This window comes from Mesocricetus auratus, unplaced genomic scaffold (assembly GCF_017639785.1).
Source record: "Mesocricetus auratus isolate SY011 unplaced genomic scaffold, BCM_Maur_2.0 Super-Scaffold_100040, whole genome shotgun sequence".
Taxonomy (NCBI): domain Eukaryota; kingdom Metazoa; phylum Chordata; class Mammalia; order Rodentia; family Cricetidae; genus Mesocricetus; species Mesocricetus auratus.
In genome coordinates, this window is record NW_024429217.1 from 10,747,797 (window position 1) to 10,819,885 (window position 72,089).

Consider the following 72,089-nt stretch of genomic DNA (forward strand, 5'->3'; position numbering starts at 1 on the left):
CAGCAGATCCCTCTGAAACTACCCCCAATTTAGGAAGTACAAACAGCATCCCGCCCCCCTGGGACATGCCAGGGCCCGGTACCACTCATAAAGACCTACATGAGACAGGCAGTGGCAGTGATCAGGTTACTGAGCAAAAATTTGCTAGTATTACTCCTGCAGAGACTAGGTAGATCCTGGAGAAAAAAGGATTTCCTTGGTGTATCCAACTTAATGGGGGCACAGGTCATAACTCAAACTTTAGCTGCTATAGCAGATGTATGCTGTAGCCAGAGAGTAGAGATAAAATTTTTTAGTCATAATCCGATAACAGTGATCTGAGAGGTGGATTGTTTTCCATCCTAATTAGAATCGAGTATCGGAATGAGTTTGTGTAGAGATGACCTCACCACTCAGACCATGTCTGCATAGTTTTCTCACAGGGTGGTGACCACTCTCCTGTTACACCATATTCATTAGGCAGATGCATGGCCTGACTGCCCCATATAGAACCATTGGTGGAATGGCCTAATACTGCTCACACAGACCAACAATGGCACAGGATTTGCTCAGGGACATGTAAGGTAAGAGCTGTAGAGAAGAGCAGGAAAACTGTAACTTTGTAATTTTTCTGGGTTTGGGGTCAGGCCCACTGAAGTACTAGATCCTTCCTTGAAAGGTCCAGCTCCCTGGGTAAACCCTCTGCTGAGGCTGAGATGCAACCCCATAGCTCTGAGAGACTATTTTGGTGTGGGAAAATTTCACTGGAGCCTTCAAGAAGGGCCAGTAGTGGTGTGGCCACACATTGACCCTCGGAGCTGTGGGTAGCACCAGTAACAGGGTTTGTAGGATGGCTGATCCCATGAACTCTCTCAAGGCAAAGGAGCCTTGCGGGGGGCAGTGGAGACTCTGCCATAGGACTGAATTTTCCTGGAACTCTTAAGACCACCGCTTAGATTTCCTCTGAGGATGAAGAAAGCTGGAGGGCTACCTGCCAGCCTCTGTTCCTCACTGGCTGCTCAGAGTTGCTTCTGAGGCCGTGGCTCTGTCCCGTCTGCTTTTAAGCAGGCCACATTTCTGTGGCTGTTGGCATACCAGCCAAGAGACTTGGGAAGCTAACCATATGCCTAGGCAGTCTGTCGGTGAGCCCCAGGGAAGGCTGAAAGGGTATGATCAGGGATTCAAAGGTGCCTTTTACACCCTCACAAAATCTTGAAACCATAATAAATTTTTAACTGCGATAGATGTGCAGCAAGAAAAAGAATAAGTGTCTTTCAACTCCTCTGGCCTCTTCCTGTTCTCCCACTTCCTGGTGAGTAAGAGGGTTAATTGGTTGAATGTGTAATTTGATCCAACCCCAGTCTGACTCAGCAATGTCCACAGTATTTGCAAGTACCATCCACTCTTATCAGATAAAAGCAATCTCTCTCTGACTTTGCATGCCCAGGCCTTCTTCCTCTCTGACCCTCATCCCCCTCTCTGCTGGCACGTGAGGCTGGGGTGGCTTCAGATGTGTTTCTGGCCCACCCCAGGACTGTTTCAAGGTTGCTTTGGTCTTTCTGTGGCCCTTGTAGTTGAAGGATTGGCTGGGACTGCCACTAACCCTCTCACCATGACAACTTTTAGTCAAAGCTCCCAGACGTTTTTAATCTGCATCTCCTGTTCTCTTTCCAACCATTATCTCACCTAAACTTCATTCCCTTCCCACTTTCCCAGGGAACAAAGGAATCTCTGGGTGCAGGTCTGGTGTTTAACTCGCCACTGCACCCTGTCATTTAGTACAGCCTAACATGCAGGTCGCCCTGGAAAACTAATTAACAAATGGAACAACATTAGGGCAGACTTCCCAGTCATCTTTGAAGAGCTCACCTATCCTCTACAAAAGACCACTCCACAGGAAAAATGTCTTCCTAGAATACAAAAGTCATCTCTGTGATGGTTCCCCTGCCTCCCCTCTCCTGACCTCATGCTATGTGTGACTATACCTGGCAGGGACAGAGGTGTCTTTCTAAAGCGACCGCATCTGTCCTAGAAGACTCTTTAACTGCATTAACCACGTTAGTGCTTTGCTTTCTGCTGGCCAATGATCTGCAGAGAGGAAATAGTACTGGGAGAGGAGAACTTGGATGCTATAGCAACAGGGTCCATTAGATTTTAGCCCTGTGCCAGCACCTCTTCACCTGTAACTGTGGGATGACCACCCACACCTGCCATCAGGCTTCCGTATTTTTGAAGACTAAGTATACATAATAGCTTAGTCGTGGTGGAAATTTAAACAGCCCAATTGGAGACCTGAATTGAGAACAGGTGTGGCCTTGTGGCTGACTGGCTGGCTGTATAGGCCTAGGAGGCTCTGAAAGAGCACTTAATTCTTCCACCTGGTTCCCTACTGCCTGGCACACTGCCCAGAGATCTGTGTTTGAATGCACCAGGAGCATTGCCTTCAAAAGTCTCCAAACTGGCTTGGAGTCCCTTTTATTATCAGTGTAGTTGGCATGGTTACCAATAGCTCATGTTCATGACCAATCTTGACTCTGTGTGTGAGTGTGTGTGTGTGTGTGTGTGTGAGAGAGAGAGAGAGAGAGAGAGAGAGAGAGAGAGAGAGAGAGAGAGAGAGAGAGAGAAGACAGAGACAGACAGAGAGGGTCTCCTGTAGTCCACTGTAGCCCAGGCTGGCCTCAAGCTCTCTTTATAGCTGAGGATAACTTTGAACTTCTGATCTTCCTGCCTCCACTGATACTACAAGTGTGCACCATCACGTCTAGTTTACACAGTGCTGGAAATGGAACCCATGGCAGGCACTCTCTCCAGCACAGTCACAGACACCCACAGAGGGGAAAGTCACACAGCGGAACTGGAGTCGGGGGCCTGAACTTGGATCTCCATGGTGTCCCTTTAGTTCTAGAGTTTTCATTTATAAAATGTTGAAAGTAAAAACTACTTCCTCATGAGGTTGGGAATTCTCCATGTAATGAAGGTGAAAAGCTATTTGTAAGATGTAAAGGCTTCTCTTTACTATCTAATAGTCTGTGATATGGTGAGTGTCCAGGAATGCTCTGTAAACACCTGTGGACATTTTCACTGTTTATAAAACATGGCCATTTGGAGAGATGAAAGAGGAAATCAGTGCGGTGGTCAACGCCAAATGTGGTGGATCACTCTTATAATCCCAGCACATGGGAAGCTGAGACAGGAGGATTGCCAAGGCTTTTGAAGCTAGCTTTGTTTACATAGGCCGAAATCCAAGCCAGCCTATTGGGGGGTGAGAGAGAGAGACAGAGAGCTAGACAGAGAGACAGAGACAGAGAGAGAGGGTAAAAGCTCAGCAAATGCCCTCAAAGTATAAATGGGCTTTTTTGAAGCCTATAAGAGAATAAAATGGGGCTAAAAGACATCTGTTTAACTTTATCTGAAATCTGTGCAAAATAGAGAGATTAAGTAAACAAGAATGACATGTTTCTTGTTGGCATAATATGGTATTTATTGTTGATACAATAACATAGTAAATTTAATCTGGTTTGTCTTAAAGAGAACATCTTATCTTCCATTTGGATGGGCAAGAATCCGGGTCTGATTTTCGGTGTCTGGCTGATTTGTCCTTGAGGTTTCCCAAACAAATGCTCCCTTACTGAATGCCTGGTAGGGTCCCTCGCTAGGATCAAAGGGTGCAGCATCAGAGTGACCTCAGCTCCCAAGTCAGTTAAGACATCAGCGATTAGGCTTGGGGCCAGATGCTGGCCTACCTTCCGAAGACAGACAGCCCTCCTAATTCTGGTGTTTATTTTATTCTTGCAATTTTCTTTTGACTTGCTGGGCCTTCTCTGTTTGATTCAAATTTGTGGTCTCCAAAGCTGGAACATAGAAAATGTCAGCCTTCAAATTTTAGAAAAAGTGGGCCTTCGGGGGCTGAAGGAATTGCGATCTACTGGGGGGATGTGCTGCTCATGCGTACCTGTGGTGGCTGCACTTTCCACGCTTGCCTTTCAAAGTCGGCCTTAAGCAGAGCAGAGACGGTTAATTAAGTAACTGAGCCCACTCGTGTCCAAAGATTGTCTTCTCCTACTTGGATGGGCTCCTGTGGACACTCCTGAGGTGGAAGTTGGGGCTCCATAGCCTACGGGAATCAAGGAGATACACAAAGTATGAGACACACTGTCCCACAGTGCATGCTCTCTGCTCCTTCCAGGAACTGATGCCATACCACCAAAAGCACACGTGACTGCCTTCTACTGAAGCTTAATTCTAGCTCAGCCAAGGAGCTATGCTGCATTTTACAGAGTCCCCATGCCCACGAACAGCCAGGAATAGGGTGTGGGTAGAAGCCAGTGTAGACTTGGAACAGGAAACACATATCCTTTGACCATCTCTTCCTTCTTAGGGGGACCTTGGCGAAAAGGAATGGCAGAGCAGTGGGGAGAAAGGGACTTTCAGAAGTGTCTCCTTCAGCTACACCAAGGTTCCTGCTCCTCTTTTTAGGCCATTGGCATTTTAACAGAAGGAAGAACCCAGTTCCATTGTGCTCATGCAAGAGCCAATGGAGAGAGCCCCGGGCATCCCAGGGGCTCATACACTTGCTGGGGGGTTGCCACAGGAGCAGAGGAGAGCGAGCTGTCTCTGCCAAAGGAGAGAAGACTCGGAATGAACCACAGTGGGCAGGACCGGGGCTGCACCACCTGCCTTCTCTTGCAAAATTGGTGAGGGATGGAGGCCCTTGGGCATCCTTTCATACGAGCCTTTTATGGGTGTCTTTCTCCAGAGCAGTCACTGTAATTGATCTGCTGTGAGGGCATGTCAGGCAGCCTCCCTAGCACACGGGTTACAGAGACTGTTCTGTGCACAGCCAGGCACGGAGCTCAGTCCCTTCTCGAGTCCCCTTAGAATGCAGTAGAATTACCCTGTTCTTGCAAAGGGCGAGAAGAGCTAATATGCAGAAAGTTTCCAACACTCATAACCAGACATCACACCTGAGTCCTGTTGCTGCTGGCAGAGCACAGGGAAGCACAGAATCCCAAGAAAACGTAACATTTCTGCGGGAAGATGTTTCTCGCTGTTAGCCCTCCCCCATTTGCCTTCACCGCAGCGACTAGTTACCACAGCGCGTTGGCTGCTGGGTAAATCTTTGTGCCGACGGTGTTCTGAGGGCTAGCCCAGAGCAATCTGACAGCAGCCCCCCAGCCCTTCACGGGGATTTGTTTTTCCAGTACAAACAACCTCAAACGCTTAGCAGCCAAATGAGGGCATCACAGCCCGGTTCTCCACCCAAATCTCGAGGGAATAGCAGGGTTCGAAGCTTTTCCTTCCCTTCCCAGTTCATCTTTAGATTTGAAGTCAGCATACTAAAATAAGGTCCCTTACTGGCTGCTATTTTTCCGCACTGAGTTTAAAAAAACAAACTTCTTTTGTATTGAAAACTTACAGTCTCACAGTAAATTCCAGGGACAGCAAAGGGAAGACCCTTTATTCTTTACCATTGTTGTTTGTGTGTGTGTGTGTTTATTCAGATAGTTGTGTGTGATGAATTTGTGCAGCACATGCATATATGTAGTTTGCTTGTTTATGTAGTACATGTGTATGGTTTGTGTGACTGTGTGTAGTGTGTATTGTGTATAGATTGCGTAAGGCACTTGCCCATGTGTGTAATATATAGTTGTGTTATATAACTTGTTTTTTTGTATAATTTGTGTGTATATTTTGCCAGTGTATAGTTTATATCAAGTGGATTTATGTGGTGTGTGTATATATGAGGTTTGTATTGAGTATATGATGTGTAAAATATATGTGTGTATATGGTTTATATGGATAATAGATTGTGGTGCTTGTGAGTAGTTTGTATTGACTCTAGATTGTGTGGTGTGCATAAATGGTTTTTACACAGTTTATATTGAATACAGTTTGTGGTTATAAAGTTTATAGTAAGAATAGTTTTGTATGGTGTGTATATAGTTTATATATATATATGTTTTTATATATGTAGTGTGTGTAGTTTGTACTGAGTATAGATTATGTGGTTTGTATTGAGTATAAGTTGTGTGTAGTATATGTATATATAGTCTGTATGGATAACAGGATGTGAATAGTTTGTACTGAGTACAGATTGTGTGGTGTGTGATATAGTTTTTATACAGTTTGTATTGATATAGTTTGTGTGTGCAGTTGAGTATAGATTGTGTGTGTGTGGAAAGGTGGTCATTTTCTCACATGTACAATCATATCATCACCCTGTGGATCAAGACATAGATGTGTCACCCCAAAGCTCTTAGGGACCCTTGTTATAGCTCTGCCCACTCCTCTTTTAACCACCCCTAAACTCGGACAGTCACAAATGTGCTCTCCGTGGTTTTAATTTTTCCCTTTAAGGGTGCTGTATAAATGGCTGTACATGACTCAGCAGTATGGAGGACGAGGCAGGAGTTCATGTGTTCAAGGCCAGGCTGGGCTACAGAAGGAGTGTCTTAAAAACAAGCACTAAGGGCTGGTGAGGTTGCCCAGTTGATTAAGTTGGCCGCCACCTTGCTTGATGACCTGACTTGGAGCCCCACACTGAGTCGGGTGGGCTCTGTGTCAGAAGCAGGCTTCAGTTCTGAGATCTAGTTTCAGCACCAACTCAACTGCAAGTTGTCCCAGGACTTCCATGTGAGCCCAGTGGCTTGTATGAGTCCACACACTTACCTGTACACACACACACACACACACACACACACACACACACACACACACACACACACGCAGATGTACAAATGCAATAAAAATAATTAAAATGGTGTTGTTTGAATGGGCTGGCTGACCATGTACAAACTACAGTTACTACTGTGCCAAGACTTGAGTTTGCAACTTTATTTCAATTTTCCTCTATTTCTCACTTTTCTGTGTCTTTTTTCTTAACTTCCCATCAGACACTGGACAGATTTCAGGATTCCTCTTTGACTGATCTACTGCATTTTTTGATTATTTATACATCTGGTTCATCAAAATCTACAAATGAGAACATTTTACCAGTCTAAATGAATTACAGAAATCATTCTTGTTTCTAAATCCCTTTATCCTAACTCACAGACAGTGCAGGTGCTATGAATATTTTCTTTGCATATATTGACAATCATATTGAACACTATGATAATTCTTGCTACATGAAATTTAGAAACTTGAGAGAAAGAAATCTTGAACTTGTATTTTTAGATTGTTTTCCCTTCTTCAAAATATTTGAACCGTCTTTAAAAAAAGCTTTGCCTTTCTTTTTCAACAACTCCCTTTAATTTAAATTTAGCCATTTACTCATAAAGGCCTGTGGTAACATATTCCATTAGATTTCCTTCATCTGAGAAATATCTGTTTTCTCTTCATTTTTTAAATGCAATTTCACTATGCATAAACGGACTGACAGTTCCATCACTGAAAAAAATCTCATGTGACATTGTCTATTGGGAAATATACACGAATGTCTATTAACCGCAGAGAGGGAACCGATGAGCTTTGTCAGGGTGACTTAGAGGAGTGTAGGTGAGAGGTCATTTACTGGAGCTCAGGCAAGCTTGGGTGACAGGTCACCAAAGCTGGGACTCTGGAACTCGCTTATTTATAGGCAATTCAACAGGCAGAAGACATTTCTTCCAGGCAGCTCTGTTGACCTCTGCATCTCTTCAGGTAGTCTGTGTGGCTTCTGTCTCTTCCAGATGCTTGTCTACTCTCTGCCTCTTCTCGATAGCTCCGCTCATCTTCCACAGGTCTCTTTCCCTTTCAAGCTATTTGGCTAGTTTCCTACTCTTCCAGACAGCTCAGCCTGGTCTTGAAGTATCTCTTCCTTATCCTTGCTGTGTATAAACACTCAAGAAGGGAGGGACCTGGTATATCTGATCAGTTTCAGGGACTTCCTGAGGCTTCTGAGTTGCTTACTCCTCGAGTCTTTCCCTGTAGGATATACTTTGTGGAGGAAAACATTACACAACTTCATTCCCGTGGTTTCTCATGAGGATGCGGTAGCAGATGATAGAATGTGTACAGCAAGCAGGTGAACCAAAGAGTGAGTCCAGAACAGATTTTGAGAACTAGGAGGTGATACATGTCATAAACAGCAATAGAGGGGAGGTGAACTGTGGAGTAGAAGAGGCAAGCTGAAAAACTATGTATTGTGAAATGACAGAAAGTAATGGCTGCTTATGAAGTGACTCTCATGGGATGTGGAGGTGGAGAATCAGTTTCGAGGCCTGGGACTGTTTACTTCACTCTGCTTTGCCAAAGAGGCTTCCCATCTGAGTCTGTTTCCAAAATGACCAAGTGAATTTTTTCACTTTCCGGGGACTTGACTCTCATAGTTTGTCACAGAAAGCTATGTCATGGGATTGAGGCTGTCTATCTCCTGTTGTTATTTTTATTATTTTTAATTATGTATGTGTATGGGTACATGCTTGCAGAAATCTCTCTCTCTCTCTCTCTGTGTGTGTGTGTGTGTGTGTGTGTGTGTGTGTGTGTGTGTGCATGCATGTGTGTGGAGTTTAGGTGGTTCTGAGTCACCTGATGTGGGTGCTGGGAAATGAACTCGGATCCTCTGCAAAAGCAGCATTCGCTATCCACTGCTGAGCCATCTCTCTAGCCCCTGTCTGTTTATTTTAAGTCAATTTCCCAATATGCCTCTCCAACAGAAGCATGGCTCTGTCTAATTCACATGGGCCTTAGCTAACAGGTGGTGGAGTCAGGGCTAAATGCTGTGAGGCTATAAAAAGATTTCTGTAACTCTTCTGTGTTTAAACACAGATAGGTTGAATATAAGTTTTTGTTCCAGCTAGTCTCTGATTGATAGCTAAAGCCTGCCATTCATTAAATTAATGCTCATAAATAGAAGACCCATATAAATGCATTTTCTTCTTTGGCATCTCTTAAAAAGATCAAAAAGATGTTTGCAATTCCTTCAAATTTTACTAAACATGTGTAATATTGTGTCTCGGATTCTCTTGTACACTATCACCGAGTGCCATCACTTCATGCAAATGACATTGCGTACTGTCCCTTCTTGCAAGCCAAGTGCAGACTGCAGGAGAGGCCCTCACTTAACTTCAGGTCAAAATGCTAAGCTGGTGCTATGCTTTATGTCTCTTCCCTCCCTTTCATTCCATAATAACAAACACTGCCACAACCCACTTCTTCTCCCTTAACAGACCCTGAGCTTTATAAGTGGCAGGCATTTTGGTGTCCATGCCAGAGCTAAGTGACTACAGTTAAGGACCACGTGGTGACTGCTGTTCTGACTGACATCTTCATGACTTTACCGTTAACTGGGACATCACTGTAGTTGTACAAATAGCACAGATTCGTAGTCACACCTCAGGAACCTTCTGGAATGCCCCGTATCTCCATCTAGTTTCTTCCATGAGCTCACTTACTCTTCCACTTACTAATTCAGCAATGAGAATGTATTAGTCACCATCTTAGTCATTATTTATATTAGGCCACAGGCATGGCAGCCACATGTTTACCTATTGACATTACTTGTTTTGGGCAGCTGCTGTACTTCCAAAGTGAAGTATTCCCTCCTGGCAGCAGGAGACCCATGAACTCCAGAAGCTTATAATTATTACTGACCATCACAAACACCATGTTTTCAAGGTTCTTCTCTGCGTAGAATCACAGCACCTCCCTTGAAACAAGGCCAACAAAATGTTTAAGATGGGTAAGTTAAAATCTCCCCTCTTGAAAACTGTTTTTTGGTTTTTGTTAGAACATTGTTCCAATCACCTGATGAGCAAATAATGAGTTTAATTCATTTTCCTGTCTTTCCTGGACATGGTGAATCTGCCGCTGCCATGGTTCCGAGCCCTCTCCATCTGAAGAGGCAAAGCAGGCAGCGAGAAACAGGTTGCTTTTGTCTGGGTGATGTCATCCAGGTCCACTGGGCAATCTGCCTGTCTGCCAGCTCTGGTTCTTTCTGCACTAAGAGGCTGCCTTGGTTTTTCTCTCTCCACAGGGATGCAGCAGGGCTGGGAGGGAGATGGGGGGAGGGGTGACTGCACTCCCACTGACAGTTCTAACAGCACATGACAGAAGAAAACCAGGCTATTACTAAAACTGATCAGCTCAGAAGCAATGCAATCAAAGCCTTCAATTACACCTGGGTGATTTAATCAACTCCCTGTCAAACGCGGGCTGGGACTCCTCTGCTACTGTACAAATACAGTAATTACCACACCAGCTTGCAATAAGATATCATTTCAGTGGATTAGAAAACACATTCTGTCCTCAATTACCAACAGCCAATTTATAGGCCCTGAAACAAGCAATATTTTTTAATTGCTGCCTTTGTGTCATTATCTCAAAATTACTTCCCTTATGAGGCATTGAATCATCTCAGCAGTGTTGGGAGTGAGGGCAGTGGGGAGATCCAAAACCTTGTGCTCTGTTCTTTCAGATGAAATAGGGATAGAAGCACCAACCTAGTTCCCTGCAGTGCTGGATTTTTAATAAGAAAACAAACAGAACCCCAGAGACACTCAACTATGTAAATGATCATAAACAAAGCCCAGGGGTCCAGAGGGGATGGGCAGATGAGGAAGCCAGGGGTCAGATTATTCTGACCTGTGACTTTTCTGTTCTCCTAGTCAGATTCCCCGTCATAACCCTGTCATGCAAGCTTCCTTTTGGGGAGGAAGGCATTTATTTCTTTTGAGGGTGCGCTTCAGTCTGGGCCAGATAGGATCACTGTCGCTGGAGATTCGCATGTTTGGAAGGTTTGAAATCTCTACCCACTGCCTTCCTAGCCCAGGTAAAGAACAGGAGTGACTTTCACAGGGCATCTAGATTCTTCACTTCCTGGTTCAGGGCCGTCAGATACTCCCTGCTGACTTCCTCCATCCTGCCAGGCTCAGCTTAGAGGGATGGTAGAGCTAGCTTTCACAGCAGAGTACAGAAAAAATATTATTGTTAGAACTACAGGGTGTGTCATTGATCTCACTTGCTAAGTGAGGAACCCAGGCATAGAATGACTAAAGGTTCTGGAGGTACTGACGTCATAGGACATTGAACGAGACCCAGAGAGGTTTTGATCCTGACACTGGCACTCAGTAGCTAGTTAGCATCTTTAGTAGCAATATTTATTGAGAGTGCCACACACTTTTTAAACATTTCACATGTAGTGCTACATTTAATCCTCATAATGACTCCATTAGGTAAAAACTATAGTTACCCCACTGAATAAAGCATAAAACTGAAATGGAGAGAAGAAACTTGCCCAGGGTGACATTGCAAGGAAATGGCATTCCTGTGCTCCTGTTCTTAGCTGACCATTGCCTTTGTACTGGGCACTTCTCTCAGGCTATGACGAAATGCCTGGGAGAAGAAATGGTTTGATAGTTTAGTCGTGGTGGTGAAGCCCTGGGGGAGTTCAGGGTGGTGGCAGGGTGGAGCCAGGGCTTCTCCCGTCTTGGTGACAAGAGAAGGGTGTGGAACTGATATAGCATCTCCTTCCCTCAGTCCTATGCAGTCTGGGGCCCTAGCCGTGAATGGTACCACCCACATCCGGGGTGGAGCTCCCATCCTCAGGTAAACGTCTTTGTAAATACCTGCACAGATGATTTGACATGGCGAGTCCAATGTAGACAAGCTTCGCCGTGTCATGACTAGCTTTCCCCGCTCTGTGCTGTCCCTGGTTGTGATCTCACGAGTCCCTAATTTCAAGTTATGCTCCACCACTTGGACGATGTCCTAGAGCTCTCGCAAACTGTCTCCCATCCTAAGGACATCATTATCTTGATCCCAAACCTATAGATCCTTCAATATTTCGAGTATTCTTGAATGTATACCTTTGACTGCTTGGTTATTTAAGCCAACATCCTAGGCATGATCCGGGGTCACCATCTCTAATGTGGAGAGTTGCCATGATCTTCTGGCAGAATGACTGATGCCAGTCAGGTTATTTTCAGAAACACAGCTACCTCACCAACAACTCTCTGATCCTTCCTTATCAGCGACCATCATCTTATCGTCTTGGGAGGCTCTCAACAATCTTCATGATGAGCTCCTGCAGACAGCTTTGTTTACAGTCACCATGATGCCTTCTTGTCTTATTACTGCCTTTCTTGGTTGGTGCCACGCCCTCCTCCCATCCCCCCCAGCTGCATCCTTCTCTTCAGGGTTTCTTGCCTTCCTTCCAGAGGCATGCAGAGGAGGAAGAAGTGTGATAAACTAACTGAGCATTGCCCCAGCTCCTGTTCTAAAAGCTTGAAAGCATGAGGGAGTTCAAGCAACCTAGTCTAAATGAATGGGCCATAAACCCATAAACGTTGCTTCATTTGGTCAAATCCCCTGGTGTTCAAAGAAGGAAGGGACACAAAAACTGTATGAATAAACACACGGCTGCTGGGTAGTGGTGGGTACACCTTTAAGCCCAGCACTTAGGAGGCAGAGGCAGGTAGACCTCTAGGAGTTCGAAACTAGACTGGTCTATAGAGCTAGTTCTAGGACAGCTAATGCTGTTATACAGTGAAACCCTGTCTCAAAAAAACAAACCAAAGCAAACCAAAGCAAACCAACCAAAACAAACAACAACAACAAAATAGCAGGGGTGAGTGTGGAGCTAAGTCCTTACTCTGTGAGGTTCAGAGTCCAGAGTTCTGCTTCAAGGACAAATCTTCCCCAGGTTAAGGCATACATCTGAGTGCTTTCTTTCCATGGAGAAAGTCATTTCCCATCTGGAGTGCCTCACGGTGGACATAAACATGGGCCTTACTCACTTAGATAGATAACTCAATTGTCCTCTCCCATTGAACATCTGCATGTTGAGATTGTGCGATGTCAAATAATTTTAACAGAGACCTTTCTCAAATGAACAGCTTGTATAGGTGACTTAGGTTTGGAGCTTGACACTGGAGGAATCTGACAAAAATGAAGTTAAGGGGACCAGGATGATCTAGACACCAATGCCATTCCAAATGCTCAGTAGCCACATAATTTAAATAATTAGGCCTATTAAGTTAATTAGCCAATTTTTTTGTTTGTATTTTTTCAAGACAGGGTTTCTTTATTACTTTGGAGGCTGTCCTGGAACTAGCTGCTGTAGACCAGGCTGGTCTTGAACTCACAGAGATCCACCTGCATCTGCCTCCCAAGGACTGGGATTAAAGGCGTGCGCCACCACCGTCCGGCTAGTCAAATATTTTTGAAAGTTCACCATTTGCTTATACTTCCACAGCGATTTTGCTTAGTTTTCATTCAGAAAGTGTTGTGCCTCAGAGAGGAGAGGGAGAAAGAGGAAAGGAAAAAGGGGAAAAGGAAAAAGAAAGCAATCTGCTTGCCCCATATGTCAGCACTGTGGCATGCTGGGAATATTTGGACAGGGTAGATGTTAAACTGTCTCAGCATGGTCCCCCACAATCACAATCATATGAATCCAGGTCCCTACTTCAGGAGTTATTTACATTAAAAATAGTACCTTGCTTGTTCAGTCCCAGTTCCTGGAATTTAATGTTTGCTGGCTGTATAGACAAGAGTCTTGTCCATCCACATTTTCATGCCAAACCAGGGAGCTGGCTAGAGGAAAACACACCACTCCTTGCCCTGGGATGGTGGAGTCAGATTTGCCACCATGGCTTCTGGCCAGTTCTGTGAAGGTTGCCCTTGAGCGTGGGCCTCCCTGGAGAGAAGGAATGAAACACAGAGAAAACAATTAGCCCTGGATGGACTTATAAAACTCACCCCAATCTTTGGAGCCTGGCATATTTGATTTTTGGGGTTCACAAAGTTTTATCAGATTACTGTCCTGCAGAGTACCCCTTTTCTAGCTGAGAACCCCTCAGAGCAGCATCATTTAAAGGTGACAGAGGGGCCAGGGAGGCAGCTGTGCCCCGGCCCAGAAATATCCCCAGCCGAGTACTATCAGCAGAGCAAGAGCAGGGAAAGTTACTGGTTTTACTTTGTTCTTCACCCAGAGACAAAGACCTTACAAGCACACTTTTGGAAGCTTGATGAGAGATAATTTGCTCCAATTTCTCCCCTTGTGGATGGGCTGTTTCCTCTCTCGTCAAAAAGCGGGAAGAAAGACCAGATTAATCAGCCCACTCATTCTAGCCCTCCACAGTCTCAGAGACCATTGTGACCAAGACGTTTTCCTCAGGCTGTCACTTTTCTTCATTTGAATGTTAACCCCTTCATGACCCACATCTTGCCTTGGCCTTCCTGCGCTTAGGGCTGGCCTTGCTCTTGGCTAGTCAGTGGGAAGCAAGGGGACCTTCTCCCATTCAGGAGCCCGGCCTGGAGAAGACCCCTGGGGCAAAGGATTGTGAGTCCTCCAGAGGAGGCCTGGCCAGTCACTAGAGCAGTGGTTCTCAAGCTTTCTAACACTGCGGCCCTTTAGTGTAGTTCCCCAGGATCCTTCTCCCTTGCTTAAAATCATTCTCCAGGTCTCAGCTGAGCCATTGTTCTGTTCTCAGAATGCATGGTTGGTGAACCCCCAACTGTAAAATCATTTCCATTGCTACTTCACAACTATAAGTTTGCTATTGTTATGAATCTATTATTATAAATATCTGATATGCAGGATATCTGATATGTCGCATCCTACCCCACACCCTCTCATAGGTTGAGGAATCACTGCACTAGGGGAAGACTGACATTACCGAGATTGTGTACACACACACACACACACACACCTGAGCTATCTCCCCAACCCAGCTTCTTCTCTTGTCTTTAAAATAAACACATTGTGCATGTCTGCTGTGTTCCAAGCATCAAAGATAAAACCGTATTCCAAACACCAAAGATAAAACTATAAGCAAAAGGGTCTTTGTCTTCAAGGGTAGTCTAGGAAAGGAGAAACAGGGACTGGGTTGGAATGGGGATTGTCAGAAATTTTGAGAACAAAACAATGGTTCAGCAGAGATCAGGAGACTGATCTGTTAATTTAGCAAAAGGAGAAAGGGTTTCTAGAAAAGCCCACTAACTGTGCAAAGGTCCTGTGGTGGGTAGTGACAGAGTATCCAGCACTGGCCCAGAAGCATGGAGGAACAGTGGGATGGCCCAGGAAAAGGCTGTAGAGGCTAGACAAGTCTTCATATTAGGATTAAATGTAGCTGAAATAGTGTATCTTTTGCCTGATAGGAAAGCACTGAGTTAGTCAAGCTAAAATGTGCACTAAGCCCATGTGAGCTCTAAGTTACCAGCTACAGCAGGAGCTGGACATTGTTTACTGTCGGTTAAAATCCTCTGACCCCAGCTCCAGCCCTAACCACCATCTCTTTCATGTTCCAGTTGCCCTGTGGTGGTGGGTCTGCCCGGTCCGTTTGGCTGGACTTAGAATTATGGCGGAAATAGGCTTCTGGCTGTGTGTATGAATGTGTTTGCAGAAAGGTTTAGCTGAAGAGGGAAGACCTCCCCTGAACGTGGATGATACCATCCTCTGGGCAGGGTCTGAACAGAACGGAAGGGCTCAGTGCCGGGTTCGTCTCTCCTGTCTCCTGGAGAGGACTCCATGTGACTGGCTTCCTCATGCTCCTGCTGCCATGCCTTCCTGCCACGATGGACGACACCCCCATGGTTATCCAGAGCAAACCTCCTTTTCTCAGTTGCCTTTGGAGGGCGTTTTGTCGTGACAACAAAAACAGTAGCTAACATGCCCCAGGTGCAATAGATTCCATCTTCTCCAGGTTGCTCTCTCTCCTGGTCTCATGCTGCCTGGGGCTCCATATGTTTGACCCCATCAATCCTTCAGCCTGAAATGAACATGCTGCATGCTCCGTGGAAACCCGAGTGGTGTCCGTCCACACATGCCAGGTCCACAGTGCAGTTTTAATACATGTGAACGAGTGAATGAATGCATGTTTTAACATTTTGAATGTGATCCCACCCTCTCCAGGCACTCTTTCCTGGTTCTCCAAGTTGGAACAGGTTGGTCCTACCTTGCTGCTACTCTACAGGGCTATGCCTCATTCTGGTTCTAACACTGGAATTCTCCAGTCCCATCTTTAAGAAAAGATACAGGAACACATGCTCAGTATACCCAACTCAAGTCAAGGCTTAGGACGAGCCCCTTGCCACCTGCCCTACTGTCCCCACCACGCGGCATCAGTCTCTCTCATCTCGGCTCCCTCTGCCTCTCATGAAGTGATGCCACACAACAGGAAGGAGGCCCTCGAGCGCAGGGCCCACCTTGAGAGCATTGATGCTGCCCTGGGGTCTCCCTCTGTTGGCTGCCATCGCTGGGGTATTGTGGCCTTTCTGCAGCTGCCCCACCCACACACGTCTAAGGGCCGTGGTGGCACTGACATGTGGCGTGTGCCATCGCAACGCTGTGTCATGCTTTGTAACCAGCTCTGTCATATCTGTTGCTTGGAGTCAGCTGTGTGAAAGAAATGTCTCCTTAGCAGTCGACTCTGTTTTTGGATTGCTCCTTGCACAATAGCCCGAACTGCTCAAGTCAAACCAGAGCAAGTCCCTCTCTAGCGGAAGCAGCGCTGACACAAACTGGCCGAGTGAAGGATTGCCCTCTAGCATAGTTCTCCAAGCTGCTTTGAAACAGAGCGGTGCGAGCTAAGAAGAAAAGGAGGCTCTGTGTGGTTCTGTCCCTGGCAAGGATGTCTGTGGCCAAATCATTAGAAGAGCCTAACAGTGGAGTATGACATATGCTTTTGAGCTGTGACTGGTGCCCATCTACCTGTGTCCAGGCAAGGAGCCTCTCCAACACTGTTAAGAGTTGGAGGGATTGCCCAGAGTCCTGCTCTATCATATAGACATGGAGAAATAGGAGCTATGCAGGCTTCCTGTCTTTACTGAGTAAATGTCTATACCCAGCTTAGATCTGTAACTTGTTTTCCTCGGGTCACTGGATGGCAGTAATCAAAGTCCCTATCAACCAAAATAATATCGATTTTTAGTTATAGTTAGTTATAGCCTTGGTGTGCCTGTGCTAGGCATTTATTTCTTAACGAAGAGACACGTGTGTGGGCACACATGTACACACCTAATACTGGAAGAAAATACATCAGGCTATCACCTTCCTACACTTTGATGATCTCCCCTGACATCAATCACACACTCACAGGGCCAGATAGATAGATAGAGCTCCCTTAGCACACCTCTAAACAAGTGGATTCCAGGGTGACTTGATCTGGGGTGGAAGTGATACTCTTTAGTTCAGACCCACACCAAAGGCTATGTGTACCAATGCCTCTCTCTCTCTCTTTCTCTCTCTCTCTCTCTCTTTCTCTCTCTCTCTCTCTCTCTCTCTCTGTGTGTGTGTGTGTGTCATAAACTATAGATATTAGCTGAGTCATGCATTATGGGGAGGTGACAGCTAGAATAATTAAGCATCTTGTAGATATAGGTCAGTATGAGAATCTTTTGGATCATAACACTTTGGGAGCCGTGGAAGACACATTTCACAGCAAGAGTCCGGAATGTGGCTTGGCAGAGAGCAGACGGTCAGTCAACATCTTTTCCTTTCGCTTTTTGCTTTCTTAACTATTTTTATTTCAAGAATTTGGGATTTCTATTCCCTATCAGAAAAATAAAACCTCCTTGGGGAAAATCTGATAGCAATTTGCAGCTTGGTACAAACCTGCACTGCAAAGGCTCTCCTCCTTGACCTAAAACTAAAAATCCAATATCAAACTAAAAATTAGAATGCATTGTGTTGTGTTCACAGGGTTCTAGGAATCAGGGTGAAACAAAAGGGCTACTCTGGGAAGGGAAGATATCCCCCATAGCGTCCACCCAGGCACAGACCAGGACATCCATGTCATGGCTGTGTGTTCTGTGTGAGCATCCACAGGGAAACGGGCCCTAACAGCAGTGTGCAAGAGTCCGCTTGTAGTGTGCATCTTCATTTTGAAGATATTAAAAGCCTGGCCATAGTCCTTCTCGTCTCAGAAAGAAATCTAACAGAGCCCTTTCCACCCACCCAGCGCCAAGTGGAAAGAAGCACAATTCAGAGTTATTTTATTAATAGTTGGGGAGCCAAGATAAGGAGTGATCGTGTTACCCCTGACTTCAGCATATTTGAAGGGTGGACCTTCCTACCATCAGCTCAAGCCTGGAGTTGTTCTCAGAGAACTTTCATATCCTCTGAAAGATATTTGGAAAAATTTCAGAACGATCAATATGCTATCAGCCTTCTCCGGCATGCACCTATGAGAATAAACTGAGGTGTGTGTGTGTGTGTGTGTGTGTGTGTGTGTGTGTGTGTGTGCGCGTGTGTGTGTGCGTGTGTGTGTGTGAACATGAATTTCAAGGCACTCACGTTGAGGTCAAAGAGCAACTTGCAGACTTTGTTTCTCTTTTTCTTTCTTTAATTTACTGTCTGTGTCAGTATCTTGTCTGCATGTGTCTGGTGTCTATGGAGGTCAGAATTGGGGACTGGATCCCCTGGAACTGGAGTTACAGACAGTTGTGGGCCACCATGTGGGTGCTAGGAATTGAACCCATGTCCTCACCAAGAGCAACAAACGCTCTTAACTGCTGACCCATCTCTCTAGTTACTTAACATATTTTAACAAGGCACCCAGATGTGACCGTCTAGCCAAAGTTCCTCATAGCCATTTATAAACTCATCTTTGTTGCATGAATGCTGCAAGTTACAGCTAAATGTCAGGCAGTTGCTTAAGGTCAAAGGGAAATCCAAGGAATGGGTGTGTGTTCGCCAGTCCCTAGGAGTGTCCCCAGTTCGGATGGCACAATCAGTGTGGGTTATTGTTCCTGGCAAAGGGCAGAGAAACAATGAATTCCAGTCTTTAACAAAACTGAGTCTAGTTAGGCAGTAATTAATTGTCCCTAGTAGTTTCTGCTCGGAGGCCACGCCACAAGGACCAAATGATGATCAGGAGGATGTTCATAGTTTTAAATATTTGCTATGCACCAGGCATGGACCAAAAGACTCCAGGCACATCGTTCTCTTAAACAAAACAGCCATCCAGTAAGGTGGCAGTTACCTTTCTGATAGTCCAGAGAGCGGAGACTCCACTGGGTTCAGGTGTGGCCAGCTGCCAGGGAGTCTGGAATGTGAGCTGAGGAGCATCCGACTCGACCATTGTGCTGCACAGCCTCACTGTGAGCAATCTGAGCCGTGTCTCCTTCGGGAGGAAGGGAGGCTGGCTATTATCTACAGGTAGAGCCTCCATGAGAGGATGGGATACCCAGAAGGTGGAGAACACTCCTCCATTCACAGAGGCCCCTCCCTGACTGTGTCAGCATCTCCCTCTATGGTTAGCTTCCCTCACATCAGCTCTGAAGTAGGCATTTAATGTACGCAAACAAACTGCAAAATCCGGGCTTCTAAAAAGTCACTGATCTGCTCCCCTGAGTCCAACAAAGGAATCTGTAGAGATGTTTTCAACTTGGAAAATGGGGAAGAAATGCCCCACCCCATCAACTCAGTTAAGTTCTCCCTCGACGGTGGGTTGGGAACCTCTAAACCAGGAGTTCTCAACCTGTGGGTCGTGGCCCCTTTAAAATAATCAGAAAACACAGATATTCACACTATGATTCATGCCAGCAGTAACATTACAGTTATGAAGAGGCAACAAAACTAATTTGATGGTGGGGATCACTGCCACCTCAGGAACTGTGTTAAAGGCTCGAAGCATTAGGAAGGCCGAGAACCACGGCTCTAGACTGTACTGGCATACCCATCCTGAAAGTGGGCCAACTTTCAAAATTGTGTCCCCTTTTGCTAAAAAGGTGAAAAGTGGTTCAGCTATGTTACCCAGGCTTCTCCAAACCCATGTCTGCAGCCTCTTAGGAAGTGTAAAAATGGCCGCGGGGCATCAGCTCTACCCTGAAGAGTTCTTCTGGCAGGCTCTGGAAAGCAGTTCAGCCACATCTGGGCTGTGCCCTGGGAATTCTAGCAGCTGCGTTTGTTTCGGTTCCCTTTGAGCTCGGAAAACAAAGGAAAGAGGCTGTTTTGAACCACTTCCAACTCACTTCTCTGGATGCCTTACTGTCTCCGTTTTGAGAAGTTCTTCATCCGGTTTTTAAAGGCAGAAAGGGGGTAACTGCCCCCACAGCCCATGTTTTCCTCTCGCCTGCCCAGTTGTGAGAAAAGCCCACAACCTAAAAGAGAAAAGTAAAAAGAGCTGTTTCTACGGCTTTCAGGTAAAATCATTTTGCAAATTCCAAACGGCCTGAGCAAAATATGCCCAATAAAATTGTTCATAAGTTAGAAACCCAAATAGTATCAATGTCATAACTCCACAGGCTTGTGAATCTTTATTCCCTTGTCTTCTCCTCTCAGTTGCCCCAAAGTTGTGTTTCTTGTCCTCCAATGTCCATTACTTTCCTGAGCCAGGCAGTCATGAGGGAGCACAAGTATTTCAAGGCTGGGATCCAGCCAAGCAATGCCTGCGTTCCTCGGCGTCAGCACAGACCGCCCCCGCCAGGCTGGTGTTGACGGCATATTTCCTTGTAGGAAAAGCTGGGCAGGCGTGGGTTCTAGAGGGATGGTAAGGGTATGCTCAGGATGACAAGGGTCATGGTCCAAGACTTTACTATGTGTTGAGATCGCCACCAATCCATTTAAGACTCAGTCCTGGTTGTGGACATGGTAGTACACAGTAAGAAATACAGGCAGAATGTGAATCTGAGGCCAGCCAGGGCTACAAAGTGAGTTCAAGACCAGTCTAGGCAGTGTAGTGAGGACTTGTCTTCAAAAAAAAAAAAAAAAAAAAAAAAGAAAAGGGAAGAAAAGAAATTCAGCCTTTAAGCATGACTCAGTGTGGCAAGTGGTACACACTATCTCCCTTCTTTACAGATAAGAAAATGAATGTTTAGAGGTGGGAGAGATAATTATCCTACAGAAATGGAGGCCAAAATGCAAGGTCAAGTTGGAGCACAGACATCTGTTCCTGGGGCTCCTCACTCTGCTCTGCAGAGTCTCAGGCAAAGGCAGCTTTAGGAATAAGTGAATCATTTGAAAGGCTTCTGCTCAGCCAGGGCCTCATAGTTCTGCAAGACTTAACTAGCAAACCATGCCCAGAGCATGTGTCCACTGAACTCTGGCTTCCAGAAGCGTTCCTCCATTTATTTACAGTATGCAGCTCATGCCTGATTTATGAGCTGCCCCGGGACTGTGCCTTCCAGGCTGAGTTACCCATCTCTGCCTCTGAGGGTCATTGCTTTCTCTTTCATCACTTGGGCACAGAAGATCCTGACACCTTCCAAATGCAGCAATTAGTGAAGACTATTAAAAGAAATGTCTAAACCCAGCGATTGCAAAACCCATTAGCTGAGCAAAATTTAGAAAGAGAGGGGGTGGTCCTTCCATTACCTGACTTGAGTTCAAGTAGTAGAGGCCAGAAAATAATAAGCAAATTATAATAGCCAAAGCCAACCCAATCTAAAACTTACAATAAACAAAAGGGAATCAGAAACCTAGTTCTTAACCCTCTAGCAGGGTGTCTCATAGGAACCTATAGAAAATGCTTGAGAGATCTCTGGCAGTTCTTAGCCTTGACGGTGAGGTAGAGCGACACCAGTCGGAGACCTCAGCTCATACTCAGATGCAACAGGTGACCATGCAGAAGAGAAAGAATTCGTATCAGCTATGGTCCTTTGGTTACCTGGGATTGTACTGAAGAGATCACCCTTAAATTCCCACCATAGCAGATATTTGGACTCATTCCTAGAGGATGTTGATGTCCACAAAAGTCCTTTAGGTGCCTTGTTCAAGGATACATCCAATCACTTAAACTTCATTTGTACTATGTCATCCTACAGAACACACAGGTAAGGATAACTGACAAGGCAAGGTGGAACATGCATGGACTTTTGTGTACTTATTATCTCTCTTGGCAGAGACTTCACTAAGAGGATTCTCTTTGGATGCAAAACAATTTGAAAAAATGAACAGAGGGAAGTTGAGAGAATTCAGTAAATTCATGGGATGCAAAAGTGGAAGGCTGGGTTCAGTGGGGAGGCAGTCTTGCATGCAGCAGTGCACAGGAGTATCAGCCTGCCTGGCAAAATTAAGAGAGCAGATGGATTTCAAAAAGCAGATTCAAAAGGTCACATTGAAGTAGATAGTTTGGATGTGCAACTCTGGGACCCAGCTACACCCCTCTCTCATTTCCAAATACAATATAAATTAAAGTTCTTGCCTATAAGCCAAGTAACAGCCTGGTTTCTCCAATGGAATAGAACAGAATGGTCTAAGGAAGAATGATAGCAGCCAGTGTAAATGGTAGTGCCCCAAAGCAAGTCTCTCTTCATTCCTCACCTGGGTCTCCACTCTCCCGTAGCATTCGAGAAAGCCTACCATCTTACAGAACCACTGTGAGTCTTCTTATTGCTTGTTCTGACAGCTGAAGAGACTATCAAAAATCACCAGACATATGAGGAAGGCCTACAGAAAGAAAGACAAAGACATCATCGACCCCTGGAAGACGAAAGGCAATTAGAGAACAGAAGAGAACTTTGCACAAGACAGAACTCATTCGGTATGCCAGAAATACTCAAGAGTAAGTAGCATGCGTACAGCAGAGACAGAGGAGATGGCGCATGCTTTAATAGGGTCATTGACAAGCAGAGGAAATGCTTTGGAACTTGAAAATAAGATGTTGAAATTACAAAGTGACATATCCATGGAAGACAAAGGGTGACCTAAGCTTAGGGAGCTTCTAACAACAAAACCAAGTGCAAACAGGAAGAGAACAGAGGGAGGGAGAGAGAGCGGGAGAAGGAGAGGCGGGGAGATCAGTCCTAGGACAGCTGAGATTTCATGAATGGAAATCTGGAGAGCAAAAGGAGAAGGAAGGGCAGAAGACTACCTGAAAGGCAAAACCCACAGGAAGAATTCTCAGAGGTGACTGGAGGTACCCTAAAGTACGAAGGCCCTACAGAGTGCCCAGCAAATTAGCCAAAGCAGATGTGCCTCAGCACATTAGGGAGAACTTGAGAACATAAGAGATTAAAGGACTTTTCTGGAGTTGGGTCAAACAATAGAAGCAGCCTTCTAAGTCACGGTACTAAGTTGATAGTTAAATACCAGAAGTCTAGAAAAAAAACAACCAACCAAACAAGCACAAGCAGCCTGTTTCTGAGGGACAAGAACCACAGGATCTGAAAACAGAAGCAACAGGAAAAAATCATCATCTGTGGATAGCTGGCCTGCTAGAGAGGGGCAGGAGAAGTCACAGCGTATCACTGCGTCTTTTATTTTCCCTCTCCAAACATTAATGTGGGGTGAAAACACACACAGGCATAAAAACTATATGATAAAGCATTGGTTGCAAAATTATGTAGACTACCACAGTGAAAATATATTACCTATATATTTATAAAGTATCGTAGGCAATGTATAGAATACATATATTGTTTTTGCGTGTGTGTCTAGCAAAGCAATGTTCTCAGACTGTAGGCTTCTTTCCCGCAGAGAGTAAACCCGCCCTTGCCCATCTATTGCGTCCTCACACGGAAGGCAGTCTCTCGACTGTGTGAGCATTGAGCTGCACTCATGATGACTGATGGGTGTCACACAGAGCAGTCAAATAATTTCCCAGAAAGGTCTCCTAGTGGCTTGGAAAGTCAACAAGCCTCCTCCCTGCATAGGCTGAGCCAACAGGATATAAAAAACAGTTGGTTCAGTCGTGGAAACTTCAGCTTGAAACAGTTGGGATTTTCTGATCTTAACTAAATGTTTTTTTTTAGAAACTGAATTTCGTCAAACCTGTTTGTGTAAATGGGGAGCAAGCCATAGGCGCCCAAGGAGGCTTTGATTCTTCCTGCTGCTAAACATGCTGGGAAAAAGAAACTTCGGGAAGCTGGTTATTTTGAGCCATGACTAATTCCTTTAGGGAAAGAGAAATAGTTTTCTAATTGGTCCCTCTGCAGCACAAAGGGACTGATCTGAGTGGAACATGCCACCAGGTAATGGGGTAGAGCCCTCTCTTGGTGCTGAAGACTAGAAACTCAGAACTGGGGCTTTAAAAACACTTGGCAAACACTGCAGACCATGTGTAAAGAGGGCTGAAGCCGTGGAACGGGGAGATTGGATGCCTGCTCAGTGTTGGGGAGCTCCAGAGGGACATGGAATTCATTAAACTGCACTGGCAGCGTCATGGGGCTTAAGTTGTGCTTGACGGTATTTTTCTAAGCCAGGTACCTTTCTAGTTGGCTATAAGAAAAGCATCCCTCAGAGTTGGGGCACAGTGCAGACTGTAAGATCCAACTCACAGCTGGCAATTTCCCTAGAGGCAGGCAAACCACAGGAAGGCAAAAAAGAGAGAGAGAAAAAAGGGGGAAAAAAACAAACAAATAAGATCTCACAAGAGAAATTGTCTTTGTGGAAAACTTCAGAGTCCAGGGAGCCAAAGTAGGAGGAACTGGCCAGACAATAACTGAAGGACCACAGGTAGGAACAGCCCAGGGGGTAGGGGGGGGGAGGTGCAGTTTTGTCATGCGCTCACTCAAGGAAGGAAAACAAGAAGCCTGAAATCATGGTGAAACTGTTTGCCCGAAAGAGGAGTTGCTATAAATATAGATGTCGTGGGATACAAGGAACAGGAAGAAAACAGCAGGCCTGCTTTTAGAACGAGGTGCAGGCTCCAAAGTGATGGGAGCCTCTGGAGATCTGTGCGCCTTTGTATTCAAAATGATAATTTTGTTGAATTCACACTTTGTGCTAACAATATCCCTTTCACCCCAGACACATTTTCTGGGGTTGGAGTTGAAGAATAAGTTTCGGGGGAGAATGCCAGAATCAGCTACCCAGATATTATCCTGAAGGTGGGGATGCTGGCCAGACATCAGGTGGCCCCATGTGCTCCGCCACCGGTTGTCCATACCTTACACAGTCTCCTCCACTAGAGAGTGGTTGAAGTCTCGTAGTCCCCGAGACTGTCTTGCAGAAACCGACTGTGGGAAAGGTCGCAGAAGACTCATCCTGGGATGGCTGTATGTGTTTTAAGACTGTCTCAGAAGATTGGGACAGAAAGACCCTACACGAGGTTTGATGAAGTAAGTAGCCATGTCTCAAGGACCTACAGGTGACTCAGAAATTATAGGAAATGCTAGAACCTGCGTTTGGTTCCCAGCTGCAGCCAGCCAGAGGCTGAAACACTGGCTCATGGAGCCATAAGGAAGTGAGTTCTGCCATCAGCCTGTGTGAGCTTCAGGGAGGACATTGTGACACCTGGAGTAGAAGACTTACCAATCCATGCCTGAACGTCTCACCCATGGGACCTGAGATCGTGTGTGGTGTACCTTACAACATCTGTAGCTATTTGCCGTGCATCAATAGAAAATGGCTTCTCAGGTGTGAGGCAGGAGACAGCCATGAAGGGTGAGGGCAGATGACTCCCAACAGGAAATGGAGAAGTGCACAGACGGCTGATATCTTTCTGCATTAGCGCCTCTTCTGCATGCTGAGACAAAGTACCTGGCCAATGTGACCTAAGGAAGGGAAGGCTTATTTCAGCTCAGGGTTTGAGGTCGTCCACCACGGAAGGGAAGGCATGATGGCGGGGGTGTGAGGGCTGGGGTTCAGTGTGGTTTTCTCCTTGATTCACTCCAGGACCCAGTTTCCTACCTCAGTTAAACCTGTCTGGAAACACTCTCCTAGACACACCCAGAGATGCATCTACTGGATAATTCCAGATCTGGACGAGCTGACAATCAGGATTAACTGTTATGCCAGCATCATCACTGCTCCTGGCTGGACAGGCTCCCTGCTGGGCACTGCCCACAGCACATCTAATGTAAGTTTTGCATGCCACTGAGTTATTCCTACATTGCCTATGATAAAACCCAGTTGCGTTTTCTTGTGACCTAGTTTTTCAATATAGAAAGTTCTTTAATATTGGCCCTATACAATGCCAAAAAAGATTTGTTCTGTTCTGTTCATAGTCTGATTTTACACAAATCCTTCTGGAAGAGGGCATACAGAATTCCTTGCAACTACCCCTCACCTGCCTCATCCCACACGTCATAGCTTTCTAAAATACCTTGTTGCCATGAAATGGTGCCCCTCTCTATTCTTATCCTGAGTCTGTCTGGTATCTGTGAATTGAATCACCTTGACCCAGCAATGTTTGTATTTTACACACACACACACACACACACACATGCATGCGCATGCACGGAATGCTTTTTTACATCTGTTTATCTGTGGAAGAGGTGTGCCTTTTCTTGCTGTAGCATGGGTGTAGAGGTCAGAGGACAGTCTAACTTGTGTTTACCAAGTGGGTTCCTGGAAGATCGAACTCTGGTCCTCATGCTTGACTGCAGACTCTTTACTGACAGAGTCATCTCTGCAGCCTTCATATGCATAGTTCATAACAGATGTTCATAACTTGAACAGTAAATTAGAGAAACACATGAGCCCAGTGTGTGTGTGTGTGTGTGTGTGTGTGTGTGTGTGTGTGAGTGTGTGTGTGTGTGTGTGTGTGTTCTCTGGGCTCCACAAACCAAGGCATACAGCTATAATAGTCTTCTTCAGTAGTCTGCTTGGCACTTCCATGCTCTTGCTGGTTGGTGTGTGATCTAAATGGCTGTCAGAACTTCCCTCGTCCTTGTGGAGGAGAGGTTGGATGGCTTTCGCTATGTGGACAATTGCTCACATCTGATCTTCTCAGCCTCCATTCTTACTGTTTATGTTTTCTGAGCCACAGGTGTGCAGCGAGTGCCCTTGCTCAACTTTCATGGGAGCTACAATAACAACATTTAATGCTCTGCCCAGAAACTGTCAGAATTGCCAGCCTCCCCTCTCTAGCCAATAAGCTCCTTGAAGACAGCTTCTGGGTTAGGTTCTTATTATCTATAGAGCCCTGTGTGTGGTGTCTGGGACTTCAGAGGGGGTTAGCAGATGAGAGAATTAAATTAGTGGCCAGATAGGGGCAACAACCTAATCTCCCGACACTCCAAAAGTAAGGAAGAAGACAAGAAGGTAAATCAATGAGGTTAAGAGTTTTTAAAATGTCAGTTTATTGGGTGTTCCTCATTAAGATCAACCAGAAAGCCAACATTCCACCCTGTCCCACATAATTATGGGGTAGCAAAGCCATTTTATGACATTTTCCAAAAGAGTGTGGGTGTGAAAATCACTCAGTGGAGGACAGGAGGCCGAGGGTTTGTGGCCAGCAGTGCTGTGAGGAGGGAGAGCGATTAGCAAGCTATGAATGCATGTCTCCCTTTCACCACAGTTCCTGATTCCTCCCCTCTTCCTGCAACGCTAGAGGGTATTGCAAACATTGCTTTACTGTGTTTACAACTTTATGCTGCTAAGACACGGTTTCTTCCTCTACTTGACTTCCTGTAGTATGTTATCAGTTCTATTAAAAACGTAGTCTAATTTGATCCATTTTAAGCATGTCTTGTGCTACCTATTTTTAAGCAAACAGTAAAGTAAATAATTTTGTAGTATCTCAAGGCAGGGATTTCCACCACTCCCCTCCTCCACTCCGGTCTTCCTTGCTTCCCCTTACCACACCTCTGAACTGAGAGCCTAGAGCAGGGTACCAGGAACCAGCCCCAGTTGCTAGTGAGGGCTCCTTGGTAGCTCTCCCCTCTTCAGGACTCCAGTCTCTTCACCCTGCTCATACAAGCCAGGCCTGTGACTCCCTGGGGTGTGGGTATTTCTCTCCTCTCCAGGAGTCTCCTCCCCAATGGTGGCTGTCTCACAAGGCCGGGCATGCTAGAAGGGCAGCCTCCGCCAGCCTCTACAGCAAGGACGGCCTGTGCTCCCCAGACCCCCAGCAACTTTAGAATATGAACCTTAAAGCCGGTACTCCTAGGTGGAAATCCCCCAGCTTCTTGGAGAACCCTGCGATGCAGGTTTTGCTCTAGCCACACCACACGCTGGCTGCCTGTTTTAGTTCCTGGCGGCCCCTCTTCTCACTGATGCACCATTCTTTTTTTTTTTTTTTTTTTTTTTTTGGTTTTACGAGACAGGGTTTCTCTGTATTGTTTTGGAGGCTGTCGGTCCAGCCCGGCCTCGAACTCACAGAGATCCTCCTGCCTCTGCCTCCCGAGTGCTGGGATTAAAGGCGTGCGCCACCACCGCCCTGCTACTGATGCACCATTCTACATCGCCCTCAGCATCTGTGACGGGGAGCTGAGCGCTGTTCCCGGGGCCCAGCTTGCTCCGGGGTTAACGCAGAGGTTAAGTTTGGGTGTGTTAGGTGTCTCCTGCTGTTCTACACTCTCTCTAGATGTGTATGCTATATACATATGTACCCACTCTATACTCCATATTGTAGTACATATCATACACCTATTCCTATTCCTTCCAAGCACACTTCTACCGCATGGCCATTGCTTCTGTGGTGTCTTCCGTCTGGACTGCTTTTCCTTAGACCTCCTCATCGTCACCTCCCTGACGTGTTTCCAGCCCAGCTTTGCTGGCAATGCACTGCTTCCTGTTGCTTGCATCCTGGGCCACAATTTTCTGCTCTGGTCTAACTCTTTGCTTTCTATCCTTCAAGATGCTTGCACTATTTTTCTTGCATGGAGTTCCTCTTCTATTTCTGAGGTCTGCTTTTTTAAAAAAAGATATATATATAAACTTAAAAGTATTTTCTCTATCATTTCTATAGATTTGATGTGGGGAAGGAGTTTATCATTTTGAGAAGTGGGAAAACCCTGAAGAAAATTGTGTTAATTGTGTAGATGTCTAAAGGAAGAACGGTCCAGAGAGATTAAACAGCTGATGCAAAGACCTTGGGGGCATAAGCTTGGATGGCAGGAAGGGGTGGGAGCTTGGAGTGGCTGTTGCTTGGCTATATCAGAGTCACCTGAGGGGAAGGCAATGGAGTAAGCTCAGAGCAAAGGGAACAATGGAGTTTACAGAGCTGCATCTTAGGAGCCAGGCAGCCATTATGCGGAATTGAATCTCACCCTGGGGAGAACAGAAAGACAGGAGAGAAGTGATACAACCTAGCATTTCCAGACGATGTTCTGCCTGTTGAGTTAAGAATAGACTGGAGGGAGGACCAGGCCTAGCTTGTTGAGGCCTGCAGTCTGTCTGTCTCAGCACCACACACACGAGAGGCTGAGGCAGGAGGACTACTACAAATACTCAGCTGCATAATGAATTCAAGGCCAGCCTGGACTATGTGCGACTCTGTTCTATAAAAAAGCAAAGCGAAATAGGCCATGTGTCCTCCCCTTACCCCAACTTAGCGTCAGGTGACCTGCACGGAATGCTACCTTGGATCTTCTAGTTGTTGACGAAAAAAAGAAGATTGTTGTAGGTTACTTTAGAAATAAATCAAAATCAATTAGGTTTGCTTGCAGGATCTGGGAATAGCATTTGCTCATCAGCTGTGAATTTCCAAAGCCCTGGCACTTCTCGTACCTCAGGTGAAGAAGGTCTTCCTGAGAAGGCTTCCAGCTGGGCTGGAAGCAGGTGCTACCTCACCACTCCTCAGGCTCACTCCCTTGATTGATGTGGCTGGAATCCCACCTGTAAACCTGGGCTAGGATGAGGTCCTTTTGGGAAGAGGCTGTGGAATGCCAGGCTCTTATTAGAACCAGCTGGATAATCCGAGCCGCTTTCTGATTCGTGGAGCGCCAGCCCTGCATGACAGACTTGATGAGCAATAGAGAGAGCACATTGTTTAAAAGGCAGTGAGGCCTGGATTCTACACCAAGTGATGTGTGTGCCTGCTCTGGGAAAGAGGTGCCCGCCTGCAGGTGACTGGGCTGCAAGGCTGAACTTTGCTCTCCCGTCAACACAGTGCTTGTGACCTGGCTGGCAGAGTTTGCTTAGCTCCCAGACGCTTGACCTTGGGGCAGGTGGTCTCAGTTGGAGTCCTTCTATCAGTTCAGGGCTTCTTACAAGGGCCATGAATCTCCTGGAGCGGTGAGGTAATGGCTGGAGCAGCACAGGGCACTCCCTGACATGACCCCAGCCAGCCAGAAGGCAGCACTTCGGCCCCTCTGACTCTTGAGCAGTAGGGATCCAGTTTCTTGCCTCATACTTTCCATGGCTTGCTGGCCAAGCTCTAGAGGCTTTTCGAGCAAAGGAAATCAACTTGGCTAATTACTCTGAGGCACTATCTCACACTCCCTGCTCAGGGAATTCCAGAGGTCAAGACCACAAACTCTCTAAGGTCTCATGTGACTCTTGTGAGATTCCTGAAAGTCCTCTCCTGCTAAGGAATCCAGGGCAAATGTTAGCAGCCATCTTTGTTCCTAATGAGGAAGCCAGCGCCGCGGCCAGATTGCGGCTAAGTTGACAGGTTCTTGAAAACAACAGGTGTCGGTCCACACAGGGTCCTGCACGCCTCTTCCACACGCCCGCTCGCCCTCTGTGGTAGAAGCTGTGGTTGTTTGAGTGCTCATGTAAGGATGGAGAAAGGTTGGCCTAAGCTCTCAAGAACACGGCAGTGGGTATGCTGGGAAAGACTTCTGCCCTTGACATGTTCTGTGACTGTGACGGTGATTTGAGGGGAGTTTACTGGCTCACAGTTTGAGGATCCAGTCCCTCATGGGGGAGGTCAGGGAAGCAGGGGCCTGAGCTCACAGTCCCCTTTTTACTCCATCTTGGCCTCCAGCTCAGGGGACGTGGTGGCTCTGCCCACATTCCACAGGTCCCTCCCTCCGCTTCAGTGGGCTTCTTGCCTGACCACTGGGAAATCAGTCTCCATGGCAACTCTAAGTCCCAGCCGTTGACAAGATCAACCATTGCACCACACCTGGATGAGTGATTTAATGACCCTTAACCCCAATTTATTTGTCCTCTGAAGATTGTGCTGGAGTCTGAGGTCTGGCTCAAACACACCCGCCTACAAGGAGGTTACCCTCAAAAACTGGTGGTTTCTCATGCTGCATATGGTTGGCACCTCAAGGTGCAGGACCAGAGCCCTGGGAACCTACATCCCCAGCCTGGGGCATGCACACTTACCTTGAAATGCAAAGGATCTTCTGCAAGGCCACTCACCACACCCTGGCATCTACTCGGGCAGATCGGAGTCACGGAACCACCATGTTTGTGTCTGGAGGGATCGTGAGATTGCACTACTGACTGTGTCTTAGGCACTAAGTCCCTCTGTCCAACACAGTTTGCTCTTGAGGGATGGTGTGTGTCATGCTTCAAAAAGGTCTTTCCTCCAAACTTCCTGAAAATCTCCTGTAAGCAGAGGTGCTCAGAACACAAAGGGAAAGAGCCACCAGCTCCAATGAATGAAGTAAAAACCTCAGGCATTGTCATGAAAGGAGATTCAGTTAGCCAGCACCATTCGCTCTGTAGCCTGATGTGTGACAGGTGACAGACTCTCTCCTGCATTGCAGTCCCTGCTCCAAGCTCCTAGTTGCTATGCAAAACCTCCAGGCTACAACGGCTTTCCTAGAGCAAAAGCTTAGACCCACACCAAAGAAATTTAACTGCATAAGCCTCCCTGCTGTGGGGAAAGTCAGGGTACCAAACCGCTAAGGTTCCCCTCATTTCCATCAACCTGGTTCATAGGGCTCTTGCTTCTGGCCTTGTTTTCTGTGTGCTTGAATTGATGCTTCTCCCCTCCCCCCATTAGGTTCAAGCATCGCGTTCATACAATAATGGAGTTTGGCCTGGAATATTTGCAGAGGGTCAAGTTCTCTGCTGCAAACTAGATCTCTCTTGCATGTTAGAGTGTAAGTCGAATATCAGCTCTCACTTGTGTGTGTGCAAGGTAAATTTTCCTGCTTCTCTCGGAGCTGTCTGACTGACCTTACAACTCTGACAGTAATTTCTACTAGAGTCAGCAAGCTAATCCATTTGATTGCAAACTTTTTGAAGTCATTGTTCCTGCTAATTTAGTGTTTGTCTTGGAAACACCGGACACAAGCCCAATAAACATTAAACACAAGATCCCTTAAAACCATAAACCCAAACCAACAAGTCCTCTGCTGAAGCCCCCGTATGCAATCCGACTGCATTTGGGATAAAAACATACCCATCACGTGATTTAAGAGCTCTGCAAGGGTCTGGCTCTCATTTAGCCTGGAGAAGTTGGAACACCATTTCCCATACTTTACATGGAAGGAAAACCCTGGATAATCTACGGGGCCACAGCACTGTCAACCCCTGTCAGCAAAGAAAGATGGACGCATTCATGGATGTGAGCCCTGCTCATCTCGAGCAGATAGTAAATGGCAAATTCACTCACAAGTACAATACAGAAGTTAAAATTGTAAGAAGCTGCAAAAACCAAACATGAGCCATTGTTAGGCCACGCATGGCCGCAGGTGCAAAGGGATTTGTCTTTCCCTGTAGACAAATTTTTTTCCTTGGGCTTCCAGCTCACAAATAGTGACATGGAGACTTGTTATTAATTATGAAAGCTCAGCTTAGGCATGTTCCTAACTAGTGCTTACAACTAGTGCCGGCCTGGCAACTCCTCCTTTCTTTTTCCCTGAGACCTCTCTGTCCCCAGAAATCCCACCTAACCTCTTCCTGCCTAGCTATTGGCCACTCAGCTCTTTATTGAACCAACCACAGTGGCACATCTTCACACAGTGCAACATTTCCCTTCAGACCGCCCCACATGGTCCTGTTTTGTCTGACAGGTTGTGGTGTCTTACAGAAATGAAAGTCCCGTGGTGTTGCTCTGTCATCCAGGTGTCTCCAGCATGAGGACAGCAAGGGTAAAGCACGCTGAATATAAATCTCTGGAGACATAGCTCAGTGGTAAGGTCCTTGCCTAGCATGTATGAGGTCCCAAGTTCAATCTCTAAGTGTCTCAGGAAAGGGAAAAAAGAAGTTTGTGTCAGATCTGGAAAATCCAGGATCAAGGACCAGCAAATTCAGTGCATGATGAGAACCACTTCCAAGTTCACAGGCGGTCATCTCGTCTCGGGGCACGTAAGGGGCCGGGAGTCTTCGTGATGGTTCTGCTATCACTGGCTCCCTCCAAACACTGACTTGCCAAGGACTGACTTTCATTTTCTACCTGGGGAATTTGCTCTAGAGCCTGGCATTAGCTGCTTTACATCCGATTGCGCCAAAACACCTGGTTACAGTAACATGAAGAAGGAAGGCTCATAGTTCCAGGCTGCAGTCCGTGTGGCAGGGAAGGCATGTCAGCAGCAGGTGACACGGGTTATTGTGGTATGCTCATGGTCAGGGACAAGAGGGACATGAACACTGGTGCTCAGCTCACTTTCTCTGTTTTATTCAGCATAATGAGCTCTTCCCATCTCATCTGACTCAATCCAGAAACTTCCTCACATACACACCTAGAGGTTTGTCTGGTGGGTGATCTAGAGGCAATTAGATTGACAATATCAGCCATCACAATCCTATATCTATGTCATCTGTCTGTCCACCCATCCATCCACCCACCCACATACCCATCCACCCATCCACCCATTTATCCACAGCATAAATATGTAGAACACAAGCTAAACAATTAGTGAACATTTATTAAATAATGAGTGAGAGGCTGAATGGTCTGAAAACACCACCCTTCCTGGTCTCCTGGCTATATTCACAAAGTGAAGGGATAATGGTTATTGTTACAACTAAGGCTTCTTCTGTGTCAGAGCTCAAATGTGGAATTATAACATACTTCCTATCCCTCTTGTCACACTCAGCCATATCCCAAGCAATGATTCTGCTCTCCTGGCTTCACCTAGGACTGGGTTAAATAGGCTACAGTGCCTTTAACATTTAAAGGGAGAGCGGGAAGCCACACTCTGGCTCCAGATGCTGGTTTGGTCTCTACTCAACCTTTACTAGGAAGTCGTACACTTTGAAAACCGCCGAGCAAGCTCCGTAGAGTGTGTCTCTTGATCCTCTTAGTCTGTAAGAGTCCATGGATGTTGAGAGTAATGGTTTGCTGCCCTGTGAAGAAGACTAGAGGAGAGACCTGCATTCTTCTGTCCTGGGATTTCTCCTTGAATGAGGTAGAAGCAAGAAAGAAAAGCATAGTCTACCACAGACTTACAGTTTGTGTATCAGTGCTCCAGAGGAGGTGGGCAGGGGAGTGGACTGTGGTCCATCAGGAGACAGAGCTCCTACAGCAAAAAACAATACAAAGGATTACCAAAGAGGGAAGGTGGCCAGGACGGTATGGAACAGCACCTTCAGCTGCTGCAGACCGGCACCCTGCTTCAAAGCGAGGCAACTATGCTCTTCTGCTGAAGAGTGAACTTTCTTCACCTCTGCACACTGGTGGCAGCCCAGGCACTTCTCAGCTATCAGGGAATGCGCCCTAAGAACACTCAGAAGCGCAGGGGTGGCGTTCATCTGAAAGGTCTGGAGAGCCCATGTGAACAGGTGGAGAGCCCGGGGCTAGGAGAATTTGTCAGATACAGTTGTAAACGTTAATACTTTTCTCACCCACCAGCTGGTAAAGCTGGAGAGATGTCAGCAGCTCGCTGATTGACTGAGCTGTGAGCCCATCCCTGTGGCCACTGAACCATTCCATCTGGCATTTGGACTCTGGGATTGGGATGACTTGGGAAGATGGCCAAAGTGATCAGATCCCTCTCTCTCGGCAGCCTGCCTCAGCAGCTGCAGTAAACCTGGCCCATGCCCCCAAATGCATTAATCCAGACAAAATAAATTTTACTTTGGGTTTGATTTAGAAGCGATAATATAAAAAATGGGAACATTTTCCATGACCGAGTGAACATGATCAGTGTGCTAAATTATGAAGTTCAGCTTATGCTATCTAATGGAAGACTGTAAAGTTACAGAAATTCCATATGGGGTCATATTTCAGAATTATCACACAAAACTATAAAGCAAAACCACAGTTCATGCTTAAACGCTGTGCTAAGCAAGGGTGCCGAAAAGTCATGAGATTCGGTTTTTATAAAACTTGCCAAAATTAAAATGACTATGGACTTTTCTTGTGTCTTTGAAAACAAACAAAAAACACTTTTGCAGACCATGTCACCAAACACATTCTTCATTTCTACTCTAGGCAGCTTATGCGCCGTAGCCTCTGCTGTTTGGAGACTAGGCTTTTCTTCCTGAATCCTAACAATGCCTTAATTAATATACTCTAGTAGTTGGCTTCCTTCCCTCTCATCAGGAAAGAATTTTAAACCAAGGTCTTGGACTCCTAATTTTTTTTTTTGAAACTGGGTTTCTCTGTATTGTTTTGGAGGCTGTCGGTCCAGTCTGACCTCAAACTCACAGAGATCCACCAGCCTCTGCCTCCCGAGTGCTGGGATTAAAGGAGTGCGCCACCACCACCCGGCTAGGCCTTGGACTCCTTTGTGAAGTGTATACCTTGGGTTTCTCTTCATCGGCTGTCTTAAGAGCAAATTAACTCAGCCCTCATCTTCATGCTGTGTCTCCGTGATGGAAGTCCCAGACGCTGGGGAGCGATGGTAGAACTCCTCAGACACTCGGCAATCCAGTGCTTTGCTTAGTGTTGCTGGAGCCTTGGGAGATGGAATGCGGCCTATCCCAGAGCTGTGTCCTCGGGTGAATAGCCTCTGCAACTGCCTGGCGTGAGTCTGTCCTGCCAGGTTAGTGGTGTAGCAGCGCAGGGGCGGGGCAGGCATGGGGGCTCCTAGTCTAGTCTTAATGAAGTCAGTGTAGCCATCAGCACAGCCACTGTGAATGACAGGGCTTCTTTGAAGGTAGGCACAGGCATCATATCAGATGACTGGCCAGCCTGAAAACTGCACAGCTAATTTTCAACCAGTTGCTGGTATCATAAATGCAGAGAGAGAGAGAATTTACATGAGCTAATGTTTCCTGTGTCAGTAGATTGACCACCACTTTCACACTGAACTTATCTGTCTGAGCATGATGCAGGGCAGTTGCTTCCCTAATGTGCTTGCAGACCACCTGGGATCCTGAGATACATTTCTTATCCAGGTTTTTGGGCTGCAACATGAGACAGATGCGTCTTTTTAATGGCTCTCCAGATGGTACCATCGCCATCTGAGGACCTAGACAAGAGTCCAGTCAGCCATTTAACAAGAATCACATATCTTGAGAGAGCTGAGAAGATCCAGGACAGAGGATTGTTTACACCTCAACAAAATGACTCAATAACACGTTGACTAAGCCACATGAGCTCTTGTCTGTAATGGGTGGCTAGCTCTACCCCTTCCAGAGAGTTGCTGCTGTACAAATGCAATGTCTAAATGGCATTCTGAATACAGAGTTCTGAGCTCTTCATAGAACAACTGTCCAATAAACGCATGCTGAGGTTTTATCTTGTAAGCAAAGCATGGTTGAGACAGCCAAGATGTGACAGGGTGTCTTTGTCTACACTGTGTAGCCTGAGCTGACATTTCAACCCCAGATCAACAATATGCTCAATGATTTTTTTCCAGTGAACAGATGTAAATGTCTAACACATACTTTTCATGTTTTTCAGTTGCTTTAAAACCAATGTGGTCACAAAATGAATAAGCTTGGGAACATATCACATGCTTACAAAGAACATATATGATCCTATAAATTATTTTTTAGCAACTATGAATGACTAAAATGGTTCTGTGAATATCTTCATGCACAGCTCCAAGTGATAAAACAAATCCTACACCCAACACAACGTGTTGATGGTCTGCTTTTTTGCTGAGGCAGCTTCTCCATTCTGGACACCCAATTCCTTCTGCGGCTTGTCTGACCCGATAGTGCTCTCTCTACTGGTGCTGATGCTGGCGTCCCACATCTTCTGACACGCTCTGATGGTGCCATAGCTGATATGACAGGGACTTGTCTGGGCACAGGAAGGAGTGTGTGAGTTCAGTCTCCACCCTCTGTGGTACTTTTTGTTGAAGGTGACATGTCTTCCCCTCCCGCGAACCATCGTGTTTGTCTATAGAGGAAAGTGTACTCTTCCATACAGGCTCCTTGGGGGATACAGGCATCTTTTGAGATGCATTAGGAAAACAAGATGAAATACTTGTTATTCTCGTGCATTCTAACAGTGTCTCAGGCCCTGCTGCTGTCTCTCCTCCCCAGACACAAAGCTGACTTCCTTCCCAAGGCATCTTACACTCACAGAAATGGCAGCACCACCAGTCTGTAGACATCCATAGGCTTTTCTGAACATCCTTTCCCTGGGGCTAGGCTTATTTTTATTCTTCTATTCTGAAATATTCTGAACATTTCTTGTGTGTGATTGACATTCTCATAGGAACACAATTAAGGGAAAATAACATGCATTAACTATCTAATACAATCTAATAGTAATACCTAATTACTATTAAAAAAACCTTTCAAGCAAATAAAAATATCACACACCAAAATTAACAGACCCAAAGTCTATACAACTTAATGGAACTACATATGGCTAGAATTGGCATTTGAAATGGAAACTGAATTTTCACAGTAAGTTTTACACTTTTGGTATTAAATATATTTTATGCACTTATCCTCCACCAAATCCAAAAAACTCCAAGGCAGAATTAGCACCCGAAAAGCAACTGGCTTTATTTCCTCCTTCATACCTCATGCCCATTACCTGCATCTACTCCTTCCTCATCCCCTTATATCTGTGTTTATTATTCTCTTTTCTTCATGTTAGGTCGTCATGTACATGTTTTACCAATGTGCAAAATGTGACTTCCTGTCCTTGCCTAACAACTGAAGGAATTGCAGGTTAAAGATATCGTCTATCCTGACTGACGCTGTGAAGTCAGCAAGTTCCTGTTTGGAGTCTAGCCCAAGGTTGTCCTCCAAGTACAAGTCTTTTGCACTGTACTTCAAAGAACCACAAATGGAGACGAGAAGTGCCCACAGGGTTGTCTGTGAATGTGCTGGGTGCAAATGAACATTAGTCAGTTTATGGGCATTGGCTGTGACACACTTGCCAGGAAAATGACCGTCTTTTTCGAGAACTATTTCCATTTATAGAGCATCTGAAAAGAGCTTCACTGGGTCCTGTCTCTGTGATGTATTAATCATGTTTTGGTACAATGTTGCTAGTCACTAAAAAGCCAATAACATTCCATCTGCAGGGTGTCATACAACTGGTTAGAAAGTGAAGTGGTGAAGCCATTTAAACTACTGTTTGCTACTGGGGCATAGCTAACAGATTTATTGCTTATAACTTTTAATAGAATTTACTGGTTTTAAAACATTAGCTTTTTAACTTCCAAGAACCGAGGGTCTTCTTAGCCTGTATGAATATGTATGTAGACAAGCATCTACATCAATGGTCCTTAACCCTTATGAAAAAGAAAAGAGGGGATCTTCAAAATTTATTTTAAAAATTGAAACAGTACAAGTACACAATATAAATACATCTTAATCCATGAAGGAGGAGGACACTAGGATACACAAGTCAAAGGGTGTCGAGTAGCAGATATGTAGAAGAACAACATGAAAAGATTAATTGTGGTATGAGGGTTACACTTAAGAATATTCACCCCTGCAAGAAGAACCACAGGTGACTGATGAGATGAGTTAGCCTCTCCTAACTGCTTCATCTGTTGTCCAGTGCAGAGTGGTCAGCCCTGAACTATATACACACCACCAACACCTAGCAGGGTATAGCTGTGCAATACATGCATACATACATACAGACAGACACACACACACACACACATAGATACACATACACACATATACACACACACCTAATACACACATACATACACACACACATATATATATATATATGTGTGTGTCTGTATGTAACAGTAACAATCAAAGAAAGAGAGGCTGTCAGTGAGCAGACACATAGGGTAACTGAGAGGACCAGGAGGAGGAAAGGGAGGAGGGAAAGTGATGTAATTCTATTTCAATCAAAAAACATTTTTGAAGGGGATACTGTGTGTTGAAGTTAGCATTTTACTAAACGAGTAGCTCTCTCCCTCTCCCCTGTACTGGAAAGGCTTTGTAGGTTCTAAACAGGTGTCTTATGATTCTGCTGTGGAGTTGCAGGCCCCGCTGTTGCCACTGTTACACACTCGCGTGCACCCGGGCACACAGGCAGACACAGGTGAAGTGACACAATCCTGCGTTTGCTTCCCCTAAAGTGATCGCTTTACTGTTGTCAAGTATGCTGCCTTGTGGATACTTTAAATATATACGAGGGAATTCATGCTTGAAAATTACTTAGAGAAGATTATGAAGACAGCAGCAGCCTCCTGCCTCAGACTGGATTTGACAGGAAGCCTAAGAAGTACCTTGAGGGCGTTCTTTTATATACGAGGGCCCACGTGTGGAAGATGTACTGGACAAGTCTCTTGATGAGTATCTTCATCTAACTACTCAAGTTCTGGTTCCATACATTTAAGGAATTTCAGGCCACACCCCCTCCTCCGCAACACACTGATGGTAGCTCATGAGATTTCAGACACTGAATGAGTCTCTGCTTTAAGAGACCTAGTGACCTCAAGAGGGGGGGAGGGGTGCTTTAATAGTCTTCTCTTCCTAACCTGGTAATGTGACTGGCAGCATGAGCTGTCCACACGTGACTTCACGAAGCGTCTACATTCACAAGGTCTTCTGGGAAAGTTCGGCCTCTCCGGAGCCCAGTTCCATCTGGTGCTGTAGAAGCATCTGTTGATTCCTGTTTGTCTTAGGAGAGGTAGCTCAGCAATTAAAAGCCCTTCTGGGTTAGTTTCCTAGTCACACACTTGTCCTGTTGGTATTTTCTGTTAGTGCATGGAGGAATGTACATCAGCAGAACTCATCAGTATCTGCTATACCTCTTCCCGACTTCATCAGCTTCGTCTCATGGACCCCCTGCACAGGGACTTCCTGTTTTCTACTCTCCAGAACCCACTCTATCGCTGTCTGGCCTCCCGTCTACCTAAGCCTGATTGTTCTTAAAATCACTGTTCAGCTTCACACTTGCCCTGGATCACTAAACTGCTTCTGTTTATCAACGTAAACATTTCCTTAACTATCTCGTGTGGGGAAAGGTGTCTACAAAAACTAGTGGGAGTCTCCTTTCCTGCTATAAAGGTTGTTTAGTAGAGACGATGGAACCTGAGAAGCGTGTGCAGAGGAAGTTCACGGTAACAGTGAGTCTTACCAGTGCCGCCTGGCGACTCGGACATACAACAGGGTTGGGAGTCGCTTTCAATTTTGTTTGCATCCTCTCAAGGAACACAGCAACACCTCCCGGCTTCTTCACAAGTTTGCACGGCACTTTCACATTGACTATTCAAACTTTCTGTCCTCTCCTTTACACGAAAAATAATAGAGGTGATGTAGCTCATAGGCAGATGGCAATTAAATATCACATTCATGGCCGAGTTAGTTAGTATCTGGATAACAATGGCTTTAGGGGAAGGATTGGAGAAGTCAACTCAAAGATAGCTATGTCTTATTGAGGGTGTGGTACACACTAACAGACGTGGCACTAAGGAGGCTGATACAGGAGGAGAACCATGAATTGGAGGCCTGCCAGGGCTACATTAAAAACACTGTCTTAAAATAAAAGGAAATGAAAGGAAAAGCAACATGCTATAGCCACGTGGCATATTCCCATAATGCCAGCACTTGGGAGGCTAATGCAGGAGGATTGCGGTGAGTTTGAGTTCAGGTTTTACTACTACAGAGTTCTACATGAGTCATGGCTACAAAGTAAAACCTTGTCTCTAACTGACTAACTAAGCAGAAATAACTTTGTGTCTCTTCATCTGTATCCTGGAGTCAGGTTGCTACACGCCTGCTCCTACTGCCCCATGGGAAAAGGGCCAGGAGCAGTCAGCAGAGACAGGGAACATCTGTGCATATGGTGCCCAATACTGGATCTGCAAAGCTCCCTCAGCTCCAGCTGTAATTCTAAGAAGGGATTTAAAAAATAAGCCCATTAAATAAAAGTTATCCAGTTTTACGGAAACAAACGTTCCTAAGAAAATACTACATCTGGGACCAAGAATATATTAAACAAACCTGAGGAGTGGAAAAAAAAAGCTCCATTTCTTTTTATGAGTTCCACGTACATCACCAAGTGAAGAAAATAATAGAAAATGTTATACAAATAATACAAATAACACAAAAATACAGTTTTATGTGCTGAACATTCCAGGAAATGAAGCAAAGGAATGATGATGTTTAAATATTGTGACATTAAAATAAAGATTAAAATCCCAAGATAACTAACCTGGGTCCAATCAGGACAGACTGTCACAACCTCCAGAGATTCTCTAGCTTCCAGCACAAGCTACGGCGTCATCTTCCTCATATCCAGGATCTGACCTACCTAACATTATGTTCTCTTGGTAAAGACACATAAAACTTAAATATTCCTTTTTCAAACAACCCTCACCCATGTGGACCCTCATTCCATGGTTGTTTTCAGTCTGGCTTAGTTCATTATTGACAGAGCAAGGCGATGATTGACAGTTCTCAGCCCCAGCGCATAATGGAAGCTTTTTGGCTCCAGTGATCAGCGTAGCTGAGTCGTCTGCTAAATAACCTAATGCATCTTTTACAGCCACACACTGAGAGGAGAGTGCTCGGTTCAGATCTACAAATGAACCTTTTCCAGTACAAAAACAAGACAAATCAGACCATAAAAAGACCGACATCACAAGTTAGCACACTGGCTAAAGGACACCTGGGCATTTTTAATTAGTGTTATTCTGAAATTCCGAAGAAGATATTGCAGGCAGATGTCATGTCATGACATTTGCTTGTGAATCCACTATTCAGGTGGCTGAACCAAACGGCCTGTAAGGAGGGAGTTCAGCGTTAGCCTGAACTACATAGTGAATTTCTGGAAGCTTAGGTGACCAAGTAACACTGCATTGCAGAAAAACAATACAAAGCAGCACTGCTGAGCATCTTGGTGATTGTGAAAATGCTCCAAAAGCACCATAAATGAACCTTTGCAATGCAAAGTCACCCACTCCTGGTGGACATAAGAAACTGCCACATATTCATGGCTTGACTTTCCCAACACAATGGGAGTCTGACTTAGGCATTAAAAGAAGAACATTGGATATAAGGCCAGGAAGTCTGAATAGACCCAAACTTCTCCTTTGGTAAGTTACATGGTTTCTTGCAGTCTTGTTTCCCCTCCAGTCCTCAAAGTCTCTGTGTTGCACTACATCTTAAACAGGGGCTTCTGTAGAGATGATGCTGTTCTCAGTGGGTGCTTTAGTGAGCAAATGCTAAAATAATCATGTCAAACAATAAGACATTGGAGTGTGGTGAGGTTCTGATCTTTTCTGATAGTTGCTATGGTTATACTCTTTTATCTTGCTAGTGCTCTGACCTATCAGGAGACTGTGTGCTACAGCAGTTTGCTGATGGGCAGAACTCATGGGAACATCTCGTACAATGGAACTACTCTTCAAGACACCTCTCCATTTAAGACACACTGTACATGCCTGACAGGAAGACAGGTAGCCTCACTACAGATCCTCACCTCTCCTTCCTTCCCTCTAAATCCAGCCTCCTAGTCTCACCTCCAACTCTTCAGCAGACCACTTGCTTCTCTAGACATCCCCTTCCCTCTGCCCCCATCTCCAGCAGGCCACACAGATCTTCACCTCCAACCTTCCCCCCACTCACCCTGTCATCCCAAGCCTGTACTCCAGCAGGCATTCTCTGAGAACCTGCCAGCTAAGCCAGCCAGCAAGGAGGCCAGCAGGCACCTGGACAAGCTTCAGCTCTTCACTCTCCCTCCTCTCCTCCAAACGCAATCCCTGCTCTCACCTCTGACTCTCTAACAGACCACTCTGGCCTCTTCCCACTCCCCACCTCCTTTTCCAGGGGACTACTCAGATCCTTGTGGCACACAACATTTTTTCCCTCTTGTGGAACATCTCAGCCCCCTCTCCCAGCACATCCCCATTCCAAAGTGTCAGCTCCCCAAACCTAGAAACTCATTTTACCCAGAAACCCCAGTGGTCACACCTAGCAAGATACCAGACCAAGGCAACACACAATCACCATACCCTCCTAAGAACCAGAGAGGGCAACAGAAATCAAGGAACAAAACACCCATCCAACACAGACAAGACCAGATATCAACACCTAGAGTTACAATCAGTTCAAACCCAGATGCATAAATGACAATGTAAAAACACAATAATAACCAGGACAATATGTCTCTATTAGAGTCCAGCAACACTACCACACCAGGTTCTGAGAATTGCAGCATAGCTGAAGTATAAGACAAATACCTTAAAATGGCTTTTATTAACATGATAGAGGTCCTTAAAGAGGAAATGAATACATTGAAATTAATGGAAACACAAACAACGGAAGAAAATGAATAAAACTGTTCAAGGCCTGAAATTGGAAATAGAATCAATAGAGAAAATCCAAAAGTGAGTGAAAGATGAAAAGAAAAGGTTCAGTAACTAAAATGGGAATCTCAGAGGCAAGCCTCACCAACAGAATACAAGACATGGAAGAGAGAATCTTAAGCATTGGAAACACTATAAAAGAAATGGATATATTGGTCAAAGAAAATGTTAAATCTAAACAATTCCTAACACAAAACATCCAGGAAATCTGGGACACTATGAAAAGATAAAATCTCATAATAATAGGAATAGAGGAAGAAGAAGAAACTCAGGTCAAAAGCATAGAAAATATTTTCAACAAAGTCATAGGGGAAAATTTACATTACTAATCTAAAGTAGGAAATGCCTATTAAGGTACAAGATACACACAGAACATCAAATAAACTGGACAAGAAAAGAAAGTCCCCTCAGCACATAATAATCAAAGCATGAGATGTACATAACAAAGAAAGAATGTTGAAAAGCTTTGAGGAGAAAAGACCAAGTAATATATAGTGGCAGATCTATTAGAATAACATCTGACTTCTCAATAGAGAATAAAAGCCAGACTCTAAGAGACCACAGATGCCAGCTCTATCCAGAAAAACTTCCAATCACAAAAATATTGAGGAAAAAAGACATTTCATGATAAAACAAAATTTAAGCAATATCTACCTACTAATCCAACTCTACAGAAGGTGCTAGAAGGAAAACTCCAATCTAAAGAGATTAACCACACCCAATAAAACACAGTAAATAAATAATCCCAGACCAGCAAATCAAAAGAGAGGAAACACACACACACACACACACACACACACACACACACCATGTATGCACGCACGCACACATGCGCACACCCACATACACCACCACCACCATGTATGCACACACACACACATGCGCACACCCACATATACCACCACCAACAACAACAACAGTAGCAACAACAACACCAGCACAACAACATCAGCACAACAGCTAACTATCAAAAATGAAAGAACACTGCTCATTGATATCTCTCAACATCAATGATCTCAATTCCCCAATCAAAGATACAGACTCACAGAAAGGAAGCCAAAAACAAAACAAAAAACCAGGATGCATCCTTCTTCTGTATCCAAGAAGCACACCTTAATATCAAGTATAGAATCACCTCACAGTACGCAAATGGACCTAAGAAACAAACTGGTGTAGCCATTTTAGTATCTGACAAAGTAAACTTCTGACCAAAATTAATCAGAAGAGATAAGGAAAGATACTTACTACATACTCATTGAAGGATAAACCCACGAGGAGGACATTGCAATTCTTAACATCTGTGCCCCAAACACAAGGGCACACACGTTCATAAAAGCAACACTACTACAGCTAAATCACAAATTAATCCTCAAACACTGATAATGAGAGACTTCAGTCCCCGCTCTTGACAATATACAGGCCATTCAAACAAAAACTAAACAGAAAAATGCTGGAACTAACTGAAGTTATAAACCAATGGATCAAACAGACATTTACAGAACATTTCACCCAAACACAAAAGAACGTACCTTATTTTCCGCACCTAATGGAACTTTCTCCAAAACTGACCACATATTCAGACACAAAACAAATCACAACAATACAAAAAATTCAAATAACCCCTGCATCCTATCTGACCACCATGTATTAAAGCTGGATATCAACAACAGAAATAGAAGAAAGCTTACAAACTAGTGGAAACTGAACAACTTACCCCTGAATGAAAAATTGGTCAAGACAGAAATTATGAAATATATTAAAGACTTTCTAGAACTGAATGGAAATGAATGCACGATGTACCTAAACTTATGTGACACAATGAAGATGGTTCTAAGAGGCAAGTTCATAGCATACCTATAAAAAACTGGAGACAGTGATAGCAGACCAGAAAGCCCTAAAGCAAAAATAAGAAAAGACATTCAAAAGGAATAGATCTGAAGAAATTACAAACTTACGGCTGAAATCAATAAAACAAGAAAAAAGAATAAATGAAGCCAAGAGTTGGGTTTTCTTGTTTTTTTTTTTTGTTTTTTGAGAAAATTTGTAAGTTTGACAACCCCTTATCCAAGTTAACTAAAAGGCTAAGAGAGAAGATACAAATTAACAAAATTAGAGATGAAAAGAGGGACATACAGGCACTGAGTAAATACAGAGAATCATAAGGACATACTTTCAAAAGCTGTACTCCACCAAATTGGAAAATCTAAAAGAAATGGATAATTTTCTCAATACATACCACTTACCAAATTTAAGTAGTACCAGATAAGCAATTTAAACAGAACTATAAACCCTAGTGAAATAGAAGTTTCATAAGGAAACAAAAAGTCCAGTACAGCTAAAACAACCCTGAATAATAAAAGTACTTTGAGAGGTACCATCATCTACAACCTCAAATTGTACTTTATTGCAATAATAAAAACAACATGGTTTTGACACAAAACAGACATATTGATCAATGGAATAGAATTAAAGAGCCAGACATAAATCAACACACAGACAGACACCTGGTTTTTTATAAAGAAGTCAGAACCACACACTGGGAAAAGGCAGTATCTTTGACAAATGTTGCTGGTCAGACTGGATAGCTGCATGTAGAATCCGAACAGATTCATGTCTGTCCATGTACAAAACTCAACTCCAAGTGGATCAAAGACCTCAAACATAAAACCAGACATACTGAACCTGATAGAAAAGAAATGGGGAATACTATTGAACTCATTGGTACATGAAAAGACTTCCTGAACAGAACACCATTAGCACAGTCACTAAGATCAACAATCTGGGATCTAATGAAACAAAAGCTTCTGCATGGCAAAGGTCACCATCAGCTGATGGGGGATGTCCTTCTGCATGCTGTGAATATATGTTTCTATTTTGGTTGATGAATAAAGATGTTTTGGCCAATGAACAGGCAGGATGTATCCAGGCAGGAAGTATAGGAGGGGCTACCAGACTAGGAGAATTCTGGGAAGATGAACACCGAGAGTAAGTTGTGAAAGAGACGCCATGTAGCTGCCAAGAAATCAAGAAGTTTAGGCATCACTGGGTGCAATAGGCCAAACATTTTATAATCAGTATAAACCTCTGTGTGTTTATCTGGTACTGAAGGGTTGCAGGACTGGGCGGGACAGAAACTTTCATCTACAATCATTTGGGCAAAGCGGTGACCCACAGAGTAGGAAAAGATCTTTACCAACTACACATCTGATAGAGGGCTAATATCAAAAATATGCAAAGAACTCAAAAAGTCAGATATCAAGAAAAAATAGCCCAATTAAAATGCAGTACAGGTTATAAACTTAGAATTCTTAAAAGAAAGCTCAAATGGCTGAGAAATATTATTTTTTTCAACATCCTTAAGCCATCAGGGAAATGCAAAGCAAAACTGCTTTGAGATTCCATCTTACACCTGTCAGAATGGCTAAGAGCAATAAAACATGTGGCAGCCCATGCTAGCAAGGATGTGGAGTACGGGGAACACTCATCCATTACTGGTAGGAAAGCAAACGTATGCAGCCTCTATGGGAATCAGTGTGGCAGTTCCTCACAAAGATGGGAATAGATCTACCCCAAGATCCAACAATGCCACTCTTTACCATGTACTTCATCCTAAACAGAGACACTTACTCAACTATGTTCATTGCTGCTCTATGCATAATATCCAAAATTGGGAACAACCTAATGTCTCTCAATAGATGAATGGATTTTTAAAACTGGTGCATTTGCACATTGTAGTAATTATTTAGCCTTTAATAAAAAAATGATATCATGAAATTTGTAGGCAAATGTGTGGAAATTAAAATAAAAATCATCCTGGGTGAGGTAACCCAGACCCAGAAAGACAAACAAGGCCGTTTATTAGCTTATATGTAGATCAATGGCTTATATGTTGATATTAGCTGTTAAATCAATGATAACAAAGCTACAATCCATAAACTAAGAGGTTGGATATAGAGTAAGGGACTGTGGGGAACAGATAGATTTCCCCCAGAAAAGGGAAATAGAGTAGATAATTATGGGTGGATGGGGGGAATGACTGGAAATGGGGGATTAAGTAAGGAAGTGGAAAAAGTAGGGGACAAGGGAGAGAAAGATAGGTGAAATTAAGAGCCATTTGAGGGGTAATGTGGGAACCTAATACAGTAGAAGCTTCCTAAAATATACACAGGCAATCTAAATTAAATTGCCAAATAATGGGAGGGAAAGAGCCCCAACTGGGTATCTCCTGTCACTAAATGAAGCTTCCAGTACCAGAAATGGGTTACATTTAATTGAGTTTTGGGGCAAAGGGAATCTCAAGGGAATTCCCAAATTACCTAGGTTTTCGCAAAGACTATATAGGTTGCTCTCCATAAACTGATGGCAAGACCCTATTGCTGAAGACAATATGTGCATTGAATGTAGAGAAGCCAAACACATGCCTGCATAGAGCCTTCACCTCTACATGCTAGCTAGTGTCTTTGGTACAGGAAGGTACTCTTCACATGATCAAAGGAAAACCATAACATAACATCATAACATAGCATAACATAACATAAACACCAATCTAGCCATAAACCCTTTGATCTACAGTGGTGTCCAGCCTGCAAGACATACTAATACAATGGTGGCTCAAAGCTTGTGTGAGTAACCAGCCAGTAACTGATTTGACTTAAGGCCCATTCCACAAGATAGAGCACATAAATGACACTGCTTGAATAACCAAGAACCTGAGACTAGATAGCCCAGGGACCTAGGATAAAACAAAATGCTATTGTCTACCAAAAAAAATACAGCAAAAATTATTCCCAATGACATTCAGCTGCACTCATAGACCAGTGCCTTGCTCAACCATTATCAGAGAAGCTTCCTCCTGCAGCAGATGGAACAATTACAGAGACCCACAGCCAGACAATATGCAGCAAGTGAGAAACCTTGGGACACTCAGCCTTAAACAGCGTGTCTCCATCAAATCCCTCCCCCCAGGGATCAGGGAACCCTTCAGAAAAGGAGGAGGAGGCGAAAAGAGTGTAAGAGTCAGAGGTGACGGAGGGCACAAAAGAAATCAAGTCCTATAAATCAAAAGAATTATGCGTACATAAACTCACAGAGACTGGGGCAGCATGCAGGCCCTGTGCATGGTGCATACTATGGATTACAGCCCATTGTTCTTATGGGATTTCTGAGTGTGAGAATGAGTGGGAGTTTGTAACTGTATCTGTTTCCGGTGCCTTTTCTTGGGCTCTTTTCTATATCTTTGTTTTTTTTGTCCTCTTCTTTTGTGTAGTTTTGTTTTTATCTTATTACATTTTATTTTATGCCATTCTGGCTCATTGGTTATCCTTTAGAAGCCTATTTGCTTTGTAATGAGAAACAGAAAGGGTGTAGATCTGGATTGGAGAGCAGGTGGGGAGTAGCTGGGTGGAGTAGAGGGAGAAGAAACCGTAATCAGGATACAGTATATGAAAAAAAATCCATTTTCAACAAAAGGAGAAATTAAAATAATAATAATTTTAAAAGAAGGTGGCCTGTAATCCAGGCCTTTCTCCCAGATCCCTGGCAAGCAATGTGTCTTGGAGCCTTGGATCACCCTGGCCATGTAAGACACCCTGGAGTGAGAGCCTGGACCAGTGAACAGTTTAAGCTAATGCCACACAGGCAGCTCCTTCCATTGCTGGGTACTCAGCGCCCTGCAAGGACACTCACTAAACCATGAGCTGGAGATGCTGGCACACGGGGCAGGCTTCTCTCATCTGCTGGCCACACGCCCAGGACATCAGACTGCTGTCTGAGTGGTATCAGCAGAAGTCCAGCAGGATGACCCCACCTGTCTCTAAACACATCACTCATTGGGCATGTCCTTTTGTAACCCATTACTCCAGTGAGATAATGATAATGTGCACAAGATCCGTGACATGATTTATGGAGAATCCTGAGCATAGTGCCTGGCACACACAGAAAAGTCGATTAATTTAACTCAAGGGGCCATTATAGTCAGTTATCCCTAAGGAGTAAGTTATTGAAGCAGCTTTAAAGAACAGATAGAATATTAAGCCGCAAACAGTCATTAATATTCAGTTTAATAATGGATCTTCAGATTCACCTTTGACCCCTGTAGGACCAGGGTGTGGAGAAAACGAGCAGAACATGATGATTTGAGGGAGTCAAAGCGCCGATGGGGGCTGGCAGCGTCAGGTGGGCATTCAAACAGGGCTAGTGGAAGAAGACTCCAGGGTCCTGTTGGGAAAACTGCATCTAAAAGTGAAGATAGAGCCTTGCTCAGAACAAAAGAGAGACATGGTTTGCATCCGAACTGAGGTCTAACTCCCCGTGTCACTTTTACAAGTGACTTGACTTCTCTCCAGGTTAGTGGACTTGACACAAAATGATGAGTGAGATTAGCTCATCCGCCAGGACCCTTCCTGGCATTCAAACAGTAGAGCTTTCCATAATGAGTCTTTGATAGCTTTACGTTATGTGCTTAGCTTAGAAAAATTCTGTAAATGTTAACACTGTCCAAGCTACATGTAATGATTTACAAATAAATCAAGATTTTAAAAATATCTCTCTTATAAGAATCCTCTCAATATCCACTGTATCAAGGTTCCGGTAAACGTTACCAGTCTTCTTCTTTTGTAGTTTAAAAATCACTAAAGACGCTTTGCAAATGGTGCCTCTAAGGAAGCAAAATTTAACTGGCAGAAGAGGGTGAGTCGGGTCCTTGGCATTCAGGGTTTGAAAATATTTCTGTTCCACCATTGTATGGTTTGTTATTGTTCAGGAAACATAATCTATTTTGAAGTTTTAAATCATGGCAAAGAAGAACATTAAGTTATACTTAACAAAATTAGAAGGTAGATTACCAAGAAGCAGATGATTATGGCAAAGTTGTTTTTATGTTTTCTCTGGAAAATAAAAGCTTTCTATCAAAATACGTGCTTTAGTAAAAAGTGTTCTTTTAAAAGAGTTGCAAAGGAGAGCTGGAACGTTTTCCCAAGACATAGAAGATGATGCAGGATTAAAGGGTCTGCTTAGCTTCCTGGACAGTTGCAGAAAGCTGAGATGACAGAAGCAACCAGTCAGTGAGAAGCTAGTATGCAAATGAATATCCTTGGAATCAATTACAGAGGGTCCTCACCACTCAGACACCATGTCACCAACGCCTCATGGGCACGGAGCCCTAGCAGCCTGGGAACTCATTAGTGACGTCACGCAATCTTCATAGGTGACGTACAGATGGACTTCTGCCCCTCCATTAGGAACTTCAAGTTGCTTTGCCAGGCTGGTTATGCATGCATTTGCAGCACTCCATCTCCAAATTTGTTTGATTATAAGAATAAATGCGTAGGTATTCACCAAAGGTCAGGAGCTGTGTTTGTGGCACTGCCTCAGAGCAAGGCTCTTGTCTCCGAGGATGTGACTAAATGGCATGCCACCAACGACTTACCTCAACATGCTTGTTTGACCAGGTCATTGCCACAGTTATAGGGTGTCGCTCCCGCCTTGACCAGCAAGGAAGACACAACGCCCAGACTCTTCTTTAAGCAGTTTATTCAGGAACCTTGAACAATCTTCTTCTCCTGGGGAGCGCCAGGGAGCCCCAACCCACAGCTTAAAAGCCCTTGGGCGGCCAACCCCAGTATGCCACGTGGAACATGCAGATAGGTCCACGTACACGGAAGCAAGCCTGATATCCAGCCTTAACCAAATACGGGTGTTGTTTATCATAGAGAGCCCCTGCTGTCGGGCTGGCAGAAGGTGGAAGCCAGCACCATCTTAAGGGCATGGCACTTCGTAGCTCTCTACAATAGGGCTTCAACAGGACAGCAAATCCACTTAGAAGAGCAAGATGACCCCGGTGAGCAGCAGCAAGCAATGGAAAGATGGAATTCTTAAATACCACATGCAGTACTATACCCCACCACCAAAAGGTCAATAATTTTAGAAGTGAAAATTATAAAAATATTGCCGTGAGGACCTCATCTATGCGGTACATTGTCTTTTGAACCAGAGCCTGAGCAAAGATACCAGATCCTTCCTACTTATCCACAGCCTTGATGTATCCCAGCACACACTTAGACTCCGAGATGTGTACACTTTATTCAATATGATAAACTTGAGCAGCCAAAATAATTTTGAAAATGTGTGGCAAGCTTTGTGATTTCGATATCTAAGGTCAAGACACATCACATCGATTCAGAAGCCATGCCACTATGGAAATCACAAAAGGCTTGCTGGCCATGTCAGTCGGTTATGTTGATGGGGCACAATTAAAAGTAGAGGAATAGACTCATGGTCATTTGACTTTCAGCAAATCCTCAGAGGAGAAAAGACAGTGTTATAAGCACATGGCATTGAACCAAGTGGACTAGCCTGTGGGAGGGAATCTAAAGATACTGAGTGAACTTTTGCCCCTCATACTACACGCAAAGGTCAATTCTGGGTAAAATCTCAAATCAAAACAAATGATAACTGGATTTTCCAAAGAAAACCTGAGATGCCATCTCTTGGCTTTGGAGGTGAACAGTAGATGATATCCAAAAAGCTATACCCAAAAACAATGTTGACTCCACTGCGGACTTCTGTTGACTCCAAGAACTACTAAGAATGCTAAGATGCTACCCAGAAGCTGATTAATACTGCTTGCAGTACACAGATCTGATGAATAATGTAAAACCAGACTATGTAGAAATTCAGTTGAGAAAAACTAAGAGTCATTGCTCACTTAGCAATGAAACCTGTGAAAGTGACCTGTTAGCATATCACAGGGCTCTTAGTATCTTTGATCACCAGGGGAATAAAAGTTAAAGGCCTGTGAGACACTTTACACCCGCTAACTTACCAAACTAAAAAACAATCCCGGGAGGTGGGTCAGTAGGGAGAGTGCTAGTTGAGCAAGGTTGAGGGGCTGTGTTTGGCTCCCCGTGTCCCACATAAAAAGTCGGACACAGAGACACATCGCTATACCCCGTTCCCGGGAGGGCAGAGTCAGGAGGGTGCCTGGGGCTCACAGGCCAGACAGTCCAGCTGAATTGGTGAGCTCCAAGTTCAGTGAGAGACTTAGGCTCAGAAAATAAGGTGGGGAGCTACTGAGAAGGATGGCGGCCTCCACATGCACACATGTTCACAAATATGCTCCCCACACACACATAGTCTATACACAAACTATCAAGAGCCAATGTTAACAAGAGAACGAAGCTGGCCTGAGACCTTGGAATATTGGAGACACAAGCAATGTGGAATGTTCACCCAAGAAAAGGTGACTGAAGCCAGCCAGGGAGAGGCCGTGTGAGCTACAGAGCAATGCCGTGCCTTAAGAACTTCCTATACCTATCTGACCTCGCACCCCAAGCCTCCTGGCCTGGCTGCAGGACATGCAACTAGGTTTGGTGTTTGCTTTCCTGCATTTGTGAGTTGCTTTGGTTCCATGCTTTCTCGCAGTTCTGCCTCCCTCTCTCGTGGCTTGGGGAGGCTTACTCTGTGTTGTTACCTCTGGAAGGAAATACTTCCTTTTTCTTTTCCAGGGGTTCATAGCTGACCGCCTGCCTTGGATCTCATGAGAAGCTTTCAGTTTGACTTTTGAGGGCACTTGGCAATGAATTCACTTTGTACTGAGATGGCCACGAGCCTTTGAGGGCCAGGGGCAGGAAGTTATAGATTGGGTAGGAAATGTTCCCTGCAGAGCAGATTTGAACACTTGGTCCCCAGGAGATGGTGTGTCTTGGGATTTTCCCAGACTTCGGCAGATGAAACCTACTTGGAGGAAGGGGGTTACTAGAGGTGTGGTTTTGGAAGCTTGACTGGCTCCGCATTTTTTTCTTTGTTCTCTGCTTAATGTCTTCCACTAGATACACAGTCTCTTCCTTCACAAACTCCTGCCACCATGATGTTCTGACTTCCCTGGGCCCAGAATCAACAGTCGGGTAGTATAAACCCATGAAACTATGCGCTAAAGCATTTGTCTGTTTGCTGGCAAGCTTTATGTCAGCTTGACACAGATAGAGTCATCAGAGATAAGGGAACCTCAATTAAGTAAATGCCTGAGGTTGGAACACATTGTTCCTGTGTACAGGGTGCAGCAGTTTCTCTGAGTTTTGATCCATGTAATGAAATGGCTCATCTTCAGAGTACACCGTGTTTCCCTCGCTAGAGGTGGCTGGATCTTCAGAGTGCAACGTGTTTCCCTCGCTAGAGGAGGCTTGATCTTCAGAGTACAGCATGTTACCCTCACTAGAGGAGGCTGGATCTTCAGAGTACACCGTGTTTCCCTCGCTAGAGGTGGCTGGATCTTTAGAGTACAGCGTGTTGCCCTCACTAGAGGAGGCTGGATCTTCAAAGTACACTGTGTTGCCCTCGCTAGAGGAGGCTGGATGGTATTTTGGGCTCTACTGGTCTAACCTCCATGCAACGGTGCACAGGCATTGCCAGTGTCTATTAATTTACCAGCTGGGCACCTTCAGGGCTCTTGTTATTTCTGGAGGGGCACCTTGGTGTCATCTCTTTAATGAGAATGATCGCATATTCGTGTTTACTTACCATTGATTTCCTCTTCTGTGTGAACATACCCAGGTCTCATCGGGTTACTGTTGTCTCATTCTGCTCTGAGGAGTTCAGGTTTCTGTATGTCTCTGATGAACAGATATCCCTGTGGCTATTTCACAGCAAATGCATATTCTAGTTTGTAGACTCCCTTTTCACGTCTTATTTTTACTAACGCGTGGATGTGTGTACGCACGCGGGTGCAAGTGCGTGCGTGCGTGTGTGCATGCCTGCGTGAGCGTGTGTGTGTGTGTGTGTGTGTGTGTGTGTGTGTGTGTGTGTGTGTATAACTGCTCACAGAAGCCAGAAGAGGAAACCACATGCCCTGGGGCTGGGGTTACAGTTGAGAGCTTCTTTACACGGGTGGAGATTGTGGCCCCCTGTAAGATCATCAAGTGCTCTTAGCTTCAGCCATCTCTCCAGCCCCTTCAATTTATTTTTTGGTTACCCTTTTCCAAACAGGAAAGTTATTCTCCCTTTTAAGGAACATAATTCTTAAGTTGATTATAATTGAATTTATCAATCTTCCATTATAGTTCCTATGCAATACTGGAGACTCACATCGAATGTGTCGGCAAAAGTCGAAAACAACCCAGGTTTTCACAGGAGAATCCTTAGTACGGTACAGTGTGTTCTTGCAACACAGCACTGTATCTTTGAATCTGTCTGGGGCAGGTCACGTGAACCCACATGGGTAAACCTCATCCATGCAAACCGAAACTAACAAGCAGCTAGTGGAACAGCACACTCGAGAGGGGAGTCGACTTAGAACGAGTCTCAGGTGTTACTGTACACAGCATTTTCCAAAGCCCTGGATATTCACGGCAGAGGATGACTCCAGGGAGGGAGCGGCATGGCCTGGAGGCCTTCCTGGACCTTCAGAGAGCCCAGTGAGGACCGGCTCTGTCCTCTGCAGTCATGAGTGCAAAGTTGTTCACTTTTGTCCTTTTCATTGTTTAGGTGTAGTTTTATTTATTCACGTGTCTGTGTCTAACATGTGTATAGGTATCTGTGGAGGCCAGAAGAGGGACTTGGAATTGGAGTTACAGTTATAGGTGGTTGTGGGTGGGCGCTTGAACCAAGCTCAGGTCCTCTGTGAGAGCATCAAGCGCTCTTCACTGCTGAGGAATCTCTCCAGGCCCAGTTTTGTCTCTCTTTTTTGTACTTTATTCACACGGTGTAACCATCTCATTTAAATACCCTGATTTCCCATGTTCACCAAGCACTAGAGAATTAAGAGAAGTCACTTGGCTCCTGCCCATGGCATTACAATAAAAACAATTCATGCCTTTCAACATATCTCCCTGGTTAATACATTTCTTTTCTCTCTGCCCTGACAAGGGATAAAACAAATGTCCTTTAGGGACAACAAGATCTTTCTAGATATCACCTCTGTTTGCAGACACATTTGTTCTTTGTTTAAATGACAAACAGCCATATCTATTGGGCATTTCTCCAAAGTTTAAATTAAAAGAAGAAAAAGTAGATCAAGAGAAAGATCAGGTTCCAGCACAGAAACACAAAAGCAGCCATAAAATGTCTCTTTCTCTGAGGGAGTGTTTGCACCATGAAGATCACCACCGCTGTGCTCATATATCAAGCAGCCTTAGAGGAAGCCAGGAAGAGACTGAGTCAGACAGAATTAACAGTTTGTCACTAGAGAATGGAGACATATTCACATTTCTGGTTCCTACTCTTGTAATTTATTTTTAGAAAATTAATTGAACATGGAAGAGGAATACACCAATGGTTAAAACAATCAGGCAGCTGAGAGACCAGAAAGATAATTTGGGGTGAGACATTTTTGCCTAGCACACATGTAACCATCCCCATTTGCCCTCCGTTCTCTCGCTGCTCCTCTGTGTACAGACACATAGCAGAAACCTCTCTCACCACACAGTTCTGTCTCATAAAACAAGAACTCTAACTAGAAGGCAGTTGTTTTCATCTGAAGGATGGAACATGGCCTGCCAGGACAGGCCCAATCTGACCTTGCCTGCCTCTGTAGTGAGATCAGGCAGGCCACCTTAGCTCCCAGCCTTTTCCCAACAGTGTCTTAATCCAGGGTCCTTCCAGGCTCACGCTCCTCTGCTTCTACAGAAAAACACTGGAGAATGTGACCCTCATTTTCATCGTATAGAAAATAAATATGTTCTGCAGTAATATCAGACGTTTGTTTAAAAATGCTACAATGTATTGAGTGTTCCAGGGGAAATTAAAAAAATAAAAATAACAGATGACGGCCAGCAAGATGACTTAGCGGGTAAAGGCACGTGCTGCCAAGCCTGACAATTCGAGTTTCATCTTCAGGGCCCTCGTAGTAGTAGGATGAAACTGGTTCCCACAAGCTTTTTTTTCCTGGTTTCCATGTGTGTGCCATGAGATATGTACACATAGCACATACGCATGTTATCTCTGTCTATCTATAGATGATAGATAGAGATATAAATTATACCTGAGTAAATTTGACTACAAAGAGCACTCCTCTACTCTTTGCAGACATTCTTGACCCCTGCTGTGATCCCCAGCTTTCCTGGAAGCTTCAACCCTAAGGTCCACGTGCCTCCTTCCTCCTTACGCTGCACAGAAAAAGAGTTGGAGGAAGGGGAGAAGAAGGGTCAGAATGGAGTTCAAGTCTGTGGCCCTGGGTGCCATCAGTGGTAAATCACTGGCAGATAGGTGCTTGCATCCCTGCCCAAGCCAAGCGCAACCTTGACATTCTAGCAGAATCCCTCACACACAGTGGAGTGTCTTCACAGACTCTCACTGGCACATAGAGCCTGCAGGTCCGCAATGGAGGAATCTTGGATGAGAGAGTTCTCGGAAGGGCCTGCCGTGTCTACCCTGAAGTTTTGAAATGTAAATAAATGTGGAGACCAGTACCACTTCTTTCTGAAATTCCTGAAAGGGGAAGGCTTGATGGAGGACCTGTCCTTGCAGAGTAAGGGGAGACCCTGGCTTACTGCAGTCGGAAGGAGTATGGAAGGGTCCTCCACGTATCCAGTCCCCTCGGGCTTTGCAGTGTAAGAATAGACACTTCGGAATTCTCAAGCCATGCCGGAGGGAGCCCGTGTCTTAAAGAAGGACTTACATGGCAGCCAGATGAAGCAAAGCCTTTAGGGTAGACTGCAAGGGCGGGGGCTCCTTCTCTGAAGGGTCCTCCCTCCGTGATACCGCCAAGGGGAAGTATTCACACCGCCCGTCTCACCGTCAGCCTACACCTGAACAGAGTTACCAGGAGCAGACAGAATTCAGTCAAACCACCATGGGGCCCCGGTCGGAGAAGATGGCACCCCCATTCCCCCTCGTTTCCTGCCGCTGTTCTTACCAAGGCAGGAGGTGGGCAAGCGTCTCCAAGCCCGGCCCTGCCGCTTGTCCTACGGTCACCACAAGCGCACACGCAGGAGAAGGAAGAGAAAGTGAGCTTGCAGGTGCGGTTTGAAAGTAGACAGAGATTTTCATAACGACCCCAACTGAACAAGTACAGCCTGTGCCCAAAGTGTCACTCAGAAGCTGGGAGAGGTAGGAGGCATAGACCTGTGAGAGATGGAAGCAGGGACTGAGAAGCTATCCCTGGAACTCTGTGCATGCCACAGCACTCAGGCCCCTCCTCCCGTCTACTCAATTAGTGCTCCACACAATAAACAGTTCTCAAGCTCTTAGAAATGATTACTTTTTATTCCAATGGTTTCTGAAATGTTTTCTTATTTTTTATGATTATGAATTTGAAACGCCTTCATCCTTCCATCTATTTATCAACTATTGAGCATATCGTGTGTTCTGACCAGCAACAAGGAGCCACGGGCCCTCTTGGGGAATCTGGTATTTTCCGGCCCACAGGACCCAAGCTGACAGCTTTCAAGAGCTTCAGTACAGCCTTCCTGCATCCCTCAGGCCCCACCCATTGCTCTTCCAATCCTGTCTCTGGAAATCCTTTTTACTCACCACTCTTTGCCCAATAAAAATCTTTCTTTTGTCCGTGAAACAATCCCAACCATTTAAACAATGTTTTAGACACACAAATCTCCTGTTTGTAGGAAAGGGCATAGAATTTCAAGTCAGATAGGATTCTGAGTTCCTGTCTGCTTCTTCCCAGATGGATGTCATGAGGGTGTATGTCTCCTCTGGGAACCTCTGTGCTCCAAGAAGGAGAGTCTGTCTGCTCCAGAGGGGATGCTGTGAGAACCATGTGAGCTAATGTATATAAAACACTAAGCATTCTGTAATGACACTTAATATTATCATAATTCAGGTGAATTTGAGAAGATCACTTAACCTCACAGGACCTTAGCACCTTTGCCTTTAGAACAGAGTATCAATAGTAGGCTTGTGGACTTCATAAAGCTGGTGTCAAACCCACTGAGATAATAAATGGGAAAGACTCTTTCGATGTTATAAAGATGTTATTCAACTGTAAGGTACTGTTGGCATACATGTTACTGTGCTGAGTTAAAAACTTCCTTTTAAAAAGACTCGAAAGAAAATAAGGGGGAGGGCTTGGATCCAGCCACGGCACTGCTGCCTCTCTGGGACATTTGTAAGCAACTTAGAAACTATTCACCTCCATGAGTTACTATCATTCTACTTCAAATCAAAGAATACCAAGGAGATGAGACCCCTCAGCTCGTTCACCCATCTGCCCTCTGAATTCGGTTTCCCAAGAAGTAGAACAATTCCTCAGCATTTTAGGCTTCAGGAAGAGTCAAGGGTGACGTACACCTAAAAGGTTATCCGGTATCAGCATAAAAAATAAACGACAATTCAAGCACCTGTAGGGATGCTAGGTACACACGCAGCAGGTGGAGTGGCCATTTGATTGACTTCCTGGGAGATAAGGGAACTGGCCACACTGGCCTTTGGGATACTAGACAACTGGCATGAGAGAAGTAAGATGTTGGGCTTGGTAAGGATTTGGTGGCCAAGGGTTGCATGTGCTAAGTGGCTGTGGTGGAGAATTAACTGCTGTGGTGTGGTTGGGACTGGCTGTCTGCCACTGGAGCCGCTCAGCCCTGCCTGAGTGGAGAGAACCTTCTGCTGAACTTCGCAGACTTGTGGCGACAGTGGGGAACACAGTCCTCAAGCGTGGGGTCTCTCCCACCCTGAATTATCCGGGCTCTACCCCAGGCATTTCTAAGGGCAGAGGCTGAGAGAGCCTTCATGCCCCCTGAGACACACTTGCCTCTGTCAGTATGCAACAAGGACCAGCCAGAGCCAAGCTCTGTTCTGTCCAGCCCACCCAGAGCTAATTAGGAGGACAGTTGTCCTAAAATGGAGCCTTCTGTCCCGCGCTACCGTCTCGCCAGCAAGAACGACGCGGCACACTTAGGATCCTTCTGCAGAACAGCTTTAATGCGTCTTGAGAGGGAGAGCATAAGCTTACAGAGCGGAGACCCGGGGAGCGAAAAGCCCAACCCTTATATAGCTCAGCAGTCCCCGCCTCGGACATGTCATCTCCTGACTGGCTCCTGCTCGTCAGCCCATATGACGCCACTGGAGAGGCAGAGAGTAAGGGATGGAAAAGTAGCAGGCACGTGCGCACCAAGGTTGTTTACTCCAACTGACAACGGGTGTCGGCGCCATCTTGTAACGGAGAATGTGGGGGCGGCTCCCCACAGCCTTCCTCCTTTCAAGTTGGCTGCAGGAGTTGGAAAGCCCGTCTGCTATATTTCCCCAAACACTTCATCATGACCACAGCTTGAAAGGACACTAAAGCTTTGATGTTGACAACTTCTCTTGCAATCTGCTGTCCTCCCAGATACCAGGTTCATTCACTCCGAAATAGAGAATTTAAGATTCCTGCGCACGTGCCTCTACTTTGAGGACCAAGGTCATGGCAGTTAACAAGATACCAATGTTTTTTACTAGAAGAAATCTAGAGTTGTGATTGTCCAGTATGGTAGCTACTGGTTGCATCTGGCTATTTACATTTAAAGCAATTAAAATTAAATTATATTAAAAGTTCAGTTGCCTTGGCCACATTCTGGATATCAAGTAGTCATATGGGCTATGGCCGTCATATGAGGGAGGTAATAAATAAATAAATAAATAAATAAATAAATAAATAAATAGAACATCTTCATCGTTACAGGACCCTCTTGTAGATAGAGGAGATGAGTAAAAGACAAATAAATATAGACGAATACTATAAATCAGATATGCTGTGAAGGCATATCAAGTAAAACAGGCTCCCCAGGGAGTCCACAGCAATCGAGAAGGAAACATGAAGCTATCACTATGCCAACTATCAGAAAGGTGTTCTCTTCCCCATCCTTTGCACCAAGCTGCTCTCTGGGCCCCTCTTCTGAAATGTTTACCCCAGTTCAATTATCAAGAGGACACTCAGGATCCCAGTTTTATTCTGCAAACTCGACTGTCACCATTGGCCAGCCTGTGTGCCTTCTGGTTTAAAAGACATTTGTGTGTCCATCTTGTGGCATCATCTAAGAGAATAGCCATGGGGATTTGAGTGAATAAAATTTTCAGGCAAAATTAAAAGAAAGTGCGAAGGACCCAAGGCTGGAACACATACAGTGACCACGGCTTTCACGCAGTGTTAGAAAATGGTGTCAGAGCTATAAGGCAAGCTACGGGTTACAAAAAACTTCTAGAGCACTTATATTAGTCACTTACTCCCACAATGCTGTTGCATAAAACAATTGGACACCCCCAGGATTTAAAGCAATACACATCTTTGCCTGGGAGTCTGTGGTTCAGTGAGCTCAGATGGTCGTAGGACTAGTGTCTGACAGCTAGACTTGTTCACCAGGGTCAGCTGTTGGCTTGTGAGGCTGGCCAGGCTGTGGTCGCCGCGTCTCTCTGTCCAGCTGCTAAAGGTAGAGGTGTGATGGTTAATCTCATGAAAGCGTGATGGAATTTAGAACCATTTAGGTATTGTTTTTCACTCTTTGGCTCTTACTCTTTGGGGGCCCACCACCCAGCTCTCAAATAATTATATGAAGTTGCATTGTGACTTATAAATGTCCAGCCTTAACTTTGTCTATTTATAGCCAGCCTTTCTTAAATTATCCCCACTACCTTTTGCCTCTGGGCTTTTATCTTTCTCTCTTCTGCATACCATTCTTTATTTCTTACTCCATGGCTTGCTGTGGAGCTGGGTGGCTGACCCCTGATGTCCTCTCTCCTTCTTTGCTCATTTCTTGATCTTCTCTTCCCAGATTTCTCTTCCTATTTATTCTCTCTGCCTGCCAGCCCCACCCATCATTTCTCCTGCCTAGCTATTGGCCACTCAGCTCTTTATTGAACCAATCAGGTGTTTTAGACAGGCAAAGTGACACAGCTTCACAGAGTTAAACAAATGTAACATAAAAGAATGCAACACATCTTTACATCATGACACCAATGTTCCACAGCATAAACAAACGTATAACACATCTTAAACTAGCCTTCCACAAACAGCTAGGCACATGTCTGTGAGGGAGTTCTCAAAGGGGTTTGCTGAGCAGGGAAGACACATCTGGAGTGGAATCAGCACTGCCCATAGGCTGGGGTCCCAGACAGACTAAAAAACTGAGCACCAGCTTCTTGACTGTGGACACAATGTGGCCAGCTGCCTCACACTGATGCCGTCACAGCCACAGCTGCTCTTGCCTCCATGTCTTTTCCACCATGATGGACCGTGTCCTGGAGCTGTGAACTGAAACGGGAAGCTTCCCTCTTGAAGCTGATTTTCCAGGTATTTTGTTGTAGCAAGGAGAAGAGTATTAACACAGAAGGTGATGTGTCTCGGCCTCCTGCTTAGGCTTGTTCATATAGATAGAGCAGGGCCCCAGGCTCAGAAGTGACACATTGTCACTTAAATTGCATTCTGCAGGTCAAAACGAACCACAGGGACAGATTTCAGGGATCAGGACTCAGACTCTGCCTTGTGTAGAAAAAGGTGGTCCTGTTGCTGGATTCTGCCTGGGTCCCGCGGCCACTTTAGCCCCCAAATAACACACAGGACACTATATTAATTATAAAGCTGTTGGCCATTTGCTATGGTCTCTAATTGGCAAGCTCTGGCTTAATCACTAACCCATAATTACTAATATATATTTTTATAAGGACTTATCTTCCCGAGAACGCCAGACTTGCGTTCCGGCCTCCAGGAATCATGTGGCGACGACTCTCTTCACTACATTTCCCAGAATCCTTCTAGACTCCTAGTCCCACGTATCTTGCTTCCCCATTGGCCAACAGTGCTTTATTTGCATATACACAGAAGGACTTCCCCCATCAGTGGTACAGTTGCTTTTAAGGAGATACGGGACCAGCAGAACCTGCAGCCACTATGCAGTCAGTTCAGCACACATTGGAAGGGTCCTGACTCTTATTCCAAATATCAAGGTGTTGGGAAAGTCCTGTGTATATGTCAATAAAGCACTGTTGGCCAATAGGGAAGCAAGATAGGTGGGACTAGGAGTCCAGGAAGACTCTGGATAGGAGAAACACAGGGAGTCACGATGTAGCCGTTATAGGGATAAGGAGTTCGGAACTATTCTCCCGTAAGAGACATACTTAGATTAACAATTATGGGGTAAATACTTAAGTCAGAGCTAGCCAGTATAAAGCAAGCAAGGCCAACAGCTTCATAATTAATATAGCCTCCTGTGTGTTTATTTGGGACTTATGGGGCTCTGGAATCAGGCTGGAGGGAAGGAGCATTTTTGATTCAACAAAAGTAATGTAACAGGATCATGGAAACTAGGAGAAAGACAGCTGAGGGGGAAAAGGAAGATAATATTCAACACTAACATGACTTACACTTCAGAGCCTGGGTCTGGGTAATAGCTTCTGGGTTAGCTTAAGGCTGAGCCAAGGATTTTGTGTGCATTAGATAAAGCCATCCTTGGTGGCTCTGAGCAGTCACTGGCACGGAGGACACCGGACACCATCAGGATTGTAAGGAGATGTTAGGAGGCCCTGTAGGACACAGTTAAGCCTCCCATGGAAGTGTTGACTCCACAGCTGGTCCAGCAACTTCAACAGAGGATGGAGAAATCATTGTGGGAGTTGTTCTGGCCTACAGCTGGTGCTTAAGGCTTCCGTGTGACTGGGATCGCCAAGGGAGTGGACACACTTACGGAAAGGAAAACAAAGGGCTGGGCCTAGACTCCTCCAAGAAGAGTGCTTCCAAGAAGCCTGAGATGCTCTGCCAGTAGTGCTGAGAGAGAACCGGAGGCCATGCTGTTCTGGAGGCTATGTGTAGGAAGAACATAAAAAAACGGGGAGACAACTAGTGGGGGTCACCACTAAATCCAACTTCTGCCTGAGAAGTGCTTGGATGGTGAAGAGTTTGTGAGGCTTTCTCTGGAATGGGGACTCCAAGCTCAGTCGCATGCATATTAGCACAAAACCCTCGAACCTCCTGTTGGTAGAATTCCCCGGTGCTTCAAATGGGAACATCATCCCTGGGTCGAGGCAGGGAAGCCCCGAAATACCACAGACGCGGAAGTGAGCGAGGCTCTGAGGAGCAGCTGTGGTCAGAAGCTACAGTTGGTAGAGAAGAGAATGAAAGGAAGGAGGCTAATACCGAGCCTGAGAAAGAAAAATTGTGGGTGACTTGAACCAAAACGTTTCCTGCCAGATTTGCATTACTCCGGCCCTGGTGTCCACGCCCTCCGGTCCTCTAACCAGAACCCCACTGCCCGCAGGGTCCCAGCTTCCCCTTCCTGTCTCTCATTCTGCAAAAGCTCCTGAGAGCCAGAGGGACCCTGGGCATGGAGCAAAAGAACCTACACTTAGGGCTCACTACCACCAGGCACTGCCTGAATTAAAATACGAGTTTCACCGGATTTTCGGGAGAATTCTATCGAATGAGGGTTAGAAAAGTATCTTCTAATTTGCAAAGTGTTAGCTAAGTGTTAGGGTTTCTATTGCTTCGATGAAGCACCATGACCAAAAAGCAAGTTGGGGAGGAAAGGGTTTGTTTATTCAACTACACTTCAGCTTTGCTGTTCATCTCTGAAGGAAGTCAGGGCAGGAACCAAACAGGGCAGGCTCCTAGAGGCAGGAGCTGATGCAGAGGCCATGGAGGGGAGCTGCTTACTGGCTTGCTTCCCATGGCTTGTTCTGTCCACCTACTTATAGAACCTAGGACCAGCAGCCCAGGGATGGTACCACCCACCGTGGGCTGGGCCCTCCTGCCTCGATCACTAATTGAGAAAATGCCTTACAGCTGGCTCTCAAGGAGGCCTTTCCTCAGCTGAGGCTCCTTCCTCGGATGACTCTAGCCCGCGTCAAGTTGACAGGAAACCAGCCAGTGCACTGAGTATATGAACACGGGGTCCCGGGGATGAGCCTGGAAGATGTTCTTTCCATGTAGTGTCTGAGGAGGAAAGAGGGGTACATGATGACTTCATACTGAAGGACTTGGGAAGACTGACCCAGAGCCAGATGGGAACTATAGCATGACAAACAATGATAGCCCTACCCCATCCCCACCCCCCACCCCCCACAAGCCCAGATAGAAACCTGAATGCTGGAATGACCTGTTACCCCCCCAACCCAGCAACCTGAAGCTGTGCTGGAATGACCTGTCACCCCTCCAGCAACCTGAAGCTGTGCTGGAATGACCTGTCACCCCCTCCCAGAAACCTGAAGCTGTGCTGGAATGACCTGCCCCCCCCCAGCAACCTGAAGCTGTGCTGGAATGACCTGTTCCCCCATAGCAACCTGGAGCTGTGCTGGGATGACCTGTTCCCCCTCACCACAGCAACCTGAAGCTGTGCTGGGATGACCTGCTCCCCCATAGCAACCTGGAGCTGTGCTGGGATGACCTGTTCCCCCATAGCAACCTGGAGCTGTGCTGGGATGACCTGTTCCCCCATAGCAACCTGGAGCTGTGCTGGGATGACCTGTTCCCCCATAGCAACCTGAAGCTGTGCTGGGACAACCTGCTCTCCCCTAGCAACCTGGAACTGTGACAGGATGACCTTGCTGCTCTGTCCTCCATCTTCGCTAAGCTGGTTGTCTGAGTGAGGTTCTAGGCACGGGAGTACTTGATCACCCCCAAGGAAATCAGCAGCCTTGAGGGCAGAGGACGGGAAGACAGTCTTGGAGGAAAACCGCTGGGCATTCTGAGAAAGGAATGGTAGGAGAGGCAGGCAGCCCTGCAGAGGCCTAAGGAAGGTAGGATTCAGATGAGGGAGGAGACTGAGGAGAAAGCAAGCGCAGAACAGCACTGAAGCCACTCACGGTGACATCGGAGGTGCATAATGTGCTGTATGCAGTAGGTCTGTCTGACCTCAAGTGGCACATCTGGGTCCATCTAAAAAGGGCTTGTCAAAGAAGTCCTTACTTACCCGTTACCATCCTACCCTCTTGAATCCATTACTACCTTTTCCGTCATTACCATTAATTCACGTGGATGGGTGTTTTGCCTGCAATGTGTTTGTCCTCCACGGGCGTCTGGAAAGGGTCAGATCCTTTCAGTCTGGAGTGATACACGGATGGTTGCGAGCCACCCTGTGGGTGCTGGGAATCAAACTCAGGTCTTCGGGAAGGGTAGTCAGTGCTCTTGGCCACGGAGCCATCTCTCCGGCAGTGTTACCACCTTTGTAAGTTTTAAATTAGACTGATCTAATAAAACTGAAGACATTAACGGGATAGCATGTGGTGTTTTAATCAATGTATCCACTGCATAGTGTCGGTACGAACACTCATGTAAAGGACATTAAATCAGATTCTGTGCTCCTGTGTTTACCAGTCAGTGTCCAAGGGTTGGTAACCGCTTCTGTGCTCGTTAGCTGATGAGTGGATAGGGAAGGCATGGTCTGTGTACAGGGTGGGATACTGTTTAGTCATGAGAAGAATGTGTGGCAAGGCCAGTGGAATCGCTGTGTTGGTCGTGTTGAGTGAATTTAGTCAGACACAAAACACACAAGGCCCACAACCATCTGTTGTTTACGAAAGTTGGTCTTGCAGAAGTTGGGAGAAGAGCAGAGGTTATCAAGCTGGGGAAAGGAAGGAGGGAGAGCAGGAAGGGGCGGGTAGACTGTTTCACCTGACTTAAATATCACTCTCTTTTGTTTTCCTGTGCTGTCTCTCCTGCTTTCCCTGTGTGATGCCTGAGGGTGGTTTTAAGGCTGATGTGAAGATAGGCAGTTGTCTCTTCTACCTTTACGGCTCCCTCTCCTCATTTGCTCCTGTCAGGACTAGTGTTACCAGGCTCCTAGCTTGAGAGGCAGACAGCTTTGACTTGTGTGTGACCCTTCCCACCCCCTCCGCCACACCAGAACAGTGCACACGGTTTCCAGAATAAACCAGGCAGCCCAGGGCTTCTACCCTGCAGAGCATCCAATAACTTTTGCTGAGCCATCCAAGCCCAAGAAAAAGTAACCCACTGTGACAGAACAAAGGAAGCTTTAGCTCAGGCCGGTACCAGCCAGTCAGGAGAGGCAGGCAAAGGCACCTCCGGGCAAGCATGGTCTTTGGAGGGCTGCCAAGCTGGCTGTCCTGAGTGTGACAAAGCCAGAGAGGGCCCCAGTGGGCCCCAGTCAATGAGAAACAGATCTGCCCTAAAAATAATAATGAATGAACAGGCATGGTTACAAAGTCTTGCTTCAAAGTTGGTTTGGCACAAAATCAGACCTAATGATAGGGTCAGAAGGAAAAATTCATGGTTGGGATTTGGAATCCTTTGAGCCTACCAGTTACCCACAAACAGGTCCAAAGCACTTCTGTTGGTTTCCCAGCAGGGCTTCCAGGACAGGGCTCTCGCCTGCCCGACAGCTGTCCTCCACAGAAGACTTCACAGTCATTTCTGGAGTCGCCTACTCCGGAGCAGAGGGACGGAGGAGAACTCACCAGGGCACATAGTTCCAGGTCCTACATGCAGGGTCAGAGTCTGTGGTGGAGAAAGCCTTTCTTGGAGAAGTGGGGAGAGGAGCTCAGCAGTGGGAGGGGCTTCCTTGGCCCCAGATATTTACTGAGCACTTCCTGAAAGATGGGCGTTGGTGGGAGAGGGCGCAAGGCTAACAGCAGCCACCCTGCCCACACACTGCTTATCGAAGTACACATCTCGGAGTGATTTAAAAATAAGTGTGTGGGGGTGGGAGATGATGACTGTTACCAAAGATGCCTAGAGATCGGTTCACTCTTGGGCCAAGTCCAGATGCCTGGGAGGCTGTGCAAGAAAAGTTCATGAAGGTTTACTCGGCTTCCGGAGGAGCACAGTGAGGGCCTGGGTCTGTCAGAGTTGTCTGTGAGGGTGGAAGGGAGAGCTGCCTGTGCGGTGCTCTAGATTCCCACCTAACGTGGACGATCGTACAAATAGGAAGGGTGAGTTGCAGGTGGGGAGGGGCTGGCTCTACAGCTGAGCCTCTGCTCCCTTCCCTTGGAAAATGGAATACAACAGCATGTCCCAGAAGGGGCAGACAAGGCCCAGTCACGGAGAGAAAGAACTCAGGAAGAAAAGGAGGGGAGACCCCCTGGAGGCCACAGGGCAACACTCGGCTAATACATTTGCTTTTCATGGGGGTGGGCTGCTGTGAGCCCTCTTTTCTTTCCTTGAGTATAGAAAGTCTAGATGAGTTTGTCCTAGAAGCAAGTTGAGGTCAGAAGCAGTTTGACTGGGTTCTGTCATAAGCAACAGCTTCTGATCACACACACACACACACACACACACACACACACACACACACACACACACGCATACACACACATACACACACACATACACACACACACACTCACACACACACGCATACACACACACTCACACACACATACACACACCACACACACTCACACACACACGCACGCACACACACACGCACGCACACACACACTCACACACGCACACACACTCACACACACCACACACACTCACACACACATACACACACTCACACTCACACACACATACACACACATACACACACACGCACACACACATACACACACATACACACACACACTCACACACACACACCACACACACACACACTCACACACACACCACACACACTCACACACTCACACACACTCACACTCACACACACTCACACACACACATTCACACACACACTCACACACACAACACACACATTCACACACACACTCACACACACATTCACACACACACTCACACACACACACTCACACACACACACCACACACATTCACACACACACACATTCACACACACACACACGCACTCACACACACACATTCACACACACACACACCACACACACACACACCACACACACACACATTCACACACACACGCTCGCACGCACGCACGCACGCACACACACACACACCACACACACACACACACACACACACGAAGAGAGAGAGAGAGAGACAGAGAGAGCATGTTAACACCTCGAACTTCCTTGTAGGTCAGCTTCTCTGAAACCTAAGGTCTTGTAGAGATATTATTATCTCCATATCTCTCTTCAGCTAATAAGACCATGTAAACAGCAGATGCTCATCAAATGCTTATATGTGGGATAAATGCATGAACAAATGATTCATGTCTGTTTTTAGAGAATTCAGAGATCAGGGGAGAATGTTCTAGTTGGAGGTAGAGCAAAATGTTGACTCCATCATTGTTATTTCTAAGGAGAAAATCACCACCATCGTCATGATCTAGCTCAACTTTACTGAGGGATTACTAGGTGGCTCCTGGGAACAATTATAGCATCGTGTGGCATACAATGCTAGAACTCCGGAATCCAAGCTCTCAACCTACCACAGGTTGTCAAGGGAGAAGAAGGAATGTCATGCTCCACATGGATCCCGGCTCACTTCCTGGAGGCTCTGCCTTCCCTGAGTCCCATGCTTCCCTCCTGAGTCCTGTGCAACCAACCACCCAGCGGATGAGAAAAGTTTAGATGAGAATGGGGGAAGTTTTTAAAAAATGAGAATATAGAAAAACCTGCCTTTCCTAGACCAAAGAGTCACAGAACCTCGTCTGGACTCCTGGGGATTGGGGAATGTCTGCTGGTGACCCTATGAAGAAAGCAAAAGAACTGTACTGTGTCTGAGGAGCTTCTACCCTGATGCACAAACTCAACTCTCAAGACAACCTGGAAAGCCAGATACTGTTTTTAGTTTCCATTGCAGAGATGAGGAAACTCGGGCTCGGGACTCAAAGTGCTTCTCACAATCAAGCATCCAGTAAATAGCAGAATTGGGTACTCTAGACTAAAGCAGGGAGACCTCTTGAGTTGAAGTTCAAGTAGATTGCCTGTTCTTCCATGCATTGATGACTTTCCTGTCCCTGTGACTTCAAACGGGACAGAAAAAGCTTGAGAGGGGGCCAGTTTTTGGCTCCTGGATTCTGCCCATCACAGTGGGGAAGACACAATGGGCCTCGCAGGAACACATGGCAGAATTCCCTCACATGACGGTAGATAGGAAGCAGGGAGAGTACCAGAACCCGGAATGGAGCTACAGCTCACCTCTGCCAGCTAGCCCCACACCTCCATATTCTCCAGACCAGCACTGCCATCTGGAAGCAAGGCCTGAGCCTACAGGGTATTTCAGATGTGAGCCACAGTCCTCTGCTTTCTTCACTCACCATGTGGGGACCCACATGACTCGTTTGGGCTTTCCTTAAGATAAACTTCTGATGCCATTTGGCCGGAATATAAAGTACCTTGTCTATTCCCCATTGCAATCATGTGGTGTGTGCTCTTAGCTCTACTTTCCTGGAGAGGAAATGGAGATGAGATGGGTTACATAACTTGGATATACTCATTTGGATGGTGGAGACACAGCCAAAGGCCAGTCTGTATAGTTCTTTGGTGGCTTTGGAAGAATTTGCTCTAATTTGGTTATATTATCCTTCCCAAAACTTGATTCCACAGCCCGCTTTCCCAAGTATTTGTAGAGTCAGTGACCTCAACTTTGAGGTCACCCAGGTCAGACAGGCTTCTTAGTCTCCACATCTGATTCCGTTCTTAAGGCCTCCCGCAGCATGCATCTTATTAGCTATCATTAGATTGGCACATCTAGTGTTCCAAGAGGTTCTGCCCAGCCAAAACCATACAGGAAGTAAAGAATCAGATATACAACTATGTTGATGCAAGACTAGAGAGGAACCCCAGACTCCAGCAAGGGTGGGTGGTCTCTTCAGGCCAAATGTGAGCTAGTCCTGGCTGCACTGCTGGATGTGATGTGTGAGCCGAAGCCAGGCCAGGTCCGTCTGTCAGGCTGTCTTCTTTCCTCTCCCCCAGTCTTCCCCAGTGTGGGCTGGCTGCTCTGTCACCTTGACCCCAAGCTTCTCTTTGCCAAGAATTAGCTTACAGACAGTCTTCCTTTCTCCCCCCTCTCCAGACATTCAGTACCGTCAAACCGGTTGGTCTCTGTGGGGAGAAAACAGGAAATGAGTCTAATTAAAACCATTGCACCGAGGAGGAGTTCGTGATGACAACAGCAACGCGATCTGAGGGAAACGGTGAATAAAAACAGCTAACAAGCGGTAGGCTACGAGTCTTTGGGGCATTTGACTCCACCGTGTCTTCAGTTATGAAAGCTGTACTTGTCAGAGAAGCGCACTGTCGAGTCCCTGAGCTACAGGATGCCTGCTCCCTGCCTTACCTGTGCCATGGCAGGCTACATTTCCTTCTCATGGCGACGGCTTCAGACCCTCCTTCCTAGGATCCTTCCCTCCATCCCGGGCTCTTTCAAACTAATCTTCAGGAAATCAACCAACAAAGGCAGTGATGGTCAGTGACAGTGTGAAGAACCCTTCCTGCCCCAACCGCTGGTAATCTACTCCCATGACAAATTACGTGTTCTTATTGCTGTCACAAAATGCCAGAGGCTGGGTGCTTTGTAGGAAAAGAGGTGTGTTTAGGTCATAGCTCTAGAAGCTGAGGGTCCAAACAGCATTGTGCCCACTCTAACAAGGGTCCCTCTGACTTCATCACACAGTCGTGGATTGTGTAATGTTGGGGTATGGGCACAAGGAAGGCCACTCACGGGATGGGGAGGGGTCTGCCTAGCTCTTCCACGACAACCCTCTCATTAGAACTCCCTGAGGCACCACGGAACCTAACAATCTTGTCTGAGGATTAACCTCCCACCATGTTCTTTCTTACATTGCCACACTCAAGGGACACATTCAAACCATTCCAAAAGCAAGTACCAGGGGAGGTGCCGGAGATCGGACTGGTAACAAGGGACCCAGAAACACCCAGGGCTCTGGCCTTCAAGCCCGCAGATCATCTCTGTTAGCCCACACGTCTTGGGTGTGTGAAATAGCAGCTGATCAGTCTCTTCTTCATCCTAAGTTAGCTCCTAAAGATCTGCCTTGGCCAACGGCTGCAGATCAAGTTGATTCTGTGGTGTGCGTGCGTGCGTGCGTGCGTGTGTGTGTGTGTGTGTGTGTGTGTGTGTGTGTGTGTACAAAGAAAGTGAACGGTGGCTTCTCCTCGTTCTCAACCTGGTCCATGAACCTGGGTTTAGTCCTCCCTGATGAAAAGTTTCTGCGCCCCAATAAGCCTCTCTGCTGATGCAGCAATCCAAATCAGACCAAATCAAACTGAATCAGAAAAGTCCCAGGTTTAATGGATAAAACGCTCCTGGCTCCTGGATAGTTCCCCCCTCCCCACCCCCAGAGAGGAGACAGGAAGAGAGACCAAAAACCTGGTTCTGTGGGGCAGCTTTAATACCCTGTGGGAGTGGCCTTGAGCATCTCTGGGAGAGGGGGCCATCAATTGGCAAGCTTCCTGAGATGCAGCAGGGTTTGGAGAGAGATGGGACAGGGGACTTGAGGTGAGGTGTAGCTTCCACCAGAGCACCCATGCCTCTCAACTGAAGGGGAGTCTACTGGCCACCTGAGTGAGGATTCTGTCTCCTGTCCTGATTCCCGTGGCTATGAACTTGACTCACCGCTCTGTGTTTCCCTTGTGCTCTGGCAAGGATCTGCACTCCCACGTTTATAGGTCTCTCTTGGCCTTTCCCCCCTTTAATCTCCTAACAGACAGAACATCATCCCTCATCCACACTGAAGCATCTTCAGAGTAAAAACAGGGTCGTAGATGGGTTCACTGGGGTAGTATATGAACTGACAATTGTCAGCCTCAGTCCTGGTCCTCCCTGCCATTCTTTAGCAAACATCAACTCTCTCTCTCCATGTCTTTGCCAGGCTGCTTATTCTGACAGAACCTCACTCTCTAGACCATTCTCTCATGGTCACACCCACCTCCTGGCAAATAACCTCTTTTTTAGTCTTCAATGCCCAGCTTGTACACCATCCCCCCCCTGCCGCCATTAGCTCAGGGCCCCATGCTAAATGTTGAGACAGCCCCGTGCTTTTCTTTGTGTTGCAAAGCTTACTGTGGAAGTGACTGGATAATTATTTTTACATGGTGACTTATTGTCTACGTTCTCGACAGACCAACAGAGCAGCATTGTGAACAGTCCGCAGGGACTGGTGTGTTTGTGTGTGGTACTGTAAACACTGCTCTGGGGACAGTTAGCTGACACCCCTGTAGCTGCAGCATCCAATCATTTGCATGTGGAAAGCCACCACCAGGGAGTATAAGCCCATTGGGACA

The 72,089-nt window shown here is 45.7% G+C and overlaps 3 long non-coding RNA genes across 7 annotated transcripts; 1 reads left to right on the forward strand and 2 right to left on the reverse strand.

Moving 5' to 3' along the window:
* Positions 1–13,482: 13,482 nt before the first annotated feature.
* LOC110342254 lies at positions 13,483–24,818 on the reverse strand. The gene is made up of 4 exons (XR_002384286.2): positions 24,729–24,818; positions 22,163–22,288; positions 19,873–20,001; positions 13,483–13,594 (listed from the first exon to the last, which is right to left on the reverse strand). It is a non-coding gene; the product is annotated as an uncharacterized LOC110342254 (long non-coding RNA).
* LOC110342251 lies at positions 24,378–34,700 on the forward strand. 2 transcript variants are annotated; one of them, XR_002384277.2, is made up of 3 exons: positions 24,378–25,225; positions 25,457–25,640; positions 28,476–34,700. It is a non-coding gene; the product is annotated as an uncharacterized LOC110342251 (long non-coding RNA). The 2 variants fall into 2 exon arrangements; XR_002384279.2 differs by having other exon boundaries at positions 24,378–25,198.
* Positions 34,701–59,910: 25,210 nt separating this feature from the next.
* On the reverse strand, positions 59,911–67,123 carry LOC110342252. 4 transcript variants are annotated; one of them, XR_002384281.2, is made up of 4 exons: positions 66,222–67,121; positions 63,747–63,898; positions 62,335–62,769; positions 59,911–60,398 (listed from the first exon to the last, which is right to left on the reverse strand). It is a non-coding gene; the product is annotated as an uncharacterized LOC110342252 (long non-coding RNA). The 4 variants fall into 4 exon arrangements; XR_002384282.2 differs by lacking the exon at positions 59,911–60,398 and having other exon boundaries at positions 60,890–62,769; positions 66,233–67,123; XR_002384280.2 differs by lacking the exon at positions 59,911–60,398 and having other exon boundaries at positions 60,890–62,769; positions 66,222–67,123.
* Between the last annotated feature and the right edge of the window lie 4,966 nt (positions 67,124–72,089).